Source organism: Manacus vitellinus, unplaced genomic scaffold (genome assembly GCF_001715985.3).
Source record: "Manacus vitellinus isolate BGI_N305 unplaced genomic scaffold, ASM171598v3 scaffold_5_pilon, whole genome shotgun sequence".
Taxonomy (NCBI): domain Eukaryota; kingdom Metazoa; phylum Chordata; class Aves; order Passeriformes; family Pipridae; genus Manacus; species Manacus vitellinus.
Window position 1 is genome coordinate 36,726,654 of NW_021940682.1, and position 72,089 is coordinate 36,798,742.

At 42.0% G+C, this 72,089-nt stretch overlaps 1 protein-coding gene across 1 annotated transcript; it reads left to right on the forward strand.

Annotated features, from left to right (window-relative positions):
• The first annotated feature begins 18,016 nt into the window (after positions 1-18,016).
• SLC38A1 (solute carrier family 38 member 1) lies at positions 18,017-51,279 on the forward strand. The gene is made up of 15 exons (XM_008926545.3): positions 18,017-18,225; positions 25,724-25,799; positions 26,363-26,478; positions 31,355-31,428; positions 33,051-33,143; positions 33,445-33,526; positions 34,704-34,786; positions 35,424-35,482; positions 36,196-36,318; positions 38,483-38,562; positions 39,697-39,797; positions 42,903-43,021; positions 43,576-43,717; positions 43,826-43,923; positions 44,975-51,279. Exons 1-15 carry the CDS (start codon positions 18,107-18,109, stop codon positions 45,074-45,076), a joined length of 1,467 nt encoding a protein of 488 aa, XP_008924793.1. The 5' UTR covers positions 18,017-18,106; the 3' UTR covers positions 45,077-51,279.
• Positions 51,280-72,089: the final 20,810 nt, after the last annotated feature.

A 72,089-nucleotide genomic window follows, 5' to 3' on the forward strand; every position in this document is an offset into this window, starting at 1 on the left:
TCAAGGAAAATTGAAGAGTTCCACTCCCCTGGGATGCAGGAATAAATGCAGTTTTATAACCCAGAGATCTGTACAGCTCCTGTATGACTGCGGTCACTGCTGCAGGGAGTTGGAATGAGCTACCATGCTCCCTCCAGCCTGGCATATAAGAGTATCCTCTCTGAGACTTACCAGAGGTTTGCATGACCAGCCCCCTCCTCTGTGTTATGAGGCAGCCCTCACCAGGTCTGACAATGCTGTGACCCTGCTCTGGTCCCAATCACCCCAATGCTGCCCCTGTCAGCTCACACTGGTGTGCCCTTACCGAGGCTTCCTGGGTCCCAGGAAGGGTCCTGCTCTAGAGAATTGAAACAGCAGTGCAGTGGGGACTCTTGAATACCCAGTCTGGGAAGGGAACATGAAGGTGTGGGAGAAAAAAAAATCCCTTGTCCAGGAGTGGGAACTCAGGTACCAGACAAGTTCTTGTAGAAAACTGCTGTAGATTAAAAATACTAGCTCAGGATTCAGAGAAGCAAAGCTGCTTGTGCACCACCTGCCTGTTTCTGCCTGACCGTGGCCATTCTGGGAACTGACCTGAGCTCAAGGTTTGGAATAGTGTTGTTCCTAACCTGGATGTGTGCCCCAGCCTGGCTTAAAGCAAATGAGATATCTGTGCAACTACAGCCTACTAGGGAGGCATGCTCCTCCCCAGAATCCTCCTTCCCTCTAGACCCTTGTAATTCCAAGCAATTATTTACATCATTACATCCTGGACTCACCATTACAGGCCAAATTTCAGAAAGTGCTTCAGCACAGAGTATGTTTTATGTATCTCTCTGCCTTCATTGACTTCAGGAAGCTTCCGGTCAGCCCTAATGCTGGCTGAGATTGCCAAAGAGGCAACTTCCCACAGCCCCCCTGCACGCACATGGAGAGGTGATGGACTCTGCAAAACCAGCACCACAACTCTTTCTGAAAACAGCAATATTAGATGACAATCTTTTAGAAAGGCATCCAGAATCTGAACCAGGTAGCATTTGCAATGAACATGAATATTTCAGAACACCTTTACAAAATGCAGTCACTCCTTACTTTTACGTCTGCATTAGGCCGTGAGTAATACTAAAAACACACTGGGCTACATACACTAGTCCATAATAATATTTCCTATGTGACTTCAGTACCTCAGTGCACAAAATTTGCAGGATCAGGCTATGGTTTGCTGCCAAGGCAAGGCTTTAGAAAGACAGCATTTTCAAATGGACATTGTGGACTAAGCACACACTTAACAAACTGCAATCAAGTTCTTGCATGAAATACAAGTTCTAAGCCTATTTGCAGGAATTTTTTAAAATTTATTTATTATTAGAGCTATAGTAGCATCAACTAATATATAATATACAATACATATCTGTAAATTTTAACTATAAAGTATTAATACAAATTTCTATATCCTATATATTGTAATATATCTTCTGCTTTCTAGTTATTCAGAGTTTTATACACCAGGTCTACTGGTAAAGCATGATCTTGTAAAAATTTTTTCTCCTATCACTTACCTCAGGATAAAGTCTTTTAAACCAACTTCTAGAATTTTACATGGGTCTTAGAAATTTTATTGCACTTTACCTCTGACACAGTCTTATTAAAATGTTACCTGTTTTCTTCATCTTCTGAGTAAGCAACGTGAAACATGGTAAAACAGGAGGGACCTCTAGATGAGTGAAAGCAGTGGGAATCAAAACTACTGAATCCCTTCTCTGGTGTGAAGAGCCTCTGCTAATGTTTGACTTGCATATGTTCCAGTGATAATCATTATCTTGTTTGCTGTAAGAAGGTACATAATTAGTTGTATGCATTGCTAAGTTAACAGCATCTTCTGCTAATTTGCTTGTCAGAAGAGGCTGTAGGACAAGGCAGGTAGTCTTCACTTAGATGTTCAACTCCTGGTCGCAGCAAGTGTCCCAGATAGGACAGTAAGGGATGTAAGCCCAGATAGGAGAGGAATATAAGTCCACAGTGCTGAAACACATTTTAGGTTGGCAAGTATATAGCTGCTGGAAGACAATAAAACAGATGTTGGTAAGAAGCAGGTTCAGTTTTCCACCTCCAAAGATGCCAGGAGCTGGCATGAAGGCAGACCTACCTCTACGGAAGTAAATACTGATACTTAAGGCAGACACCTGAAATATTTTCTATTGTAATATCGTGCTCCTACAATTAATATGACCATACAGAATTGTACAAACAGTAGGGATTTGTTCTGGGAAATAAAATTTGCAGGTGCTGTATCCAACTGGATGTATGAGTAGTCTCATTTTGTACCAAAAATCTATAGCACCAGGACCTGCATGGAAGACTCTTTCATCCAAAAGAAATGCAACAAAAGGTCTTTTGCTTATAGGATCCTTTCGAGGACATCAAAGGAAAGGGCATTTAATCTTGAACTAACTAGTCTTGCCCTAACATTTGATAGGAATCCTAAATAAATAATTATTCTCCTTTTTTCCCAAGTTTTCAATCTGCAGTGGGGCTAATAACACTTGCCACTTGTAAGCAAAATACTGGGAGATGCTGAAATGAAAAACACTGTGTAAGTTCAAAATACTTACTGTAATCAATAATTCTACAATATGATAGACTTCTCACTTCAGTAAGTGCCCTTAAAAAAAAAATTATGTACTCTAAAGATAATTTCCCAAACACTATCCTTGAAATCAGAGGATTCAGATATGGAGTACTTAACTAGATTGCAGGAATGCATGCCATTTCTAGTCCTGTAATTAGGCAACAGAGCAGATCTAATCACTTCATTAATGTAATGGCAGCTGCTATATGAAGCCCAAAACCAGACAGAGAAATGGTTTACCGCACAGGTACCTCAGAATGTGTTTAAGCATGACTGCTAACAGAACTGCATACCTTGACATTTTTGTCTGCCATTTGCCTTTTTCCCTTATTTGCAGCTTGAGCTCAATAGCCTGTCAGTGATGTGCAACTGGTGTTGAGCAGCTCCATGCCGCACGGGAGACTCAGGGGAAGCAGGAACACCAGCAGGGCTTGAGACTTCCCTGTCTCGAGCGGATCAGGAAGTTTTGCTATATTTTGAACATGAAGTTCCATGTTATAAATATAGTTTATCAGTTTAACGTTCTTTCTACAGAACTTAACTCCTCCATAAACACATGGTTAAAGGTAACACATTGTTAAAGGCATGCACATTTAATAACCACTGAACACACATGCACAGAGCAGTGCCTTGGCCTATAGCACTGTCACAATCTCTAGGGAAGGACTTGCAGGAATACACAACACCCAATGCCTTGTAAATTATGGATTAAATTTTGCTTTCACTTATTTAATCTAGTTTTAATGAAAATGGAATTTGTTTGCATTTTAAAGAATTGCAAAAGCTAATGTAAACGCTAGGGGAAGTATGGGATGGGTACTGGGCACCACATGAGGCACCTGTCTGGTTTTACCGCCGCATTAACAACATCAGATTTTAAATAAACTGACTATTTCTGCTGGACTTCAGCCATACTTTCTGACATGCCCTCGGGTGTGTCAACAGCATTATTTTGGTTTATTCTTTTAAAAAATATTAGCCATCAAAATGTTTTAAAGGACTTCATTTTAACCCAGTCCTCTACTCCCTGAGTATTAATTTCTCGTGTGTAAAGCTAAGATTTATTAATTGGTTGTTTACTGTGGTGATTTAAAGAGTTCATCATTTTTCCACCATCCTGAAAAGCTTGTCATCTTCTTAGATGGGAATTGTCAAAAAAAAGTCACTCCTTTTTTCCAAATTCACCCATTTAATGATTTTTCATGAGCCCATAACTTCTGCAGGACACATTATTGCTGGATTACACTAAGATCAGTACATACAACCTGGATACTAACAGGTCAGCATCTAATATCATATATAGTCAGGGAAATGAGCACTGATTTCTGAAGATACTGAGTTCTCTTAACTCCTATAGATTTAAGCCGCAGTGAGACATGCTCAGCCACTCTGAAAGCTTTAAATTAATGTTATGGATTTAGATATATAATATTTGGCACTCAAACTCTGAATCAAGCTTGTTTTCTTTTTTTTTATATATATATATATGTATATCTATCTTTACTGGGCTCTGCACTAGAAGGCTGGTCCCAGATTAAATAAATTAACTTTAGTATAATTTAATACAATACATAACTAAGTATTCTTAGAATAATTTAATTCACAACAATTATCAATTATTTTGTGTTTCTATCCCATCCTCCATAGATATGCCTTTTATGCTTGGACTAGGAGTTGCAATTTGCGTGGAAAATTTCTGGCAATATGCCATAACAGGTACTGTCCCTCAAAATGCTGGCAAGCCTTTGAAGTTACTCTATACAAATGGAATTGCAAAAAATATCCTTTTCTGGGGAAAAGGAGAGAGGATCTCATTTTTGTATGGAAACACAACTCATCATCTTGGTCACCACAAAGTCTAAGTTTACTCATTTCAGAAAGATCAAAGTTTTATGGTCTACTCAGACCATATGACTTGGTCTATAGCACTGTAAATTGACATTGTTACACCTACTTTTAAAGTGTGTTTGAATGACACTTTTACTATGGCTACAGGGACCTATCATATTGCAAATCTCTTTGGTTTAGTCACTGCTATTTCCTTAACCTCATGCAAGAAGTTTGAAACCTTTGTATCCCAATAAAACACTTGTTCTCACCAAAGAAAAGAGTTAGAGCAGAGGATCAGGAGGTAAGAAGAAAAAGCACAACTACCTGGTTTGTTGCATGAATTCCTGAATCTAAAGAGGAAGAGCAGAGGACAACTCCTATTAAACCAGGATTACTCATCATAGTTGTATACCATACTTTGGTCAGAAAACTAACAAATGATAACATATCATGGTCACAGAGTCACTGCCATGCATGCAAGATTTCGGAGCCCTGGAAAACTGACTGTCTCAACACGCAGAGTTGGAGGCAGCTGAACACATGTTTAAACACAGTTGATGCTATCAACGTTCACTAAATCTGTGACAAGTGTGGGCAGTTCTTTTCAGAGTATCGCGCAAGACCAGTCATGTACATATCGTACATTATGCATCGTAGTCAGTGATGTTCTCCCTTGCTCAGCTGCCAGGCAAAATATCCTCCTCTGCTAATGTCACAGATTCAACATCGGGACCCTGCTAGCAGCAGAAGGCTTTTAACATGGCCATAGATTTCCAAGAAACCTTTCTTTTTGTTTGCTAGCAAATCCTGGAATGGCAGACTACAGAAACCATAGATATTTTTTGAATTATTACTTTATTTCAAAGAAGAAATTTGCACTGTGCAGTGCAATAGCTTGCTGTACCACCCAGAAAGATTACATCCACCTCAGCACACCCCATGGCATGTTTGGGCTTGAGGCACTCCCAGCCCAGGTAGGTACCAGTACTTTGTTCATCCTTGCAGAACATCTGCAACACTTTTTGAGCCCACAGTCTCAGGGAAGCCTTGGTGGAAAAAGGCTCTCCCTGTCTAATTACTCCCATTAAGAGGACCGGTACTGCCACCTCCTGTGAGCACCCCATGGCTCAGATGCCGCCTTATCAAACCTGAGCTCACAGGCTCTGCAGCAAATGGACACAAATTCTTCTTTCCAAAAAACAAAACCAATAAAAAAAACCAGCCCCAAAATTCTATGTGCATTTTAGTTCAACTTGATTTAGATGTAGACTGAGGTGCAAAAATAGCTACTGCCTACACCCTGTGCTTCCTCATCACTCTTGACCATTCTTGAAAGGCAGTCAGAGACTTCAAAGATGTTCAAGGTCACTTTCTGGCAGCAAGCACCCTCACTGCAAAACACAGGATTTTTCTCCTTAAGGTGGCTTTTCACTTCTGGTCTGTTCTCTTTTATTCTCTCTTTCACACAAGCACTAGCATGTAAGTTCAAGCATGCCACTGACAGATGTACTAAGAGGTGAAAAGAACTCTGTAAGCACCTCCAGCTCCACCTGTCAGGCTTATCACATCAGCTGTGAATCCCCCACCCCAGGCACAGCCACCTCCAACCCCAGCAATTCCATTCCCCTGGGCTGTAGCCATGTATTTGCCAGAGGGTAAAATAGTTGAAATGGGTAATCATACAAAATTAATGACGCTCTGTCCTCAGCTTTGTGCCAGGTGCAAGAATTGTGCTTGGAATGTCTGGTAGGCTTTGCTGCAATTTGGAAGCAAAAGACAACAAAGAAGTCAGCCAAGTCCCACTTTCAATGAAATGCACCCCAAATCAAACAGCATTCTGAAACTGCATGGAGAAAATTGCTAAATGCTCACATGTGTGATAATATAGTAAACCAAAGAAGTCTTTGGTGTCTTTTGATTTTAGCTCATTTTTACTATGTAGTTATATTTTTTGTTACATACTAGCAGTTTCCATTAGGCAGTAAAAGTTAGTCAATAAGTATAAATTTTTGAAGGACAGTTCAGAAGGGAATTTTCCAGACTCTGTAAGAACATTGCACTTCAGAGGGTAGTTCTGAAAATGAATATGGCTGTTGATTCATTTTAGGCTGGCAAAATATAGTCTAAAGAATATTTGGAAGCTGTAGGTCTGAACAGAACAGAGAAAGGCTCAGGGCTATTTCAGAGGAAAGAAAAGAGGATCTATTTTGACTAGATAAAAGTGCATTAAAAGGCATTCGAGAAGAGAACTGCCAGTTCAAGATGGGCAAGAGAAAAAAAATTATGTGCCTCAAATATAAAGGTAAATTCCTGAATCTTTTTGGTATATCTGAAACCAGATATGGGAATGATTTAAGACTGAAAAGGATAAAGACCCAGAAGGAATGAATAAGGTCAATAAGAAGTGAATGGTACAAAAATCTGTTGAAAAAAACTTACAAGAAACCATAAGAACTAGAAGATGCTTGCCACAAGCATCAAGGTTTCACAGCATATCAAGGCAAACAGAACCAACAGTGATAAAAAAACAGAGAGATATTGAGAGGGAGAGTGGAGAAATTTGAAATACTAGAAGTGCAAAGTAAAATAGTTTCCATTTCTTAGAAGTGCTAAGAATTTTGTGGAGCTGTATTAAGGTATGTTAAAAAGATTTTTTTTTCAAATTCTATAAAAAATTAAGTACCTTGATTCTAAGAATGTGCATGACAAGGTAAGAATCAAGTAGCCTGTCTTTACAGCTATAAAATGAAAGCTGGTAGCAGAACACATCAAATCAATGATCATTCACCTGATAGCCTGATAATGTTCTGTTTTAAAGAAACAAAGTTTAGTTTCCTCTTATTCTCTACAGCAACACTGCCTGACCACGTCCACTATATAACACACGCTTTTATTCAGTAATCTGGGGGAGAGGTTGATTTTTCAGTTCAAGATATATAATCTAATTGAGTCTAAATTGCAAATACATTCTTATCTGCTTTCAGGCATGATGCCTTGCATGTAGGGCTGGATGGGCAGTCAAGCCTCTAATTTGGAATCCAATTCCACATCTTTTGTCAGTCTGAAATTTCTCTGGGATTGCATATGATTCTGGTGTGAGCCCCAAGAGGTTTATTCACATGAGGAAGTGTTGCAAGAGCAGCCCTTGGTTTAACGCCCTTGGGCAGCTAGCTTTTCCTTGGGCTTCACTCTCATTGCTGGGATGATATAGCTCTTGTCCTAGCAAGGTGCAATGGGATGGGTGTTAATTACTGTTTGCACAGTGCTTCACATTCAAAGAACTCTGGGGTCCTCAGCACAGGAAAGCCGCTGTTGGAGTGGGTCCAGAGGAGGGCCATCAGGTGGCTGGAGCATGTTTCTACGAGAAAAGGCTGCAAGAGTTGCTGTTGTTCAGCCTGGAGAAGAGAAGGGTCCAAGGAGACCTTTTAGGTCTTTCAGTACCTAAAGGGGGGCTATAAGAAAGATAGTGACAAACTTTTTTGCATGGCCTATTGCAATAGAACAAGGGGTGATGGTTCTAAACTGAGAGTCAATTTAGGTCAGATATAAGGAAAAATATTTTTTCCCTTATTCTTACATTACAAAGAGGGTGGTGAAAGAAACACTGGAATAGGTTGCCCAGAGAGGTGGTGGATGTTCCACCCCTGAAAACATTCAGGGTCAGGTTGGACAGGGTTCCGAGCAACCTGATCGAATTGAAGATGTCCCTGATGATTGCTCACTGTTCGTTGAACTTTAAAGGTCCTTCCAACACAAACTATTCTATGAACCGTCCTATTGAAAAAAAAGACGTGGCAGAAGCGCCAAAATGGGAATGCAATTTGTATATGCAAAGCCAGTGATTTGAAAACCACAGTTCTTAATGTGTGTCATCTGCCTTTTTGGCCTGACATTTAGAAGACCCCTTTACAACATTTAGTGGAAATTCCAGAGCAAACACCTCAAGAAACTTCTGGAAGAGTTACCACGAGAGCTTCCCAGCAGCCATTCTCCCCCACTGTGGGCAGCCAGGCAAACTGGCCCCAAAACCTACACCATCCAGCATCCTTTCACTCTTTGCCTTGTGACATCCCATGCGAGTCATGTGTTGTGTGGAATGAAACTGAGGACAGCTGCAATGCCGTCTTGCTTCAGGTTTGTTCTTAAAGAGTTTTTTCCAAGTCAAAAAGCTCACAGTGCTTTCTAGAGATTAGTATGGAAATAACAAGCTACAGCAAATCACCTGTGCATCAAATCCCCCCTTGTATTTGCAAAAGGTGTCTTGCCCCAGCTGGAAATGCTCTGACCTCTCGAACGCATGGCAGCATTTTCAACATACACATTTTGCATGACGAAACAGGAAATCGGGTTACAAGATAATGCCAGATCTCCCGTAGCCATTTCACGCTACAAAAATCCGACCTGCCTGCCAGGAGGGGTTCTCTTGTGGGCAACCGTGGCGTGGAGAAAAATTATTGTCTGTTATTGTAAAAAAGAGTAAAAAAAAAAATTTTTTTTTAAAAAGAAAGGTGCTGAACATCCATGGGGCCGGAGAGCTGCGGGTGTCGGAGAGCGCCGTGGGTCCCCTGCCCGGACCACGTGCGACCCTCTGCCCCGCGGGGACGGCACGGCCGGGGCTCCGCGTCCCACAGCACCTGGTTGACGCGGCCCCGGCCCAGCCCCGGCCCCTGGCCCGGCGCGGCGGCGCGCCCGGCGCGCTCCCGCCAGCCCGCCCACCTCCACATGCACACACCCGCGGCGGAGGAGGAGCGGCATCTTCCTCGCCGTCTTCGTTTCGCCAATTTAATTCCCCTTGCATCCTCGCCTCTTTTTCTTCCTCCCTTTTTTTTTTTATTTTAAATTTCTTGTTATCCCTGTAATTATTTTGTGCGGTGCTTCCAGCCGGCTCCCGGCGGATAGGGTGGATCGCTTTTCGTGGGATCCCGCAGCTTCCTGGGGAAGGTAGGAGCAGCAGCTGATGCAATCGCGGGGATGGGGCCGCGGCTCCCCGCGCACCCTTTGTCTCCGCGCCGCGCGGGCCGGAGCCCGGAGCCCTGAGCTCGCCGCGCTTTGTCCCCGCCGTCTGCGCATCCCTCTCCGCGCCCCCAAAACGTGCCTCCTCACCCCGGAGTGCTGCGCATTCCAAACCCTAAAAATGCGCGCAGCGAGCGGGGAGGGGCTGGGGGAGCCGGCGGGGCGGGAGGGGCCGGGGGCCGGGGCTGGGGCCGGCCATGCGGCATATCCCCGCGGCTGGGGCGCGTTTGCCGGGCCGGAGGCGGGGGGGCGGGGCTTTGCCCTAGCCGGCTGCTGAGGCGGGCATGGAAAAAAAAAACCAAAAGCCCAGCAGAAATAAAACAAAAACCTGGTAGTCGGCAACTACGAGCTTCCGCTTGCAGCGGGAAAAAAAAAAAAGTAATAGTAATAATAAATGAGTTTGCCCCAGGTGACGGCCGGGCCGCGGGTGCCGCAGCCCCCGCACGGTGCGCGGCCGCGGTGTAGCCCTGCCCGGCTGTGGAACGTTCTTGCCTTTCCCTTAAACCCAGCGCTGCTATGGGGTCAGTGCAAGTTTTACGGTATTCGGAAAATGCAGGCGCGTACGCGTGTGCGTGGTGGCCCGTAAATACATAGTAACAGCTGAAGTAGTCCGTTTTAATGAGCAAAGGCGACAACAAAAAGGGGCCGGTGTGAACGCCCGGGTGTGCATTGACTCAGAGGTGTGTACGTCCAGGTCGCTCTTGTGACAGGGAGCTTGTTCCATTGTTTTGCAGAGTTCGTAATGCAACCTGTAGCTAGGATGTGTCTATCTCCTCGTGAAAGAGGAGACGAGGAGGTGTGTAAACCCGTGCTTTGTTTATGTGACATTGGAAGGACTGAAATAAACCCCGGATCTGGCAACTGGTTTTATGGAAGTTGAAGCTATAGTATGCTTGTGCCACCAGCCGAACTCACTGCATGTTCTTAGGCTATTCAGCGTCCCAGACTGCTGTGGGACATTTCTACCAACCTCTAGTTCAAATTATAGATAGGAACCTGTGCTTTTGTGGTGCTTCATTCACCTTCGGGTTTGTTTGGCTTTTACACGTGCTTGAAAGGCAAAAGAACATAGAAGAGCCATTGTTCTAAAAGTAAAGTGTTAGAAAAAGATACTTTTTAGTTGATAAAATACATTCTGGGAATAAAAATCAAAACCAAGGAAGTGACTTTCTGAGTCCAACATTCTTAGATCAGAAGTAAAAACAGCTACAGGGAGAGAAAGAAACAGCATCCTTCCATCTAACATTTACTTCATTTGCTACCAAAATACCAATTTTGTTTTAAAAGTTTCTAAAAGGAAATTTCATCTGTTGCTGAAGGATATAGATATCAATAGCTGCCCTTTTCAGGTTAGGACCCCCTGCCGAAATGGCATTGAAATCTGCTTGCAAAACCTGCCTGAAATCTAGGAACTGCCATATTGCTGGTAAGCAGAGGCCTTCTGCTGAGGCTTGATGGAAATTCACTGACTAAAATGGGATCTGCTTCACAGTCGTACTGAATGACTCCTATTTGACTTTGCCTTTTCGGAAGTTTTTTTTTTTCTTTTTAAGAGGCACCATAGAGAGAACACTTCTCTGAAGCACACTGCAGCATCCTCTGGCTTGTCACTTGAGGCTGTTTATGCTGTAGTTGGACCAACTGGGCTTTCTAGCCCAGGTGAGGACAGGAGACAGTTGCTGGCGGTGAGCGCCACACTCCACATACACCTGTGCAGAGGATTATCCTCTGAGTTGTTTGAAGCTTTTTGAAGACTGCTGTAAAACACAAAGGATCAACTGTCCTTCATGACCAAATCTCACTTTTTACAAAGGTTTTAGAGGATGGAAGGTGAGGCAGGGCTCTCTCAGCCTTCCTGCTTGCAGGCTGCTTGTCCTGGGTCTCTGTCCTACATTTTGTCTGTGTTTTCCTGGTTTGGGAGTTTGTTTTTTTTTAGCAGGAGAAGAGTGGTGACTGAGCAGAAATGGGACTTTCCTTCCCTCTGTGCTCTCCTCTGTCTTTTTATCAGCCTGCTCATTTCTGTACGAATCCATGTAGCATGTAGCATGACAATGACCACAGCTTTAAAAGTTTGTATTGTGAGGACAAATGAAATGTTGTGGGAATATTTAAATATTTTAAGCCTGAATTCAGTTTCCTTTCTGGTAGGTATTTACTGCTGTGACCTTAATCCAATCCAAGAAGTTTGAGCGGCTGCTCTTGGGAAAAATGGCAGCTTTTTCATGTTTTGCAGTCAACTCTCATAATATTTGTCTAAGCTTATCAGATAAATATCACTCTGAGTCTCTTAGAGTCAAAACTGAGGTAGAGAAATTACTTGTAAACTGGGGCGGAAGGCAAGTGAGTTACATATGAACTTATACAAAGGGTTCTTCCTTCTGTAGTACAAAATTTATTGAAATAGGAATTTCAGAGCTGCTGTTTAACCCTTACAAATACATCTGGGTAGTCTGTTTTGTTGCAGTGCCCCATAAAGCCCCACTCATACAGCATTTCCACTTTCTATGGAAGACAAGAGTTTATTTGTGGCAGTGCGTTCTGGGATCTCTTTTCAAAACCGAGACTGTTGAGAGGATTTCACAGAGAAATATAATTAGGAAAAAATGTGACTATATTCCTCTGCCAAATGCCTTTCCTAAATTGACTGGGAAGGGCTCAAAACAAAAATGTACTTAAACCCATTTTCCTTTATGGTTCATCTTTAAGTGTTTTGCTTAAAGTAATGAATCACTGGGTGAATCAGACTGAGATTTTATGGTTTCTTATTTGCCTGCTTTTGATCAGCTGAGTAGCCTGTCGAGACTTAATTTGGGACTGTGTTCTCTTTCTTTATGGCAGCATGGAAGGGCAGTGTGGAGAGTGATGGGGCAAAGCAGGAACATTTTCCTGTTGCAGCGCAAGGTCATGCACTACCAAGAGAAAGGTCAACAATCCACATTTGTGCTCATCGCTTCTGAGTGATATATAGCATCCTTTTCTGAGCTTCCTTCCGCTTCCTTCCTAAGTCTTCTGTCACTCGTTTCCCCCCTCCCCATCTTATCTTTTAACTGTTTCCATCCTGCGTGCTGTGGAAGCTGTGTGAGAGAGAAGAAGCCTGAAAATGAAAGGTGGTGGTTTACAGCCACCAAAGAAGCAGCTGCAGCAGCTCGAAGTCCTTCCGGCCGCTGCATGGCTTTCATCCTGGCACTGTGTCCGATGGGCAGGACGGCTGTGTGCTGGTACCTTGTCGGTTCTCTGTGGCTCCCTGAGCCCAGCTGGGGCTGGGCTGCCCGTGGGACCGAAGTGAACCCGCTTCCTTCCACTGCTCCTGTGGCTGCAGCCTGCTGCAGAGGGGCAGAGCTGAGGAGCTGGAGGCAATGACATTTCAAGCACTGCAGCTGTTTGCTCAGTGGATGTGAGTCAGTCTTTAATTTCCAAGCTCTTTTTATCTCAGTGGCTCTTCTCTAATCTCTCCATTTTGTCCTTCCTGTAGATGAGGAGTAAATCTGGAGCTTTATGTTCCTCATGTCAGGTGTCACTAATGTGGAACGAAAAGGAGATAGTTGCTTCCCCGCCTCCCAACGTGATACTGTTTCGTATAAAGCTTATTTTTGCTTTTTGTCATTTAAGTGAATAGTCCATGCACAGAGTTTCAGGCTCAGTGTTTCATTGTTTATATCCATGATATCTTACTGTCATATTGGTCTACTTTGAAAGAAGTTTCAAAAGTATGAGCAAAGACGTATCACATCTTGGGCTTTGCAGGACTAAAACCAGCTGGTGTGAAAATCAAGTGCTGGATTCTGATGACTTGTAACCAACCAAGAGGAGTTCTTGGCAAAACTCCCTTTGTGAAGGAAATTGAGTCGTGTTTCATCTTTTGAGTGAATTAGCTTGAATTTTGTAGTTAAAAGTGCTTAGTGTGTCTTGGATATTTACAAATCCCAAGACTGACTGTGAGAAGCACACAGTGAATGAAGCTCCCCCCTGGGTGTGCAAGGGCACATTGCAAAAACCATATCCGGAGATGGGCTAGATGGTGTCCAACTCGACCAATTACCCAAATGCCTCTTGCATACTGGCTCAGCTTTTGGGCAGTCATGTGCTTTAAGGTGACACTTTTTGAATGATGTCATTTACGGGACATGAAATAAAAAAAAGTCATGTGAATTAAGCCATCACCATTACCACCTAGAGTGTTGATGTTACTGTTAAAAACACAGCTTCCAGCAAAGTGTTTTCTGAGAATACACCTCTTCCAGGTATGGCCCAGAAACGATTCATGCTTGAACCAGCAGAAGAAATAAGGATATACCATCTGTATAACATTTTTTTTCAAATACAAGGATTTCGATCCCATTACTGCTCTTGTGGAATTTAACAGTCCAGAAAACTGGAGTTGCAGGGATATTTTTTTTTTTATGTTTCAGAAGGCAACAGAGAAAATCACTACAGTTCTTGAAATGTGCTTTAAAGGCTTGTGAAGGTCTCAGTGTCCTTGAAACAAAAAACACTTTCATTTTATCTTCTTGTGTCATCACATAGTCCTCCTGAATTCTGTGACCAGTTGTCATCTTTCCCATGTTCTGCAAGGAGCACACAACAAATAAATTATCCATAAAGGGTTTTACAAGACATATCATGGAACATTTAAAGAGAAAGCCAAGCTCCTAGGTCAGAGCACTGCTTTTTCTACTAAAGGGGGGGCTGGGTCAGCTACCAAACAAAGGCCCTTGAGGTTCCTTTTGAAGGGTCATTAACTCTTTCCTGGTTTTCTCTTAGGGTGATTCCTGCTTCAAGGAGCAGTGATTGCCCATCTGAGTATAAGAGTTTGAAATAAGAGCAAAATTCTAATTTCTTCTTCATGATTTACTTTGTGTGTGTCTGGAGAGAGAGGTTCTCTTTTTGGAAGGTTTAAGGATGGACAGAGTGTTAGGCACAGTGACTGAAGTGATTGGGATTTCTGCAGTCACTCTTCACATGATTATTTACTGCCTTTCAACGTGAATTAGGAATAAAGCTCAGTTAAGGAACTCTTGCCAACATAGCATTTTTATTTGCATTTCTTTTATGACATTTCTTGAATGAAAAGGCTGTAAAAGTACAAATATTACCATGCTGCTTCCAGTATAGCTCAGTATCAACATATAGTGAATTTTTATTAGTTGAAGCAATTTGGGTTTTTCTTCCCACGGCATTAGTGGCACCTACACCTGAGGTGGCAACTTGCTTAGCTCAGCTATCCCAGCATTGAATCTCCCTTGGGGAGCAAAGCTATTGCAATTGTAGGGAACAGCTCAGTGAGACTTCAGACCACTCCTGTGGGTCAGGGTAAGTTGTCCTTCAGCAGTGCCAGGCTCCGCTGTAGAGGCCAAGTGACAAGCCTGGAGCGGACACTCGACTTGTAGGGAATGAAGCTGGTTGATGTGAACGCTATCATTTGGAACTGTAGATTTTATTAAGGCTCTGTGGTTTGTCACATGGGTGAATTTGAAGTTTAAAATGGGGAGGAAAGTTATATGACCACCTGTACTCCATTGACTGTGGAGGGTGCCCAGAGTGATTAGCAATGACAACAGGTTTTCTCTGTATATCTCCAAGATAACTGTATCTTTGCAAAAATTTTGTGACTTGCATAGTGCTTTATTCCAGGTATCACATTTATCACCCTTTCTCTCTGAATCTTCAAGAGCTTCACAAACTGAGTGTTATTGTCGCTATTATCATCTTAATTTTACAGATGGAGATGTTAAGGACATGTTAGTTTTTCTTTGCCAAAGATCTGCGATGAGTTCATGCCATGACAATGAAAATTTCGGTCCCCAGCCCCACCACTCTCTTCTCACCCTCCTCGTGTTTTGGCACTGAGATGAGGTTTTCTCATACTTGGAAGTGCAATGCATTATTTCACTCAATTTTTTTTTCTTTCATGGTTTTATTTTGGTGTTTTTTTAGTAAATCACCCTAGCAAGAACCTGAGGCAGATTCAAAGATGACTGTCATGCTGCTTCAGGAACAACTTGTCTGCCTAAAGCTGGAATCGACTGAAATGATTACTGATGCTTCAGCTTGTACTAAGATTTCACTCCATCTTATAGAATCGTAGAATGGTTTGGAAGGGACCTTGAAGATGATCTTATTGCAACCCCCCTGCCATGGGCAAGGACACCTTCCACTACACCAGGTTGCTCAAAGCCCCATCCAACCTGGCCTTGAACAATTCCAGGGATGGGGCACCATGTCTTCTCTGGGCTACTTGTGCCAGTGCCTCTCCATCCTCACAGTAAAGCATTTCTTCATAATATCTAACCTAAACCCACTGTCTTTCAGTTTAAAGCCATTCCCCCTTGTCCTATCATTACGTGCCTTTGCGGAAGTCTTCATTCAATTAATTTTCTGTAGAAGCAGAGTTTTGGTTAAAACAGACAAAGCTTGTCACTCCTTACGAATAAAGCAGTGAGCTGTGCTCCTGCCACTCTGGCCCTGCAGTGTTTCAGTGACAGAGAGCCAGAGCAGCAGCTCCTGAAGCCGGAGCCGCACGTCAGTGAGCTGTACAACCAGCTCTCCAGTGTGCTGTTTACCTCACATGAGTGCTAATTTCAGCACCTGCTTTTGAAACACTTCATGGAGAATTTATTAAGCACAGGCAATGTCAAGGCAGTTCTGAAAATCCTCCTGGGGCACCATGATGCAAAACGGTGCCCAGAGGAGAAGCTTCTCTGCTTGAATCTCAGATGAACATTGCACAGGTTTGTAAATGCCAGGGGATACAGATCCTGGTATAGAGGTTGTAAAGTCTCTTAAAGAATATTTTATTTTAGGAATTCATGGTCACAAGAAGCTTGAGGATTCAGTGGGCTTGATCCTTGCCATCTCAGCAGTTGCCATCTCCTGTGGCTTTATCCTTTTATAAAAAGATCGTGCTTCTCTTCCAAAATAGGTAGACTATTTTATCCCTGCAGTCTCCTGAAGACTGTTCCAGAATGTCACTGCTAAAACTACCCTCTGCTTGCCAGTCTGCATTTGTTTATCAGCAGCCTAAATCAATGGTTTTAAAAATATTTTAAAATATTTTATTGTGCTAACATTTTAATACCCGAGCAGTTTTCTCCTGGTATCTGTGGTGGAAATCTCTTCTGTAGAGGAGTTAAAAAGGACTCAACTAACATGCCCCAACCTCTGTCCTCACAACAGGCTGTACCAGGCCCTGTCAGCCACCATAACTATGTGCTTAGTTACTCTTTCAGTGGAAAAGAACAGATCTTGCTCTACTGTTAGCTTTGAGACTGGCCTTTAAACTTTGCACCTGAAGTTTAGACAGGGTGGACCCTTGAGGAATTGTTAGGAGCGCATGTACATTTTAAAACTGCATTTATGAGAAAGTATTTACAGGGAAGAAACTGCTCATTTGCAAACTTCTCTTCTGCGTGGTGGAGATGTGGTATAAAACAGAAGTATTGGCTTCTGTAAACTTAATTTGAAACAGGCAGCTGTCATAACGGAACAAGTGAACTACATCCTCCTGTCTCACCCTGCAAGAGCTGGGTATGCTCGTGTCTCTTTGGTTGCATGCAAGCAGTTCGATGGCTTTGAGGTAGCCCTGAGAAATTTAAAAATATTCCCAGATAAATCTGGCGTCTGAGTGTTCACCACATACCCCAAGGTGAATAGTTGTTTGGCAGTACTGCAGGAAATTCATTCACAAAATGGGAATTGAGAGAGTTGTGGTGTAGGAACTTGTTTGTGAATAGCATACTGTTGCCTCACTACCACGCTGGAGTTGTAGCTCAGCTTAGAGTGGTTGGACTCCAGAAAATATTGGTCTTTCAGTTGATTTGCGTTGCTGATAAGGAAATATGTAATTGTAGCAGACTTCTCTGATCTGCCTTTGGTGTTATTCTCAGTGCTTTTATGTAACACATCTATCAAAGGAGAGTTCACCTGATCATCTAGACAGTAACTGCTTGACACAAGGTATACATTACTCTTTCTCCCATGACGCATGAGTTCAGGGATTTGGTTTTGTCTGCTTCTGTCCTTGTTCATTATAAGTTTAACCATACACAAAGCATCATCTACACATCCATTTTACCAAAAGTGTGTCGCAATATATGTATTAGTAGAATGGGGTACTGGGACAACTTGCTCCCTCTTTCCACTTAGCATCAGCAAGGACACAATGTGTTTATATTTTTAATTAAGAATGGAGAACATACAGAAGACAAACACCAAATATCAAAATGTGACTTGGATAAGCAAATAATTTTTATTCCTTATTTTATAGGCAGTTCATCTCTTTTTCCTGAAACAAACAGGCTTGGTTTACTCACAAGTTTGTAAATAAAGTACTGTCTTCAGCAGTTGGTTGGAGGACAGGGTAAATTTGTAAGGTTTATCTCATTAAGGCATATAAGATTATTACTGTTCTGCAATGCACTGAGGTTATAACCTGAGGTCCATCTAACAATACAAAATTGCATGGTAAGGATGGTCCCTCCTTGCAGGTTTCACTGGTTTCTTCTGGTGATATTTCCTGCTGTTGGTGGTATACATCTTAGGTTTTTTTCTTGTGTTTTATTTAGGTTGCTGACACTGTGGTTGCAGTTTATTCACAAGATACCAACCAAACACTAGTATTTGAAGAACCACTTGGATAGGCACAGTTCCTCACCCAGCATGCCTTTCAAAGCTGGATTAGAACTGACTGAATTGCAGAATATGACTGTCCCTGAAGATGATAACATCAGCAATGATTCAAATGATTTCACAGAGGTGGAAAATGGCCAGATAAATAGGTGAGTATTTTTCCACTGACGTTTCCTCTACTAAGAAACACACTGTTTAAAAACAGCATTCTAATTTTCAGTATATGTCTTGAATTATTCATTACCAAGTCATGCTTCATTTGAAGATGTAATTTGAATTTCATACGTAACATCTGTTGGGCATAGGCTGCAATAGGAGATAAAGCAAGCAGAGTGGCAATTTATTCATCGTTTTGAATCTTTCAAATTAGTCTAATAAAATTCACAAACATATAATGTAGCAAAAAGCCAACATTTTGAAATATCTGCTTGCACACAGCAAGGAAGTAATAACAATTAATACAGTGGCAGAATTCGGGGCAAATCTTCTTGTTGGCCTTTGATCCCTGATATGACAATTTTAACCTGTCTGGCCACATCCATGCATCCAAGCTCCTGGAGATTTACAGCTGGTGTGGTTGGCAGCAAGTGTAGTCCCAGTCCACGTTTGCAATTTGGCAAGATAAACTGGGCAGCAGTTTGCTCCCTTCAGGCAGGGGTGGCAAGGAGATGGTAAAACAGAGTCTTACGCCTAAGTCATATCAAGTTTCAAACAATGCATGAATACTGGCGAAAATTGCTAGTTACAATTATGAGGCTGTTGGCTTTTTCTATAAGCAGTAGTCATTTCCAAAGAGCTGCCTTTTCCACCAGAGAGTAGTTCTCCAGCCCTTCCTGTCAGACTCGAACAGGTGCTGAGCCAACCAGTTTGTAGCAAAGACCTGCTGACAGACTCTGTTTGCGTTTTGTGAGCTGTAAAACAGGAAGCTCTTTTTTGATCAAACTTCCTTTTCAAATATTGCAAACCAAGGTGGAGCACATTGGCCAGCTAGTAACTGCATGGGGATCCAGCCCTTTAAAATCTTCTCTTGCCCTTTCTTCCTTTTGGCAGCATCTTCTCTGGTTATCTGGGAAACTCACTTTCTACTGTTGAAACAAAACTTAGAGCTGTTTTTTCCCAAGTGAGGGTAGAGTCATGTGACTCTCACAATTGTGTGGGGGGACAGGGAGCTTGGTGACAGGTATGGGAATAAGCAGTCAGCGCTGGCCATACCATTCACGTAGCAAAACCAGACAGCCATACTGTGGGATGGAGCAGGGGGCCCTGGCTGGTGGTGTGGGTGAGCCCCCAGCAGGAGGGTGGCAGCCTCCCCCCATCGCCCGCCCTGGGGAAGTCCTGGGGACGTAGCCAGCAGGGCGTGTGGTGGTGTGACCACAACAGCTGCGCTGATGAAGATTAGAGCTGGTCAGGAATTTTCTGATGCAACTGCTTTGATGGAAAGTGCCAAAACGAAATGCAAACCACTTCTGTTAAAAAAAAAAAAAGAAAAAAAAAAAAAAAAAAAGAAAAAAAAAAAAGAAAGGGAAGAGCACGACACGAAACCACTCCAACTTTGCCAAAACAACACAGTTCCAGTATGAACCTGCTTGCTTTCCTGCTGGTTCACGTTGTAAGGAGAGGAGCTCATGGGCTGACAGTAGTAAATTTGCTCCGTTTAGCCTGCTGAGAATTTATATCCTTGAGAGAAGGAGTGGCTGTACCAGGCTGGCTGCACCTCCCCAGCGCTTTGGCTGGTGTCACCAGTAACTGTTATGGGGGAAAACCCTGTTGGCACTTCATCTTTCAGTGAATGTTTATGGAGGGTGGGGAAGGAGTGTGCCATATGTGCCTGATTCTCTGCAGTCACAATGTGCTTTGTGGAGTTAAGATGTAGTAAGCATGACAAGAACTGAGTTGAATTCAGACTGCCTGCAAAAGGAAGAAGAAAAGTGGGGTGAAGGAAAGAGGATCAGAAACTCAGAAGCAGAATTTCTGATTAATGCTCTGGCTCTTAGGGCATATGAACATATTCCACAATTTTCTATTCCTTTCTGGATAACTTTTTTCTTCTGCAGACAATCATTTGGTTGTAGGATATAGCCCATTATAGTTCTCTATTATCCCACTGCCAGGGCTCTCACAGGACAGCTACTTACATCCCACACGTGAGAATTTTGGTCTATATATCCTGGTTTGTTCATATTCCACTCCATGTCTAAAACAAGTTTCAAGGCAGCTTGTGCTGACCACAGCTTCCAGTGCAGCAGCATGTTGGCACCAGTGCAGCCCTGTGGGCATCCCCATGTATGATGAGCAGGGGGACATATCCTGCTCCACACCCCATGCTGAATGCATCCTGAAAGGATGTAGTTATTCCCTTTCTATAACTATCTTGGGAAACACTGTTTTTCCATGGAATAAGAGGTTAACAGGCATAGGGAATAACACATTTTGTGCTGCCTGGCACATGGTGTGAGGCCTTGTGAAACTCCAAAATGCATCAAAATCAGTGGGACTTTTTTTGTTGATTTCACTTGAGCTTTAGATTAGATCTGTAATTTTCAACTAGCTTGCTTTTTTTGTTGTTTCAACCTGTTTGATTTTGCATACTGTATTTCATTTTGAACATTTTTTCTCCCACTGCATAATTGTTCAAGCTAAATATAGAACAGAGTTTTAAGGGTCTTTTGGAGAAGGTATACCAGGCAGAAGCTGATTCCAAGTCTGATTGTAAACTCCAAATAGTTCTTGATCTTGGAAAAGAATTCTCTAGTTTCTTTTGGATTTCCAGCCTTTTCCAGGCCTAAATATACTGTTGTATGTAGGGAGGGGATATTGTTTTGAAGAGGCTTTACCGAGAGGGTGGTTTTTTTGTATGCAGATGTTGAATGGAAATGCCAGTCTAGAGATTTGCATCAAATTCAGACATGGATTTGGTGATTTTTAACCATGTCTCCTGGCTATAAAACTTTGCCATCTCTTCACATAACTGTAAATCGGTATTTAGATGACTTATTTCTTATCTATAACTATGACAATACAATACTTTCAGGAAGCGGATATCTGAATGCCTGTCTTGGTTTACAGCTACTAGTAAGTCATCAGCACCCCTTGTTTTGTTAACAAGGTTGTTAGTAGGTATACCAAGATCTGGTCCAAGTTTCATAGTGTAAGTCAGACCAAGCTTTCTTCTGCATTTCTTGTTCCGGCCTGCCCTGGAGATCTTTGCCACTGCTCAAGTTAGCATGCAGTTTAAGAAGCTGCCTAAGGATAAAGTTCTATCATCTTAGCAGAACTAGCTTTTCCTAACAAATGTTTAAGGTATCATCAAATATCATTTTAATTTAATTATGTTTAAACATATCCAAGATAGCTAAATGGTTTCTGGCTAACTCTGCTTAGCCAAAATGATTAGGTTGGAGATATCACCTTAACCAAACATTTTTCATTGAAGTCCTTTAATAAATTAAATTTGGAAACCATAGTTTAAGATCATCCTTTTAAAATCACTTTATCAATAATATTAAGTTTCTGCTTTGCACTAAATCAATCCAGGAAAATAATTAGATTAAGATATTCTTTCCAAACCAACTGTGAGGCTTCATGCATTGCAAGGATGAACTCATTATATCTTGGCCAGGATATTTCATTTATGTACCTGAAAAGTTTTGTATAATCTGTTCATACTCAGCTGTGATACAGGAAACACAACAGGAAAGCAGAAACATTTAAGAACAGGTTATGTCTTTTAATGATGAGTAAAGCATTTGAAATGAAGACAACAAACAGCACAAATGGATTTCATGCTTGTCAGGTTTTGATGGCACAGGCGGTCCTGCAGCTCATTGCCACAGCACCTCTCACAGTGGCCTTTGGTCCTTGGGAGGGCTGGGAGAGGCTGGCATAAACAGGCGTTTCACTTAATTTGTGTCATATTTTTAAAGGTCAAATATACAACATTCTGTGACAATGAATGGCTTGTTGTCTAAGCACATCTATTAAGCAGAGCAGATGCATGGCACAGTTTAACTAGAAATTCCAGTATTTCAACATATGTTTCCTTTCATATGCTATAGGGGAAAAAAACCACCCTGAAATGAAAAAAAAATGTTTACAGAAAGCAGTATCTTGGGAAAATTTGTTTCTGTTGAATTCATTAAAATACCTTCCCCCTTACACTTTTTTTTTAAAATTTTATTTTTATTTAATTTAAGATCAGTAATACTTTCCTTTTATGGAAGATTTGTCTGTTATATGGTATGGCTGTACCACCTCCCAAGCATTGTGCCAAACATTGTGCCAAAGCAATCTTCTTGTCTGGACTTGCAGGTTAAATTGCCTGCAACAGCAAATGCAGCACAGGCAGACCCCACATCCCCACACACTACATCACTGATGAACTTTCTGGGAAAGCAATCCTGGGGCTGGAAGATGGCCTAGGAAGCACCCCATAAAGAAGCTGGGCTCAGTGCTGTGTAGTTCATGGTTTGGGAGCACAGTAGCCACATTCCCACGTCTGACTTTGCCCTCCTGTACACATCACACAGCATAAGTGGAGCAAAATGTGCAGTGTGATTTGGTAAACATGGGGTGGATGAGGAGCCCAGCTTGTAATAGGAGATGAGAGGCTGGACAACAAGCCCGCTCCATTTCTAATGTAGAGCTAACTCAAAAGAAAGTACTTTGGATCAATTTATCAAATCAGGCTAGTTTTCTCAAAGTCCCATCCGGAAGGAAATAACATGTTTGTTGGCCACAGAAGACGGTTTTGCAGAAGCTGTTTACTTTGTCAGAAATATTCTAATGGAAAGTCCCACGGTAGTTTTTATATTCAAGCAATATTTCTCAAGTGTTGTCTTTATCGTGTATTAGTTTTTTAACAATAATTTTCATGGAACTCTAATACCAGACAGCAATAATAACAGTATCTACAAATTTGTTATTTTTGTAATTATTAAGGGGGGATTGGCTGCAGGGGGATGAGCAGAAGTGGGGAGATCAGACTAATGACTTCTGTCATAACTCTTGACAAAATCTAAAATGACACATGATCTCCATAAATGACAGAAGAAGGCAAAGTCCACAGATGTTCCCAGCAGCAGTTACAAATCCAAAAGAGATAAAGCTCTTCTCTGTGCTCCTGCCTGTACAAATTGCCTGCAGGGTGTTTCAAGAGAGAGCTGGAATGTCTTTTTCAAACCGTTCACACTCTGCTGCCTGCGTTCAAGAGATGAGCTTTAAACAGACATGAAAAAGAAAAGCACATGCTCTGAATCAAGTTGAGATTTTATTCCATGAGGATGAAATACCTACAAGGTGAGCTTTGGAAAGTTAATTTTGATCAGTTTATTTTAGAAGAGGTTGCTTTTCACTTCTTAAAACAGTGGGGGGGGTTCAACCATCTATTCCAACTGTGTTAGCACTGGTAAATCTGACATGATGTCTATATTTTGCAGCAAATTAGTTGCTGAAGTTAGTATTCAAAAAATACAGGAGAAGCCTATAGTTGTTTTTTATTGACATAAAGGAAATCAAAGCAGACCAGTGAGTAGGAGTCAAAATTGCAACAAATCCAGGAAAAAATACTACATACATTTTGCCAGCTATGCCCGGATTTAAGGGATAAACACAAAATGTTAAAGACACTAAGTCCAAGTGTGTCAGGTGTGGAAACCAAGTCAGCAGCATTATAACTGCATGATTTTGCCATAGCTGTGCTAGCATATATCAGTAGTAATTAGGCCACAGCTGAGGTAGTAGGGAAGTTTGATAGAGCTCTGTCTTTACGAGTTCACCTGAATACCACTGGATGTACTCAGATGATGTGCAGTCTCAAGTCACAGTTTGAATTATACATCCCCAGCCAGTAGATGTTCCCAGCTGTGGGAAAGGACCAGCAGTGCTGCTGTTTGTGTCCGGTGTTGTTTGTCTGTTTTAATCTAAGAAGAGTCAGCTTAATGTTCCTTCAGCTAAAACAGCCTCTGACACTTGGTGACAGCCCCTAGTTAGGTATGTGACATGTACAATGGCTGATGCATTAGCCAGTGCAGACTAAGAACCATCTGTGGATTAACAAAGATGCCAGGGACTTAATGGTGCATAAACCTTCAAAAGATGAAAAGCTGAAAGAATGCTTTATACAAACTAAAAAGTTTGCTGAAGAGAAGATCTGCGAGAAAATAACAGCTCATCTAAATCAAAAGTGTTGTAAATCCCAAGGATGCCACCACAACCACAGGAGGACAGTAAGTTCCTAAATGTGGATACATCAAGGACACAAAACAAGTAAAGGGTAAAGAGAAAGAAAAGCCGTTTGTTCCATGTTTCCCTGCACAGAAGTGTTGAATTTTGCAGTATGATGAATTCAGTAATGAGTTTTGAAAGACACTCAGTTGAAAATCTAGTAGCCCAGAACAGTGCAGGTTGCCTGGTTCAGGATGGTCTAGGCAGTGCTGACTATGTGTGGCACATCCTCCTGTTCTTAACTTCAGACGTACCAACACTATGTGGCAATTTAGGGTTTCAGTGGCAATGTAGGGTTTTACAGTGTCACCGGACAGTGAGGGGACAGGAGGAGTCTTTGAGGGGTCCTTGGCAGAATGATGATAGCAGTAAATTATAGTTACAATTAAAACTTTTTTTTTTTTAGCGGGGTATTATGATTAGTGTAGCACAGAATTTAATATTTGAATGGCACAGGACTTCAACAAACTGAATCAATGTAGTGCAATTTATAAGTATTATAATACAGAATTTATAGTATAACTTAAGATTTATAATCACCTGGACCCTCAGCAGATGGGGCAAATCTTAATACATGATTTGTTTTATCAATGTACAATCATAATTTAGGCATAAAAATCATATAGAAGAATATAAGTCACTCCCTTATTCCTTGGAGGATGCAGAGGACAGAGGGGTGTTCCTGGCCAGCGGCAGCTGCAGTCTCAAGTTCCCCACTTAGGCCCTGTAACTGCTTGATTTTAGAGTCAGCTAGGGGTGATGTGCTTCCCCTCTTCTGTGAAGGGGTCATCACCACTTCCTGGTGGGCTCGGTGCCTGGGACCTGCCAGGCTGGCAAGGAAGGAAGTAATCGAGTTGGCGCCCAGGCGTCTTGAGGTCGATAGGGAGGGGAAGAAGAAATCTGATTGGTTTGTCTGCTTGCTTCACAGGACCTTCAGGGTGTGATAATGGGAGAAAGGAATGAATACATGACATGTTTGGTCACAGAGAATGGCTGCTTGCCTTACAGAGTAGCGTTAGTTATGCTAACCCCATGAACAGGGCTGGGAGCAGTGGGTGCTCCTCATAAGCATCTCTGCAGGATACCTGGAGAAGCATTTCCTCTTAGCATCTGTGCAAACAAATTGCTTTCCCATCCACAAAATTGTTGCTGCTACTTTACAAAATTGCCTAAAAGACCCTTCTGTATATATATATATATATATATACAGAATATATATATACATTTATTCTGATCTTGTGCTGGTGTTACCTTTACTGATGTCCAATGTACACTGTATTAGTGGGGCATAATCTGTTATGAGTTTGACCTCTTTTCACACAGTTTTTATACATTGCTTATTTTGTAATCACATGCTGCTCATGGAATTAATGTGTTCACATTTTCTAAGCACTTGCTGGAAATAAATCCTCTGACTTCTTTCAGCAAGTTTATTTCAGATCGAGAAAGCAGAAGAAGTCTCACAAACAGCCACCTGGAGAAGAAGAAATGTGATGAATATGTAAGTCTCTCTCACTGTTCTGTTCCCTGTCAAAAGGAACTGCGTGTTGTGTATATGAAGGGCCTTTAGATATCATCTTCAAAAGTGCTGGGCACACACAATTGTAACTGTATTCAAGTTTCAGTGCCTGGGAGCAGCACTTAAATAAAACCCCAAAACAAACCCCCAAGCATTTTGGTTGGGTTGAGGCAAGGGAATCCCTCTGGCCTGTGTTGGACAGGAAGTTGTGGTGGTTCCTTATGGCTTTACCGTATATAAATTATGTGCCTAAAATGTTTCACAGGCATAGTGAAAGATGGAGTTTAAAACTGAAATTGTGTATGAGTTGTGTATTGCCTATAGCATTTACGTCAGTTTACAAAATCTATTGGGCAGCAATGAGAATGTAGCTCTGACAGGGTTCAGCAATGCTTTTTCCTCTTTCAAACCAATTTTTATTAAGTAGTTTCCATAGGAGTTGTTACTTACATCTGATACATCACAAAACATGGAGTTTGAAGCAGAGGTGCATTTCCCTGCTCTGTTCCAAGCTGTTGCTGACACATCTGTCTTTACTTCTCCAGATCCCAGGAACTACTTCACTGGGGATGTCTGTCTTCAACCTTAGCAATGCAATTATGGGCAGTGGGATTTTGGGTCTTGCTTTTGCCTTGGCCAATACGGGAATTGTCCTTTTTCTGTAAGTATTCACGTGATGAATAGCTGATCTCTGTGGAGTTTCACTGTGTTTAAAGAATGTGTGCACTGTCAGCAAGCGGAGGGATTTATAGTCCATCTGTAATGAAGTACAGCATTCAAACCTGAAAATATTAGCTACAAGTTTCAGACATTTTTTTTTCAGTCAAATATTTTTGAGGAAAAAGCCATTACTTGTAATGCTAGGGAAAATTAACTCCATATTATTTACTACAGACCTAGATGGGGATTTTTCCTGTGCTCCGCAAGCTATGCATACATCAGAAATATTCAGTAGTAATAGCTGCAGTGGGTTAGTACCTTGTTCTTACTTATGTCACACGATCTCCAGAGCTTTCTTCAGAGTGCGGTGCAATAAACACTCTTTTAAAAAACAAGAATATTTATATTCCTTTATAAGTTACATACAGTATTTTCATCTCACTCACACAGTTTCTTCATTTTTTTTAGGTGAGTACTTGAGAGCCAACATAAATATAGCCAAGATTTTGGTATAGAAAAGAGTTGAGGCAGAGTACTTAACTGGCAAAAAAAAAAGGCTTTTTATAAAGGAGAATTAAATAGTTTAAAAATGAAACAGTGCCTTGAATGGCTAAGACACTTATTTTGGATCTCAGTATGAGACGTTTCATTGTGAAAAGTGATTGTTAAGAAATCAGTTGGGAATTGTGTGCAGATTTCAATGATAAATGTTCATTGAGGGAAGAAATACAATAATTTACAATATTTGAGAACTATTCAACAGGGTTACTGAGTTTACAGATTGCTCTAAAGAGGTGTCATTTCTTGAATGTCGAATCTAAAAATATAGAACTTTTGTCATTTCTTAGTATATAATGTGAGCCCTGTAGAAAGTAGTGTAGATAGCCAAAGTGGTATGTATTGCCATCTGCTCTGGGATTTTGTGCCAGAATAGCTTAGATCCATGATGCTAGCTTACAATTTGCTGTGGTTGGGTAAAATCTAGAAATAATCCAAGGAGTTAATCCATTTACATTAAGAATGTATGAAGTCTCATAATTGTGTTGTCACTAAGCTAGGCTGTAAAATATCTGGATTGTAATTTACATCTTTCTTTAGCAGAGTGACTCAGTTTATTTTATTTTTGCTGCATTTTTTACCCAGTACTCCAATCCATATGTGATAGTCCACCCATGCTCTGATAAGCACATCTCTGTGGGTACAAACTGGTGGTTGCAAAAACTGCTGTAAGGAGAGAAAAGAAAAGTTATGTCTTTTCAGCCTTGTTACCTCTTCTGTGATAATAGTGTCTCAGCCAAGGAGCAGTCTCAATTTCTCCTTACTGCTTTAGTTTTCTATAAGCTCATCTTCTTCTCATTCTTTCAGCAGTTTTTCATGAGAGTAAAGTGAAATGTGTTGTTCTAAAGGATGTAAAAAGGCAGTTTCTTTTAAGTGAAGTAGATCAGACCAGTGATGTGAACACCAGAGAAACTTCTAACAATGTGTGATGGTGACTGAGCTCGACCCGAGTAGTGAGTATGTAGATCTGTACCAACACACTGTGCAAAAAACTGCCAAACTGAATGTAGAGATTTCATAGAGTAAATAACAGCATTACTCTCTGTGGAATTAACTGTGTGTGTTCAAAAGTGGATAATTGTTTTTGTTAGCTTTATAATGCCTTTAGATCTGTTGGCTTTGAGATATAGCAGCCAACTGAGATCACAGGTAAGGAAGCTAGCAGGACCCAACTGAGCAGGCTAGCAGAGCTTTCCCCTTTGAAGCCTGAAGATGCAGGATCCTAACATGGTGTCTGTAGTTATGCTTGAAAGTTGAACTGCTTTAAATGTTCTTTTATCTTACAATAATCTTAGAGTTAAACCTAGTCTATTAGTGTTAGATTTTTTCTTACACTCTCATCCCATACATTTTTCCTATAAGTGTATAGTTCTGCTGTTGCTGTCACAGGTAGATCATTTCTGCTTTCACTGCTTTTTGCACATGAGAAAGCACTTAAATTCACTGCGTTTGAGTAGCACAGTTCTGGAAAGTCTATCCCATATTGGCATGCACCATCCCTGAAAAGTAGAAAGCAGAGGCAGAAAAATTAAGGGAGAATTTTCAGCACTGACAAAGCAGACCCACCCTGATTTCCATTCTCACAGCTTTTGGGCTCTCGCAGTATGAAGTGCACACTGCCATGAACACCTGGATCACTTCATATCTTATATCCTTAGCATAAGACATGCAAAATAAACATGGCAATGTTTATGTCCTATTTGCAGAACTTAGTGCCATAACAAAGCATCATAGTGTCTAGGCAAAACTACTGAGGTAGGAACTCAGAGGAGCTTAATCCCAGCATTGGTGATTACTACAGCCTAGACCAAAAGAGAACATAATTTCCTGTATGCCAAAGAAGAGAAAACTTTGCTGCCAAAAGATGGCACAAAAAGTTTCAGAAATTAGAGATGAGCCAGGCCACCTAGGAATTGCAAGAGCAGTTGTTGCTGCTTGTGGTTTCATCCTGGAGAGCCAGGTCCAAGAGTGATGGATCATGTTGCTGAGACATGTAGGCCAGCCATGCACAAGGTGCCTTCAGCCTGCATTTAGTCCAGCACTGCATATGATCGGAAAAACCCTGCTGAGGCAGAGGAGCTTGTTAGAAGAGGTATAGATTGAGACTACAGCTGAAGTTTCACACTGCTTCCTGCAGCCGATTCTGTTAGTTTTGGCTGAAAGGACTCATGAAGCTGCAGCCTAACTCCTCCAGAAGTTTAGGGCAGCTGGCAGACCAGCCCTCTAGGAGGCTGTAGGGTAGCAAACCCCATGCTCTTTTTTCCTCTGCACCCAGTACCTTATGAGGGTTCAGAACTGCTCTGTGAAATAATTCAGGTGACTTCATGAGCCTCACAGCTTTTCTAGCCCCAAAACCTGGGACTTCACAGCAGGCTGGAGGCAGCGTAGAATTCAGTTGACCTGGTAAATGTGGTATCTGGGAGAAAACAGCAGTGGCATCACAGGAACGGTTTGTTCTTCCCAACACTGTATCAATCCTCTGGCCTAAACTGTTTATTCTTTTGCAGGGAAGTGATTTTTGCATCTGCCGTTTGCTTGCACAGCTACCAGCACTTCTTTAAAAGCAGGCAAAACAAAGAGTAGGGGAGTGCTTTTGGGACTGTAGTGCAAGTTCCCTGTTTCTGTTTTGAATTTGTGCAGAGTGAGTGGCATGGACATTTTCATTCCTTTCCAAGGGGTGGTTCTGGCACAAATATTCCTGTCCATACCACAGTCCTAACACAAACAAGTTTTTCATACAGTGCTAATGAAAATGCCAAGTGTCTGTAAGAACCCTATGGGGAGCTAAGGACAACAGATCAGATAAATACCTGGCTGCTTGGGAGTGTTATTTTTTCCGCTGCAAAGGCTCTGTGAACTCAGTGCTTGAAAAACAGGAGCTTTTAATATTAAGACAGACTGGATGCTGGCATGCAGAGCTGGAGCCATTTGAGGCTGGGATTGAGTCAGCCCCAGCAGCTGAGCACAGGGGCTGAGCGCAGTGTCTGCAGGCAGACAGGGGCGGAACAGCTCAGCAGGGAACCCAGGCAGGAGGAGGGCTTAGCAAATCTGTAAAAAATGGAGCAGAGTGATCTCAGCCAGTACAATCTCCCTTCCCTTCTCCACCTTCTCAAGGAGAAACAGCCTTGGGGCTGTACAAAGAATGCGTTGTTATTGTCAACCATCATTCTTTCTTGGCAAAAGAGCAGTTCCTTCTATCACCTCTTTATGTTTCTCCCTGCTCCTCTGGCCCCAAGGAACTTGTGGGTCATTATTTGGCACTAAAGTATTTCCAGTCTAAACTAATAAAAAAGTGACGGGAGGAGGCTTCTCATCCTGTTCTTTCTATATATTCATATGAAAAAGATGTGTTGCTGCCTATCTATGGCAGCAGCTTGTTTTCTGTTAAATTTTAGTCTTGTTTTCCTCAGTGTCCGGAGGGTAGTTGTCATAATAAAGAGAGGAATTGCCAGCAGATTGTCAGAATGCTTTTCACACACATCATGAAAACATCATCAGGTCTTTGTGTGTCAGTGTTGGAGGGGAAGGCACACATGGTGTTTGACTTAAAGACATTGAGCAATGAGAAAATGTGCTTTTATGCACTTAGCCCCCAGCACTGACTAATTATCATTTGTGGCAGCAAGTTCCCTACACAAACAGTTTGGTCACTACTTCCTGCAATTCTTCTATGTGAAGTTAAATTATGGATCATGTCAGACCAGGACTGACATCAGTGAGGGAACAATAGCCCCCACCTGGACAAAGTAAAGCCTTTGGTTGCTGCCTTTATTCCCAAGGGAGGGCAGTCAAGCCTTAACTTCCCTCTCCTTGGGCACTGTGAGGCACATAAAAAGCAATTTGTGCATGTTACCCTTTGGAGGTAACATATGAAATGTGTCCTGGGAAAAGATGTTTCCATTTGTTATGGGAGTCCTTAAATATGGGTCTTTCCTCAATTTTTACTCTGCTTCCAAAATAAAAAAGTTTAGAGTGCATGTTGAACGACATACCTGACTCACTTGTGCTCTGATTAAAATCTTCATTTCTGTCTGATAAGAGATCTTTACTCTTGCTTTTTTCAGTATGGGGAGGTGTAACTCAGCTGCACTCTGTGGCTCCGCTAAGTTTTATTTGGTTGAATCCCTCTACATGTGGGGTCTTCTACCTCCATGGTGGAACTGCAAACAGCATGTGAATCACATGTATTTTAGGGCTTTTTGCATGGTCAGAAGAATAAAAAAATTGTCTTGGAGTCAATAGGAATATGACCTGACATGAAATATTGAAATGTTAGACTTCATCTCTTATGGTAAGCTTTATTTTCCATTCTTTCGTAGGCTGCTTTTGATTTCAGTCACGCTGCTGTCTATTTATTCAATACATCTCCTGTTGGTGTGTTCAAAGGAAACAGGTAATCTAAGATGTTTTACCATTTCAGTAGAATTGTAAAAACCAAGAGGTGAAAAGTGTTCAAATGAAGCCAGGTGCTTTCTGTAAGGTGGAGTTTTTGTCACTTTGCTGACATGATAGGAAGGCCTGACAAATTTGGGTCAAACGCCCAGAATTAACAAGAATTTGTGTCATGACAATGGAGAAGAGCATCACTATAAAGAAAAAAACTTATGACAAAGAGTGAATTCTGCTGCCTGGAAATGTTGTCTTCAGTGAGCTAGAAGGAACAGCTCGTATAGTTTCTTTGCATTACAAAGTGAATTACAAATGAAACATAGTGAACCTTCAAACTGCCACAGCCAGTGATGAAGAATGCATGAAAATACAGTTTGTCCTTAATGGTTAGTGTGAAATTCCTGATAGCCTTTGTGGCGTAGTAGTAGTTTTCCTAGAATAAAATAGAAGGGAACAGTTCCTTCGCAGAGAGAAGTGTATTTGTAACACAGATACACTATCTAAACACAGAAATTAGAAGTTACCTACAATGTTAAATGTCGCTGTGCTCTGAAAGCCGAGTCTCTTTCCTTGTAAACAATCTCTGAAGCCGTATTTTTAAAATTATCTGTGCACGAGAACACTATAATATATAAATACGCAATTTGATCACACAAGTTACTGTTCTAGCATGTATAATGTCACCAATTGCCTATTTAAACTCAATGTGGACGCATTTGTGCCGTGTTAGTTCCCAAAATCTGAGCCCTGTTTTCTATGTTGCTGGTACATTTATGCTCAAACTTATTTTTTATACAAGCTTCAAAGCAGAAATGCCAGCTGTAAGGAAATATAGAGAAAACCAAACAATGGAATGCATTTTAAAAATCATCTGCCCAGTGTAACATCTGCAGTATTTCTCTTTTGGTTCTAACGTATCTCATGATCTTCACAATGCCCAGTCTTTTTCTCAGCCTAATTCGCAGACAAGGAAAAAAACCATTTAACAGAAACACAAACCAATTAATAGGGGAGTTTCTTAAACTTGATGGTTACTTAAAAAGAAATCTTAGTTATAATTTACACCTTTCTCTGGTTTTACCAAAACTATACCACACTGAGAACTCACAAGTTAGGGCTTTGTCATTAGAAGTTGTAAATGATCCTGTTAAACAATGGCTGTCCTCATTTGGATCGTTCAGGGAAAGCAAGTGGAATTGCATAATGGCAGTTCTGTGTCTGTGATGGCCAGGCTGCCAGTGCTGACTTGTGGGTCCTGCTGTACCGGGTTTTGTCTGGAGAGGAGGCTTTCTATGTCATTCTCATTGCAGGCACAAATCTATGCCAGGATGGGGATAGCAGAAGGAAATGTCACTAGGGGTATAGACAGACTCATTAAAGGAGTGCAATAGTCTCATTAAGAGCTTCTGTTTCAAAAGTGACTGGTAACCAATGATAACATTTATAGAAGTCAAGAAAACATATAAGTTTCAGCCCTAGAAATTACAAGAGAGCTCCCTTTTTACTTGCAATGGGCAGTTTGGGCTACACAGATGGCTGGTTAGCTGAAAAGAAATCATAAGTGTTTCAACTCAGCAGCTTTCAATGGTGTATTTGTTACCTTTCTCCTCTTTTCTTTTCATGCAGGGTGCATGGTGTATGAAAAGCTTGGTGAGCAGATCTTTGGTACCCCAGGCAAAATGATTGTCTTTGGCTCTACATCTCTTCAGAACGTTGGAGGTAAAGGAAATGAGGAATATTAGAAAACAAAGCCCAGGAATATCTCAATAATGTTACAGCTACCAACCAGTCAGGTTCCTTCTTCTCCCCACGACATCTTGGGATCTTCATGCTCCTCAAGATAGCTTTGCATGCAGCCTTTGCATGCAGCCTTTTGAAAATGCTGTAGTTTTACAGTCAGTCATAGTTCAGGGTCTTCTATCATCAGACAGCACTGTGGGAGAAGGTTCACGATGCTTCTCAGTACTTGTTCCACAAAATACTTTATCCATTTTGTAAACCAATCTTCTTCTTCCTCCAGCAATGTTGAGCTATCTCTTCATAGTCAAAAATGAGCTGCCTTCTGCCATAAAGTTTCTAATGGGAAAAGAAGAAACTTTTTCGTAAGTTGAATTAATTTTGATCCTTAGACTGTAGAATTTAACGTTGTGTAGTTAAGTTTAAGCATATGTTTACAAAAGCTCTTAAGTATTGGATATCCTTTAGGTTTGTCAAAGTAGATTTTCACAGGAGTCTCTCAGGGGGTTCATAAAAACCAAGACAATTTTGGGAAGGAAAAGATGGATAGGAAATGCAAGTTAGTTAGCTGCTGTTTTTACACACTAGATTTTTATGAAGAATGGTGATTTATACAAAGCTCTTATCATAGAATCCAATATTTTATAGTGTTAGGCAACACTTGAAAATATTGGGAGCAATGCAAGTTAAAGATATTACGTGTTTCCCCGCGTTCTCAGCATCTTGCAGAATTTTGTCCCTGGAACATTGTCCGTAGTGTGAAATTCTTCAATACTAGCATATGACAACTGCAGAATATTAGATTTCTGCCACTTATCATTCCTGGAATTCACCAGTTTCTTTAATAGAGGGATGGCATCGTTTTATAGTGGTAAATATCCCACACGCTAGGTTATATGGTGTGCTGTAGTGCACAAGAAAGTGGTAGAGACTCCATTCCTCCTCAAGCTGTCATACTAAACTGGACCAAGCAATGGAAATAGGTCATCAGAACATCGCTAACACTGTCCCTTCTCCTCTTTCTTGCTTTCCAGCAGTATTTAAAGCACTTTGCTAGAGGAGATACAGTCTTGGACTGGCCAGTTGCATGCCAGCCCTCAGGAGCCTGGTTTGCCACTCCAGTCAAATGCCTGGGTGGTTTCCCAAATGAATTGTGGTGCCCCTCCCTGCTCCACTGTGCCGTATGTGTGAACCTTTGCACAATCTTTCGTCATCCTGACACGGTGGCTTATATCAGGTCACACAGGTGGTTGTTCTGCCTCTCAGTCCCACTCACTGATCCCAGCATTAGGGTGATATTTTGACTAGTGACTATGAAAATCTGCCATACCTGAGTCAGACCAGTGCTCTGTTTCAAGGGCTGGATACTTTAAGAGTCTGCAAAATTGAGATGTGACCCCTTCTCTCCTTTCATAGGAACTTGTAGGGTAAGAAGACCAAAGATAGTTCTGTAAGTACAGCAGTCAAAGAGGGTGACTGAAGGGAAAACCAGAGAGTGTTTAAGGTATGCTCATGATATGGTTTTTTAAATGTTTTATGCAGGGCATGGTACGTGGATGGACGGATTCTTGTTGTCGTAGTGACATTTGGCATAATCCTCCCTTTATGTCTCCTTAAGAACTTAGGTAAGATGAAAATGCCATTTTGGGCATCATGCCACTGACAGCCACATTGACAAAAAATAAGTTACTTTTCTATAAGCATCAAAATTTTTAGTGGTGAGGTATTGGACTTTGAAGTAAGATATATGCAGAGAATTGCATTTTCAAATGTGTTTGAATCCACAGAGATGCCAGTAGGTACACAATGTATTTTTTTAAAATCATGTAACAACATTTGGCATCAAAGTCCAGCTGGGATCTTCCTTTTGAGAAAATAACCCAAACTCAGCTGATGTGACTTGTATCAGGGAATCTGTGTCACATTCTGATTGCAACTGCACACTTTCATGTATTTTTCAATTATCACAACCTCTTTCAAAAGTAAAATTAGTTAAACTGATGTACAGGTGACCCTGAGGAAGTCAGATGGGTCAGAGCAAGGCTCAGACCTGACCAAAAGCTAGGAGACTTGTTATGTGGGAGATTCCCAACATGGGAGACTTCCACACCAATAGGACGTGTTTTTGTCCTGCCCAGAAGCTCACAATGCATATTAAATGTATAACACATTTGAACTTTTCATGAAGAAGCAAAAGGAAGTAAAAGCCAAGATAGACTAATAAAATTATTTTGTGTAAGATTTCCTTTTAATTTCTTTCAGGGTATCTTGGCTATACCAGTGGATTTTCATTAAGCTGCATGGTATTTTTCCTGGTAGTGGTAAGTTCAGCTTGCATTCTTTGTTGGATGAGTCTTAGAACCATAGAATCATTAAGGTTGGAAAAGACCTTTAAAACCATCAAGTCCAACTGTCAACCTAGCACAACAAGTTCACCACTAAACCATGTCCTCAAGTGAAGTAGGCACACATTTTTTGAACACTTCCAGGGATGGTGACTCCACCACTTCCCTGGACACTCTTTTCCAATACTTTACAACCCTTTCCATGAAAAAAATTTTCTAATATTCAATCTATAACTCCCCTGGTGCAACTTGGGGCCATTTCTTCTTGTCCTGTCAATTGTTACCTGGGAGAAGAGACTGACACCGACCTCCTACAACCTCCTTTCAGGTAGTTGCAGAGTGATAAGGTCTCCTCTGAGCCTCCTTTTCTCTGGGCTAAATAACTGCAGTTACCTCAGCAGCTTCTCGTATGACTTACTCCCCAGACCTTTCACCGCTGTTCTTGTCCTTCTCTGGACTCACTTCAGTACCTCAGTGTCTTTTTTGTAGTGAGGAGCCAAGAACTGGACACAGTACTCGAGATGTGGCCTGATCAGTGCCAAGTACAAGGGGAATGATCACTTCCCTAGTCCTGCTGGCCACACTATTTATGATACAGGCCAGGATACTCACAATTTCACTGATATTTTAATTTTAATTTACTTTTTTTTATTATTTTAGCAATTAGCTATCTTCCATTCTTATTCTAGGTTATTTACAAGAAGTTTCAAATTTCCTGTGGTGTACCAGAACTAAATGCAACATCTATCCTATCAAATAGCTCAGCACATGAACATATGTGTAAGCCAAAGTATGTTATCTTTAATTCCAAGGTATGTTTCTTTTTATAATACTTATTTTTAATTCACATAATATGTGCACCTACACCCCATGTTCTTAATCCGAACATAGGGCCTGATTCTCCATGCTTCCATTTGTGATCCAATGGTGAATGCACAATGGGTCTCCTTGCCCGGTCTTGCGGAGATGCCATGATGAATGTACCTTGCAGTCTTGTCCTGCCCTGGTAGTAGATATGCTAAGGCTATGAACCTGAGCTACCACTGGACAATTAATGCTTTCTTCAGGAGATTTTTCCTTTCCACTGCTTCTTACTATCCGTACTACAACTGTGCCTTCAGACTCTTGTTCAGCAGAAGCTGAGTAAGCCACACATGCATCCAAAGCCCAAAAGTAATCTCTGTCCTTTTGCAGAAAAACCACTTCTTTGTGACAGGGTACATGTTTCTGTAGCCATGTGGTCAACTGGACTGCAAAAAGGATACAGTTGGAAGTTAGTCCAGCAAAAATTTGGTTGCCTTTCAGTCAGATGCTTCCCTCTGTCACCACACAGCTGCAAAAGAAGTTGGTCTAAGAGAATGTGAGAGCTCTGGGAGCAGAAGGATGGCTCCTGTCAGCTGTGCTGGGATGCAGTGCTCCCAGTGGAACAGCCCCCTATCCAGCAGGGCATGGTCCTCAGGGCCTTACAGTTGCATTCATAGACAATGCACATGTGTAGCAGAGGCATGCAAAAATTAATTTTTTTAAAATTCAGTCTACCAGCTTCAGTTGAAGAAGCCAATCCAAGCACTGTTCTTTGGTTGGGGGAAACCGTCACCCCAGATACAGTGTGATGGAACAAGAATTAGTTAATTTGGTGTGCGATAGCAGCTTAAGTGTAGGTATTCCAGATAGTATGGAAGGGCACCTTCTTCTACAGTCAGTCTCAGCATTTGCCTCAGAGCCAGTGGAGTCACATCAGAAGGATCAGTCCATTTGAAGTAGGCACCTGGAGCTGATATTCTGAGGTTTGCCCTCAGGGCCAACAGTTTGCCAATCATTTTAGCAACTTCGGTGTGTGAGAGGAGAGACAGGACAGTTTCACAGAATCAGAGGATAACCGAGGTTGGCAGAGACCACTGGAGGTCACCTGGTCCAAACCCCATGCTGAAGCAGGGCCACCCAGGACTGTGTCCAGGCAACTTCTGAATATCTCTACAGATGGAGACACCACAGCAGCAATGTGCTATGAGTGAGCGAGAGGAGGTCACAAAGGCCTGGGCAAGGAAGGACCACTGAAGAGCAGCCAGTGCATTTACTGAATCTGCCAGGCCTGGGCTGTATCACAGAACAGCTTCTGTGGGAAGGGGATGCCTGTGACCAGCACAAGATCTCAGAGGGTGGGACAGAGCTGCATGTAGGGATGGACTCATTTTGTCCTTGCAGATTCACGTTACCTCTGCTCATACCCGTTCCCTAATGGAGAATGGAAGTGCTTGGGCACTGATCATTTGTGAAATTTGACTGAGGACTGAAATCCCTTAGTGGAGAAAGCTCTTAGTGGAGAAAGGGGTGAGGTACCCCTCAGAGGCCTCCTGCACTTCCTGGTGACATAATGGTCTTTCTCTTTCCCCAAAGAAAAGCATGCTCCCTCCAAAGCCCTCCTAGTCCTTTTGTTGGCCTGGGAAATTAAGGGATTCAGTCTGGTACATTGAAATATCCATTTATTTGTAAGTTCTGCATTCCTGTTCTCTTTTCTTACAGTCTGGATACGGGCTTCCTCTTCAGGACCTCAGCCTTAGCACCACGGGTGCGCACCCCTCTCCATGCCAAGGCAGGGTAGCGTAGCGGTGACCCGCCATATGTCCCTTTTACGCGTGACACTGTGCTAGTAACCGTGGCAGTAGCTGGGCAGGGAGACCCATCCCAGGGAGCAAAACCAGCAGCAGTGTGGCATCCAGAGCTGCGCTCTACAAGCACAGTCAGGGCTGCACTTGCGCCACCAATGCGAAGACTTTGTCCTCAGGTTGAAAGCGCGCTGCTTTCCGTATTTCATTAAATACGTGCTAATTGACAGGTCTTCTGCCTTCTCAGAAGGGCTCTCAATGTTCAGTTGAAGAATTCAAAAAGCTGGGAGCTGAGGTAGTTGAACATTTCTTCACACCACTGGAGGAAATACTACTTCTTAACTTCTTTTCTGAAATTCTCTCTGAACAGACCGTGTACGCTTTGCCCACCATTGCTTTTGCATTTGTGTGCCACCCGTCAGTCCTCCCGATTTACAGCGAACTTAAAGAGTAAGCCTTTCTCTTTCTTTTTTTTTCTTTTTTCTTTTTTTTTCCAGTTAATTGTTTTTAACCATTTTACATGGAAAATGTTAGCACAGAGGTGCTCTGAGTCATTCGTGCCACTCAGAGATGTGCTTTAACAACACCCAACAAGCCCGCGAGCATGGCTGTCAGCTAGGAAATCTGGCCATGCCGTGCTGCTGGGGTGGGGGCAAGGGAAGTAGAGAATAATGCAATACTTGTGAGTTTTCTCTGGAAGTACACAGCAGCCTGGGGAGAGCCAAGTTGTGCTGGTCATTATTTGGCAGAGGCGTGTGTTCCACTAATGGTGTTTGTTCCAGTGCAACTAAAAATCTGTTGCAGTACCAGGAAAATAAAAGTACTTTGCTTTGCTGGTACTGCTGTCTCACTGACACTTCTGGCTGGGACCAGTCCTGCTGTGACATCATTGGCAGCCCTGGGCAGCTACAGTGGGGTCCTGGGCCGCTGGGGAGCCCAGGAGGGAGATCAGAGTCAGGCAGACCCATGAGTGCCCTCGGGCCCCTGCCACTTGCTGGGTGCTTTAAATTTCAAGTGACTTTAGCAGGTTCACAGGTGCCTATTTAGGGCATCCTTGTGTGGATTTAAAAGTCTAAGTTTAGGCACCGGAGTGTAAATATTTTAGAACAAATATCTAAAGATGAAATGTTTACACTTTTACCTATTTTATAGGTCTGCATACATCCAGTATTTTCTACCCATGGCAACACAAATGTTTCTCTACAGTCATTCAGAATGTTTCTGGGTTCTTTTCCTCTCTGTATAATTTTATGCTTCTCTCATTTTGACCTTTTAATTTAATTATTGGAGTGTTTCAGGGCCGTCCTCTCTCCACAGGGCTTCACTCTGTTTAAGCAGGTTTGGCCATGAAGCAGAGCCATAGGTTGGACCCACCATTTTTTGACTTAAGCCCCAAGTAGGGTCCTTTTCCCCAGTCCTTTTCTTCCTTGTGCAGCTGTCAATGAATTCATGTTTTATATGGAAATACATTAGTGAGTCTCCCCAGAAATACTGTGTTTATGCAAAGACTTAAAACATTTGAAACAGCTATTGAAAAATCCAGCCTAACCATTTCTATGTGTTCTTTTTCTGTTCTTTCTCCAGCCGTTCACAGAAAAAAATGCAGTTGGTTTCAAATATCTCATTTTTTGCCATGTTTCTGATGTACTTTATGACTGCCATATTTGGCTATTTGACTTTCTACGGTAAGTATGCAGTTCTTTATTGATCAGAGTTGAAAGGGGATACGTGTAAAATCAATAGTGTATCCCAGCTGGCAAGGACAGTCCCATCCACTTATATTAAAATACTATTCCAAATAATTTTCCTTAAAGTTTTCATATGGAAGATATAAGTCCTTTCTTCCTTTTCCCCTATGGATGAAAAGCACAACTGAAAGTACTATTTGCAAAAGGCATATTCAAAATATGAGGGAGAGATTTGTTTAACGGAATTGGGGATTAGCTGGGGCCCACTAAGATTGTGTTCCAAGGACCTCACCTGAATGACGTGTGCATTGGTAACGACTGAAGCATGCATACTTGCAAAAAATTAGTCAGATTTGAAAGCAGGTCCTAGGAAATGAGTAACAAATAGGCCATCACAGGTTTTTCACTTTTTTATTGACGTGTTTAGAGACAACAGACCAAATGTTTTCCCTGTGTCCCTAGAGCTGACCTCTTTAGGTCTTGGTTAAACAAACTGGCAGTGGGGAAGCTTTGAGTATTGTCCCAGCTCAGCTACCAAAGGATGGTTATTTCAGTGTTTGAGACTCACACCGTCTCTTTTCATGCATATCAATTCACTTAACAAATTATGTTGTGTCACTAAAGGATACAATATGTATGCCCTAAAGGCACAATTGTTAAGTAGAGTAGGATAAAACATGAATGTTGCCCAGGAAGTTATTCCCATGTTCCAGTATAATGAGAATGTTAGAAAGCAGTCTCTTCTTCCATGGACCATTAAGGGGTTACAAGACAGGTGACAAAGCTGATGTTTGCCCTTTACTTCAGTCACCATCAGTCTTCTCCACCCTATTCCAAGTGACCTTTTTGTTACAATCTCTTCATTTATGTTACTGTCCCTTGTAAGCCACCTATTGCAAGAGAAAGAAAATAACTAAATATGAAATGTGGCATTTTTTTTCTTTCAAAGGTTTACCTATCTCATATTTGTTTTCTCAGACTCTCATTCTAAGGCCTTGAGTATACATGCGCTGAAGTAATTTGAGGTCATCTGTTCTAATTTTCCCAATAAAACCACAAATAGGCTGCAAGTGACAACAGCATCAGCTGTTCTCATCCAACTGCTCCCATCTAATACATTTTCATAGAGATGTGTCAAATTAGCAGCCCCAGGGAGCAAGTGGGTGTAAATCAGCATGGACCCCTTCACTTTGGCAGGGAGGAGATTCTGATGTGATTGCCCCAGGGATCTGAGGAGGCAGATCCGTGGCGCTCCTCTCTGGGAATCTCCCACATCCCTCAAGGACGAGGGTCTGGAGTCCATGGAGGAGGTAGGGGCTGCGTCCTTCTGGCCCTCCTGAGGGGGAATGGTGGAGGAATCCCTGGGGTGTCTTGTGTGCGTCTTCCCACATCAGGCTCCCCAGCAATGAGAGCCCACAGACAGAAGCTGTGCAGCTCTGCTGGTGCTTCTGCAAGTGTCAGTGCCGTGACAGGCAGCAAAAAAGACACTGAGGGAATATAAAATTCCTCCACTTGGATCATTCTTCCCCTTGAGACTGACAAGACCTTACGTTTCATATGTTCACTTACAGTGTTCTTAACCCTCTTCTCTACCCTTACCTGGGTAAGAACAGTATTTTTATTGTGACCATTTCTTCTTTGCACCAATAGTACTTGTCTGTTTGCTGTGTTCTCAAAAGTGTTGCAGTGATGACTATATTTACATTGCAGAATTACAGAAAAGAGGTGTTTTTCTTCCCCTAAAAGGTCACAGTGTGGTTGGGCTCTGTGGTGTATCTAGCTGAAAGGAAAACAGACCTTCAACTGTAAGCCTTGCCCTTCACTTCCTACCTGGCTGCAGCCCGTGAGTGGTACAGAAGTTGCAGTCTGTGCTTGCAGGAGCAGAGTAAGCTCTGTGTCGCAGAAGCTGTGCATGTGCCCGGCTTGAAAACCCCACTCCTGATCTGCAGGGAGGTGGGAGAGCATTTTCTTTCTCCTGGTGGGGATTCAAGCACTGCATAGGTGGTGTTAACCTGTGGTCTCTACCCAGAAAGGTGCCCTGGGGGGAATGTAGGCATTTTGCCACAGGATAGATCCCTCTGCCTCCAGGAATACATGAGGTTTTACCAAGTGCCAAAGATGGTAAATCAGACGTGGCCGTTGAGTTCCCTTTAAGAGCTGTTATATTTTACCACCAGCTTTCTAAGATTAGCAGGCAGAAACAAAACATAAGCCTAAAAAGGGGCAGCAAGTATGTTTTGTGTCACGCTTAACAGCCCCCGCCTTAGGTTATTGCTCCTGGATATTTAAAACTTACAAAGCAAACATGTAGATCCCTCAGCAACTTGGTTTTCCTCTTGGTTAGTACACGCAGACCTGCTCTGCACTATTTATCACAGCTTCAAGGAAACATTTTGGCAGGAGGTTGTATTAAAATATTGCCAGCGCCTCCCCGTTAGGCACCCCCTGTGATTTGTCTTGGCTGCTGGGGCCGCCGGCTGGCGTGGAGCTGAGCTGCAGGCACTGCTGGCAGCCCTCAGAGGAGCTGCTGAGGGATTTCAGTGCAAATGTCAGTGTCCCACTGAGAGCTGACCCAAGATAGGCTTTGTTCTCGGTTGAGAACAGGGGCACTGCTTTTCACTGGTAGTTTATTTGCTGTTTAGACTAATTTAGTTCAAAACCTTGCAGTTTATATTAAGTTCAACCATTGCAGTGCATGTGTTTATTTTTATATCCTTTGAAACAAAAAAACAAAAAGTCCATGGAACTAATTAAAAATAGCTTATTTCACTTTACCTATTTTTGTATCTATGTATATATGTAAGCAAGCTTTTGTGTATGTCTCACTGTTGTCTTTCCTACAGTGAAAATTACCTTAGACTTAGGCACGTGCTGTCTTGAATTAAGATGCATTCCTAAATCAGGCCTCCAAAGGATTAATCTGGAATAATGGGATCATTAGGATTTTGTTCAAAGCGCTGTTTTAACTCAAGAATGTTTCATTCCGTACTCTTTTGTTTACAGATAAATCACTTGTTGTTCAAGAAGGCTGTTGTTAAACAATGATTTTTGTGAACTAATTGCCTGTTTGCCAGAACACTTACCTTACTGTCTTTTCCATAGAGAGTGTGCAGTCAGATCTGCTTCACAAATACCAGAGCAAAGATGACATCCTGATCCTGACCGTGCGCTTGGCTGTGATTGTGGCGGTGATACTCACTGTGCCGGTGCTGTTTTTCACTGTAAGTAAAACTTCTTGCACGGTTTGGAAGTTGGTAATAGCTGTACACAGCACGTTTCTTCAAACCACAGTCCAGCAGTTGCTGAGACCATAATGTTGCAGCTACTAAAAGAGCTTGAGCTTGGATCAGTTTTCTGCACACCAGACTCCCCCTTAAACTTTTCTGCATGGAGAAGTTCTTCATCCAGGAAATAAATAAATTGCTTTTGGTCTTAAACATATTTTAAATTGAATCCACAAGGGTTCTCTCTTCCTTCACATCACTTTATTGGAGGAGGCTCAGAGATGAAGTTAATTTTTAAGTGCAGAAGGATTCCAAAAGATACGTTAGAAAGAGAGGAATATCCTACTGCACATGCATGTTTAACTACAGTTCTGAAATAACAAATTGATTTTAAGGATTATTTCAGAGGACATTACATGAGACAATCTAAAATTTATGACAGATCTATGCAGCACTTGTCAGATGAAGAACCAGTTCAAATAAACATGGGAAGCTTTGCATTGGCTCATAGACTATTCCTGACAGAGAAATTTCTCTCTCTCTCCCTACAGGTGCGTTCATCATTATTTGAGATGGCCAGAAAAACAAAATTTGACTTAGGCCGTCATGTTTTGGTTACTTTTGTTCTTTTGGTTATCATCAACCTGTTAGTCATTTTTATCCCATCCATGAAGGATATTTTTGGAGTTGTAGGTACAGTATCCTGGTTTTGTACTACTAATAAAAGACGGTTGCTAATCAGCAACACAATAATTAGCTGTTGCTGGCAGTTAACAAAACTCATTTATTTGAATTTTACAGGGGTCACTTCTGCCAATATGCTGATTTTCATTCTTCCTTCATCGTTGTATTTAAAAATTACACAGCAGGATGGATCAAAGTTGACTCAGAGGATTTGGGTATGCATTCCATTCCCACCAATGCAACACTTCCGTTTTGTCATTCTGTATAATGTGCTACGTGCAAAGCACATCTAATCTGAACATAGATGTGAGCTTCTTTACATTACTTTCCCCCTGTGCTTCAGTTAGCTGGCAGCTGTGCTCGCCTTTCTCCTTGGCTTACCCTAGGGGTCTCCTAGTGGAGGGGCCATACCATGCACAGCATCTCATATTTTGGGAAGCCCTTCTCTGCGGGGTGAGGGACTCCCCTGGCTGGCAAGCAGCAGCCCTGCAAGCAGCAGTAGCTGTCAGTGGGGTGCAGAAACCCCTCCAGCCACCTCAGCAAACCTTTCAGCCCAGAAAGCTCTCTCTGTTTCTGTGAGTTGATCCAGAAAGTGTGCAAAGTGCTCCATTTGTGGTATTCCTCACAGTTTTCATGGACCAGAGTCAGACGTAGGGTGGTTCCACCAGAAGCAGCCAGCTGAAATGTTATGTTAGCCCTTTAGCATGCATGAGCAGATGGAAATGGGCCTTGGAAAGATTTCCTATGAGCCCCAGAAAGAGCTGAAAAGATGCAATACTGTGTATTCCCAACCTAATGGGGCATGCACTGGAAGCATTGTAAGGTCAGACCTTCCTTTTCTGAGCAGACAGGCAGGAAACATGTGTTTCACTTGTGGCTACATCCACAGATCCCATGACGAAAGGGCTGAACTTTGATGAACACATATCCACTGGGAAGAATATACTGATTTCCGTGAGGCTTTGGAAAGAGCAGAGCTGATCAGTCCTAAAAACAGACTCACTTAATCCTCTTTAGGGATGATCGGTGTTTAAGAAGTGAATTGAGAGAAGAAAAAAGATTGGTTTGGTGCTCAGCAAGTAATTATTAATGACACTAATCTGTTTAATTATCTATGGGTCTTGTCTTTACCAGAAGTGCTATTTCATTTTAGTTGATAACTTTGATACATCACCTTGTAAATCTCCTTAAGAGGAGAAGTTAACATACTTGAATTAATTGTCTTTTCTTTTTATGCATTAATTTTCTCTCTGTTTTTTGTTTCAGGCTTCTCTTTTCTTGGTGCTGGGGATAATGTTTTCCCTAGTGAGCATTCCCTTGGTCATCTATGACTGGGTACAATCGGGAGGCAGTGCCGAAGGCCACTGAAGTTCACCTCCTTCTGAAAAGAAGACACCCCCTGTTCACTATACACCAAAATCGCAACCATCTGTTCTGTTATCTATTCCATCTTTTGTGAGTTTACTCAAATCAAATCCAAATAATTATTATCCAGTACTGAAAATACTGTTATGGGTGTATTTTCTTGGAGAAAACAGACCCATTTTTCCAACAGACATATCGAGTTATCAGATCAGTGATAAGTCTGTGTTAATTGTCCATGAAGCTATATAGAGCATTGCTCATAGGAATTCATCACAATTAGTTTCCCCTCTTCCACTCATGAACTGCATTGTTTCATTATTGTCATTAGCCCTTCATCCACAAGTTCTGCTCCTTTAGAGCAGCAGCGCCCGTTGCTATCAATTCCAACTGGAGTGATGTCCATTCACACCCTTCCCTCCCTCTTTTAGCCAAAACTCTGCTCTTTAATTGTACACATCTGGTTTGTTGGTTTGTTTGTTTCTTCTGTTGCAGTTTCAGGCACCATTTGCCTCACTGGGTCAAGTGTAGGATTGTGGATACAGGCATGAAAAGCACCACGAGAGCATAACTGAGCGTTATATAAGCATAGGTCCCAAATCCGGTGCTTCTCTCTGGTATTCTGGTGGGGGAGCCAGCCCCAGGGCTTGGCTTGTTCGTGGCTTTTGGGAACAGACTGTGTGTGTCTTTGTGATGGGGTGCAGGGAGCAAGAGAAGGATGGCCACCACCACCAGCCACCGTTCCCCTGGCACACTTCTGTTGGAGACTGACCAGAACTAGACTTGACCCCAAACCATGAGTACTTGAGCCTGAAGAGAAGCAGACATTCAGAGATTTCCATGGGAAGTCTGCATTTTCTTCAGCATTAAACTGTTCAGTGATGTCCCGCTGCTGTCAGAAAAAAATACTAAACTCCAATTTTATTAAAACCTACACATTTAATCATACCTCATGCCTTTTCCATTCTAGGATTCATTTGTACATACCTTACCCTCCTCCCACTGAAGTCAGCAGGATCTTTGACAGCAGTGGGACCCTGATTGGACTCACTTTCTAGTGGAAATTGAAATCTGTAACATTTCTTTAAATGAACAGAAATACTTTTTAGTTTTAAAAGTTTCATTTACATTTTTCATCAATTCTTCATAACAATTAAATGACTTTCAACTACTATTAGCAGAAACACTGTAACTTGCATCTGTTGTCCACAGAATAAGCATTTGCCTAATGCCTTATAGCTGGTGTAGAGAACTACTTGTAGAGACTCAAATGCTAAGCAGGTGATTGTTCACCACCCTGAGCAGACATCTATTACTGCACTGCCAGCAGCATAAATGTGTGCACTTTGTGTCATTCACCGTGTGAGCCAAAAAGTGTCTCAGAATATGAATGTGGCTCCCACTGAAAGCACTGATGGCTAAAGGGAGCCCCTGTCAAGCCCCAGGGCTAAGTGATGCTCTCAGTATGCTCGAGCCATATCTCTCATTATGTAGTAACCCTTTTGTTCCCAGTAGTGGTTCACTGACAACTCCCGTTGTAACTGTGGAAGCATACTGTCATCAGCTGTGAGGAACCTGTCATTGCAGCTTGCTCTTTTTAAGGTTAGGGATGGAGTATTTGGGGTCTTCAGATTTCTGGGAGCTACTGAATTGCCTCAGTTGCCATGGCTTGAAGTCACTGAAAGTTGGGACCACAGAGTGCATCTCAGGACCTTGAAAGTTGGTTTCTAAGGGTAACATCCAGAGAGGTTAGTTTGAGGCCTTCCTTAGAATTTGGGCATTGATCTGCAGTGTTCATGCTGCAGAAACTAAGCCTACTAAGCCTAGACTTCCAGGTCTGTACCTCAGCCCAGGAAGTAAGGTATCTGCCTCTGATGATACTCCACTGTGATCCAGAAATAAGGCAGAGTGGACTCCACAGGCTGCCCAAGTCCTTGGAGTAGCCCAGCAGCAAGAACAAAACTGGAAGCCTTCTCCCTTCAGGCAAAGTGACCTGCTAGACTGCAGTGCAGGGTTCCTTTATTCTTCCTTCCTCCTGACCCCTGAGACCTTCACTCACAGGCTCCCAGCAAGATCTCCAGTGCAGCACCCTTTCTCCCAAGGACCCCCTAGCCCAGCCTTTAACACGTGAACTGCTGAGATACCTGGGACCACTGGGCTAATGTCCGTTGTGCTTTCCTGTGGCTGGTCTCAGACACTGCGATGGTGCAGGTCACCAGCTCTCTCTGTGCCATCTCTTTATGGGACTGATCCCTGCCCTTATTCACAAAGAAGTCCATACCATAGCATACAAGACCAGGTGTTAGGCAAGCTCTGGGGAGAAGAACCTATGCTTTGTTCCTATCTCTTTGCGCCTCACCCACCAGCTTGGCTGTAAGTTTGTGGCTCCTCTTTTGCAGGCACCCAACCCTCAGTGGTCCCTGCAGCAGGAGCCCAGCATCTCACTCCATTCTCTGACTCAACTTTCTGAGGTCACATTTCAGGTTTTGAGGTGCCTTATAATCTCTCTGGATCTTATCCTGAAAAACCTAACTCAGACCTGAGGATGCTGTACAGTGTTATCCTTAAGATGCTCCAGGGCTCTCCTGCTTTCTTCCCTGCTTTATCCTTCTGCTACTGATTAATGAGCAGCATTGCTCTGTGCATCAGGGGTTGTGAGAGAGGAGATCCTGGGAACAACTTTTAAGTACCCAGCTACGAGCTGGAGGTCTGATCTGGTGCACAGGGTTCCAGCAAGGTCTCATCTGTGACATCTCCCTCCTCTCCGTCCCCCCGAATAATCTGTAGTCTTCTGTTTGAAATACCAACCACTGAGTTTTGGCACCCAACTTCCTTTGACTGAAAGGGCTGTTGGGTCACTGATTGCTCCTTTTATATTCCTAAATCTCTTCCATCACTGTTGCTTTCTCTCCTCTTTGCTGTTCTGCCTTCTCCTTTTTCCCAGTTTATTTGTATACTGGAGTTTTACTGAATAAATAGGGAGAATGAGCTGAGTGTGCATAGACTGAAATTACCCAAGGTACTGGACCACCAAAGCATATCTTAGATACTGAAAAATAGATACCCAAAATATTAAGTCTTTAAACAGACTTTGCTTCTGGGTCTCTTAACTAAGAAAAAACCAAACCAAAACAAAAAAACAAACAAACAAAAAAAAATAAAAAAAAAGATAATTTTGCTTAAACTGATTTACTGGCATCATATTTATAGATATTTATGGAAAGGTATCGTGTGTTTATTGATGTCTGTGGTAATGAACGTGAAATAACGTGCTTTTTGTTTTTTCATCAGGTTTATACATTCTTAACAGAATGCAATAGACCCTGCTGTAACTGTCAACATCAGTGATGGATGACAATATTTGTTTGAGGTTATCTGTAAAATGTACTGCTGTTTTTCAGTTCATTTGGAATAGTGAACCTGTAGCCAATGATTGTATGAGTCCCACATTTTAGCTAGGATTTTTAAAAGCACAGTGAAATGCTATATGAGTTTCTCTGTTAAATTAATAGGATCCAGAGTACCATATCTACTTAGTAGGGAGTAGCATGCTTTCTTTTCATAGAGAGTTTATCGCTATTGTGAGCACTGCAAATGTCATAGACTGGATGCAGAATTGCTCCTAATAACTGCAACAAAAAAACTTTAAAATTCTCATTTGCATAATCACAACAATCGAGTGGTGAGGGACAAGAAAGGACTAATTAGAAGCAGGGGCTACTAATGAGATTGTAAGAGTTAATCCTACACTTAAAAGATGGCCTTGCTGCCTCTCCTAGATCACAGCACATTGCAAAGAAAATAGTCATGGGCTTAAAACAACCGTAATACTGCTGCCCTTCTCTGTCCCATGGCACACATACCTAGTAAGTAAAACACAATAAATTGTTATTCAGGAACAGTATCTCAGGAGCGGTGACCTCTCTGGGTGATGCTTGCTTCTGGTCGAAGGGCCAATGCCAAATCCATGCACCAGCACAGACCTTTTGTAGAGCTGACATGGACCAAGTGGTGCCTGGCCCATGTGCAGGCCTAGGGCAGAACAGCTGGTCTCATCCTGTGAGGTCATGGATGGGGATGCTCATCCGCTCCCGAGGGCTGCTCTTCTGAGGCACATTTGAACGCACAGCCTGTGCTCCACTTGCAGTAGGTCACATGTGCAAGTGTGAGTTGGATGATCCATGGGTTGTGTCTGTACATCTGCCTTACAGTGCATAAGCGCAACACAGTTCTGATATAGAGTATTAACAGTAACAATGGTATCTCTAGCTTATCTTTAAATGAAAAGGTTTCTTTGCTTGAACCTTACATTAAGGCTAAAGAGCATCTTGGTCAAAACAAAACTCTTTCCATGTGGTGGTGTCCCACGTCGAGTCCTACTGTCCCACCCCAGTGCCTGTAGGAGAAAGGCACCACAGAATGTACTCAGCTCCATCAGCAGCTCCAAGAGATGGCTTTATCAACTGGCGCCAGGGTTCTTTCGTAATCAAGTCCCCAGAGCCCTTGGTGCTGGAAAATCCTTATTTCCTATAACGTACACAAAGAATGTTTTATTTGTATCTAATGTAAGGATTTGTGTAACAAACTGTGAAAAAAAAAAAAAAAGAATGAATTAATAAAAAGTACAGGGCTGGAAAGGTCTAGAATTCACAAATTGTATACATGCCTATGTTTCTCAAAACAAATCTATGCAGTTGTGTTGTATTGTAGGAAATTTCGTTTTTATGTACATATATATTGTAAATAAATAGGATGCTGTATATTTTTGCAGTTGTTTTTCCCCCATGATATAGAAGTGTTGAGATAGGCTCTGCATATTAAGAGTAATTTAAATAGAAATACAAATACTTTAGCTTCTTAGCAAAATGCATATCCTTTTCTTTCTCCCAAGAGTACACAAGTTAAATCCTAAACTTGAAATTACAATTACATCACTAATGTGACAAGAAACAGAAAAATAAAAGGTCCAATGAAATTGTTAGGATTAATTGCAGTGCATGACTCCCTGTTTTCTCAAGAGCAAGTTTGTCAGTCTTCCTGGTAGGTAAAATATCTCCCTTGTAAAGGGCCCCTTTGGTATGCAGGTACCTCTTACCTCCTAAGCTGAGGTCAGGTGGTAGTAAAGTGTTGAAAAGGCTTTATGCAGAAACCATGGCAAACTGCAGCCAGCAGTTTGACCCAGCATTATGCCATGTTGCATCCAGGCATATATTTACCCAGCTAGGCCAAACAGGTCAGGGCAAAACTTCTGCATTTCCATTTTCAGCTATCAGAAATGCGTGTACTTCAGAAAAAAAAGTACTACAAGCAAGGGGTGGGCAGCAACCAGAGCAGTTGGAATTGGTGCCATTTCTAGCCCCCACCCTTCCTGCAGAGTCCTGTGGCTGCTTCTCCGCCACAGACCCCACTGCTCTCATGCAGCCAAAACACTAATGCCTGAGGATGCCAAGAGCATCCCCGGCCAGGGACTGCTTGCACATCCCACCCTGTGAACAGGCAGAGGCCAGTATTTTGGTCATGGGATAGCTGTGTGTCCAGGGGTGAGGGTGATGGAGGGGAAGAGCTGTGTGCATCCTGAGAGTGCCTCCATCAAAGGCCTTGTATAGACTTTCTCACTGGTAAAGCATGGAAACATGTCTTTTTCAGGATTGCTGAAAAATGGAGGTTAAGGAAGTGCATCTAAAAATAATTGTAGTTTTTTTCCATGTTTACTTTATGAGCTTGGATGAAAACGAAACTTGAAATAACATTTGCTTTCACCATGAGCACAAATTGAGGAAAAAAACCTATATACAGTCAGTTCTACAAAGCTTTTCAAGTTAATACAAGTGTACATTTTATTTTCAGTGTTATAGCCAACAAAATATAAACTGTAAAGGTATTTTTCCACAAGACTTGAACTTTAACTTGTTTATAGAAACCTATTTTTAGTGTCCCAATATATGTTATGGCTCACCCAGATCCAGTATGAACAATGCTGTTTGAATGATGTATGCTTGATACAAGCTTGCCTGTAATAGATTGTTGAAGTGAGTCATTGGTAATATTTTGCTCCTGTTAATATCACCTGTTAACTTTGTGCTGCTCATATCCAAATAAACAACGCAGTTTTTCAGTTTCTGTGTGTAAATAAAAAAAAATGTATTGAGTTCTATAATCTCTCTGTTAACTCTATAGTTTTTAAACATTAAAATTGTAATCTAAACTAATGTTGGGACCATATTCTTTCAAAGGAATGTGTATGTATCATTTTAATATTTTGAATAGCATATGCTCCCTGCTGTTTATGCAAGTATTTTCACTGAGTGTAGGGCATGCAGTTTTTACAAAGCCAGCTATATTAGATTTGGTGCAGTATATGCAGCAAAATATCAATAGACATCTGTGGAGCATTAAAGTGAAGTTTCTGATACAGTTTTAGAGGGACCTGAAGCTGGGGCATATGGTCACCGCGGTCTGGGGTTGCTGAAGATGACAGCATTCCTAAAAGACAGTACTTGTTTCTGCCTGCTCTTTGAAGACTGTCCAAGTGCTTGCCAGTCTGTTTCAGGGTCAAGTGAGGCAGTTTAATTTCAAGGGCTGCTGTTAGAGTTAGGTTTGAGTACAAATGTCAAACTGGTACCTGGAGTGACTAAGCCTTTGCCAGACTTTCTTTGTCTGCTAGCAGATGTATGAGGAGATTCCCAAAGACTCAATGTCTTAAGCATTCCCAGATATAACTGCCAAAATGTCTCCGTCAGAGTCTTAAAGGTTGTGGAAATTGCTAACTTTTTTGCCTTTGGCCATGAATTTTACTAGTGCTCAGGTTGTAGTGACCACCTACAAAAACAGCTCTTGGCTCAAGTCCTATAAACAACCGAAGAGCTTACTTGACGGCATGGGATGAGTACAGCTCCCTGGGCCCCTCTGCAGGAGAAGTGATGGGAGGATTTATGTATCAGAGGATCTCTGGCAAGCCGTTGCCTCGTCCCCAAGCCCAGGGACATGTCTTAAAGCCATAAGTCAGGGAGCACAGAGGTAGAAGCTTCTGCACTGACCTGGTCTAATAGCCCCTTCTGTTTGGCTTACATTTGCACCCACTTCTCTACCCAGCCAAGCTTAATCATCTCATAGCCGTACCTTAAGACATAGGAACATGGTTTATGGAGCAGAGGGAAAAGCAGAAACTACTTTTTTCCTTTCTTGCAGAGACTACAACAAACATCTGTTCCTTCTGCAGTGCAGTCTGACAGCTTCACCTGAAGTTCACCTAAAACCACGCAACCAAACACCAGTCTCTTTTCCAGCCACATACTTCTACCGTTGGCTTGGCACGATCTTCTTGTATGTCCAAGGTCAGCCAGATCTCTTGAGTTCATCTGACCTGTCCCTATTTGGGAGTGAAAAAAAAAGGGAAAATTACTGTTTCCTAGGGCAAGCAATGCAGCTCTGTCAAGGCAGAGATTCCCCCATGTGGTTCAAGTGGGGTCTTAGTTCAACTGAAATTCATGTAAAATTGCATTTAATCTTCAGGCTGAAGCCCAAATTCATGCAACTGTTAAGATGTCTCATTCCTCAGTTTGCCAAGAGCTAAAAGTAAGCACTCATACCAAGTTTAAGAAGTGTGGAGAAAGTGGGGATGGTAGGAACAGGGACAAGTGATAAGTCCATTTCCAAAACTTTCTGGTCACAAACACATAATAAACTTAGCACAGGCTTTGCTTCCTGCACCCTGTTGTCCTCAGACTCACGCAAGAGAGCAGCACCATTTGCCTTGCAGTCAGTTGTGTTAAGTATCTCTGGTTCAAACACCAACTTCCTAACATAGATCCCAGTGTGGTTAGACAGAAGTTTTCAAGCAGCCCAGCATCTGTATTTTGCAAATATTAAGTGCTATGCATTTCTCTTTCAGCTTACAGTTATGGAAAATGGAGACTTCTAAAGATGGTGCACTGCTAAATGCCATGGCACTGGCAAGGGACAGTGCTGCTGGCTTAGTGTGCCTCAACCTTGCCATGACTCCCTGCTTGAAAAACATGTGGTTACTGGTTTTCTTGGAAAATGGTGTTGATCGGCCAAGGCTTAGGCAATACAGCTAAGCAAATGAATTGTGATGGGCTGGGGTGGCACCAGCCAGCCCTGTCTGAGATTCAATCTGCAGAGCAAAGCCACCTTGTGAGTTCCCTGAGCTATGGGCTAGTGGAAGCTGCTGTCTTAGACAAATGGAGGAAAGTGTATCATCAACACGAGTCAGAATGTATCCCAGAGACGAATCACATTCCCTCCTTAGAAAATGCCTGGCTTGAAGTCTCAGGTCCTTTTCCCAGAGGTAACCAGATCCCCCTCCTCCTGCCTGCCATGTACCCTTGGAAGAGCATTTGCCCAGTGGGCAGCAAACCTTAAGAACTGTCCTCTTGCCAGTTATGAAAAGCTGGTGAAATTTACCTAGTTTTTTGTGGAGATTATTACTTCAGACTAAGCCTTTCAAATGTACCAGGTACTGACCATGCCCTTGACATGCTCCCATATGCTCTTCCTTCCTGGACACCTCTTGGGATCCACTGTAACACCCTAGCCTCGCCCTACGAGCTCATCAAAGGGGTTTTACATTAAAAATATACAAGGCTCCAAAAATCCACCTGCCAGATTTATTAAAAGGGCCTTCAGTTCTTTTTATACCTTGAGAGAGAGCACAAGAGAAGACACTACACACACTTCTCAAGAGGTCAAATAACACACTTTTACTGGCAAACTTTAGAAAATAAGGGAACTTGGCAAAAACTTAAGGGCGGCATTCAAACAAACTAAAGCATTTCACAAAACATTGACTTAGCACATGCTAACCCATACAACTTAGCAAAATCCCACCCATCCAGCCTTAAGTTACCCAAATATCAAGAAAGGAGATTAGAAGAAGAAGTAAAGAAAGAGAGAGAAAAAAAGAAAATTATAACTACTGCCTTGGGTCACTGGAATTTCAGCTTCCATATGTCCTGACGGTAGGGTCATGACCATGTGGAGGCTTCATGGTGTTGGTTTTATTTGCGCTGGCCCTCTGTGGCCACCCCCTTCATGTGGGACCTCTGGCCCACTGGCCACTCTGGGGCTGGACTGGGGCTCCAGGGCAGGGTGTGGGGCAATACTTCCAGTGTGCCAGTGACTGACAGCTGTGCCAAAGGCTCTCAAGGAGACAGAGTTATGGGGGGGGCACAGCACCACTCCACCTTGGCAGAACCCGATCTGCCTCCTCTCCCCACACACAGAGTTGTTCTGAGCCAGTTAATTTCTTTCAGTCCCTCACACCCATGCTCAGGTAAGTTTCCAAAAATTATTCTTTCCTAACCCTAACCTATTGTTTTCCCAGCAGTTCTCACTTTACATAAGCTTTGCAACAGCTGGACTGTCCCCATTACTGCCTGGTACAGACCTGCCCCACAGCCCAGGCAAACTTGCTGGTTCCCCTTACCTTGCTTAGGAGGGGTTTGCTCAACCATTCCCCTTGCACAGCAAGGGTGGCAACAACCCTTGTGCAGAGGTGTTTGACAGTGATTAGAGAAGTGAAAACCAAGTACCAGATGCAGGAGCAGCTGACATTTCTCCTCTTCAGGCTCATGCCAAGAGGTTATCCTGGTGAGCAGCTGATGAGGATGAGAGAGGATGGTCTGTTGGCCAGATGTCTCCCCAGCCGCCCGGACCGGCCTTTCAGAGCTCCTGGATGTGCAGTCTGTCACAGAGATGGGGTGAGTGTGGTGCTCAGCAGCACCACCACAGGAGCCAAGTACATCGAGGATAAAAAAGCACTTATTCTATCCCAAGTAATTATAAGGGAATATAGCAGAGTTAGGCACCAAGATATTGGTAAGAGTTATGATAAGAAAGAAACTCATGAAGAGAGTGGAGAAATTTTTACGATGTGGGATCAGATTAATGACCCGTACAATGACTGTAGTAAAAACAGCACCATACAGATGCTACAACATTTGTAGAACACATTTCTTCAGATCATAACCAAAGCCTGTAATTTATTCAGATGTTAAAAAAAAAAAAAAATTAAAAGAAAAAAAAGAAAATTATATGTTCACTGACAAAGCCAGTTCTTGCAGACTGAAGTCTCCTTGGGCTTGGTGCAGGCAGCAGTTCCCAGTAGTATTTCTTATGCAATAGCTTGATCTCCTATTAATTTTCAGATACCATTTGTAGATAATCAGAAGTACCAGATGCTGGAGAAACAACTTCCCTGACATAACAAGGAATTATATATCTCTTGCAATTAGATCATCATAAAATGAAAGGAAAACAGGCATCAGTCTGCCATTTCCACATCCAGTAGCATTTAAACAATGAGCGCAGTCTCTGTTACTTCTGCTGGCAGCCCTCCAGCAGCACTTTGAAAAGGCAGTGTGGCCTCCCTGTAAATTGATAAACAATCTTGTAGAGCAACAGGCAAGTCTTTGTTAAGTTTTTACTTAACTAGAGAATTAATTGGCATCTTTCTGTGCAGAACAAGCAGGGTCAACTGCTCCTTTTTCCAGAGGAAGATTATTTTAACCAGAATATGCAGTCCCTGCAGTTAATGGAATAAACCCTAGGATGTGGGTACAGAAATTGTTTGTTTTCTTAAAGAGTTCTGGGAGCAGAACGATCAAACTCAGTTGGCCAAAAAGACTAAATAACTGAGTCCTAGCTGTGTTGATGGCTTCAACACACAATCACTATCACCACAAAAGCAGATGTGTCATCCTCACACAGGATGCTGATTTCCTAGAGTAACATGTCGTCACTGGCTGTACCATTCACGACCAATCCCATCCAGTGAGGCGATGATATTCTCACCTCTACTCTGGGCCAAGGAATAGAGAATGGCCTGAAATCTTTTGTACAAGGCTGCCAGTGCCCAGTAAGATGCAGATTGTTCTCTAGGGAGTGGGTAATGTGTTTAGATACATGCATGTCACGTAATTATCTTCCTTCATCTAGTGCTCCAGCATGTCTTTGCCTGCTATAGATTACACCAGGGCAAATTCAGCTCTTACTGGCACTCATGCTCTGGTCAGCTGTGAGGACAAAGCTTGTCTCTGTGGCTGACCAGAGTATGAGTAGAAATAGCATAGATGTACTAAAGCAGAAGATGTACCCCATGTAGTCTGCAGACCGCATATAGGCAGCTAAAGCACTGAGCAAGTGCGGTGGCACTTCAACACATGAGCAAACACGTCACCAACACCTTGACTTCTCTTGGGACAATCTCACTATCCTAAAAGAGAGTACAATGATAAATCAGTTCATTCAAGTAAGAACATTTCTATATTTACATTGCAACCCTCTATCAAGCACAAGATTGACCACTAGTTCCTGTTTACTGCAGAAATAACCTGTACTTGCTCTCAGGGCAAATGAGTACCACTCTGAGGGCTCAAAATAGTTGCCTAAAATTGGAAAGCATTTTTTTTTGGTATTTTTTATTTTACTGGCATCTGGACAAACAGTCCAGATACCAATAAACAAAATAGGTCAAAACTAATAGCTAGAAAACAAGTCTTGCAACAAACTCTTTACTTAGCTACCTACCTCTGCGGAAACAATATGGTTAGCACAGTTGAGACATGAAAACAACATCCACAAAGAGCAGGACTCATCAAAGCCAGCTCTGACAGGTACTTTTCACAAGGGGACAGGCAAGAAGAGGGCATTTACACAGAAGAAGAACGTGCAGTATTTCCAACCCCACTGCTGCATCAGTGGACCTCCCTAAGTGCTCCACCACATGCAGCAATGCCCTGATACACAGCTGGAAACACTTCTGCTACTTTGCTGGGAAAGTACCAACTTTGGGATGTCCTATGGCTCAAAGCAGACAAAGAGATTCCACGTGTCCTTGTCATGGATATCCCCAGCAAATTTTCCCTCCCAGGGACCTTACAGGAAATCTGGATGAGCCAAAGACAGAAAACCCACAGTCTAGTTACAATGGATCAGATTAGCTATATAGAACCCATATCTGAATTTTTTAAGAATTAAGAGTTAATTAATGACTCACAAGAATTTAGGGTGCCAAGTTTTATGAGCGAAGAGTTCTAGAGACAAAGATCTTGGGTTGGTACAGAGCTTATTTTCAAAGGTCACTAGCAGCCACTACTAAGTGGTAGTCACATCAGACTAATTTACTAATGAGATACACAGAGCTATTCCCAGGCATTACTTCCACAGACTTTCTAAGATTCACAGCCTGCAATGAAATGGTTGAGGTCCACTGTGATCAAAGGAATTAGCCTTAGATTTATATAACCTGCTGAAATGTCTTAGACTTCCACAATCTGAAGAACTGCCTTAATGGATTTCTACTAAGTTATACATGAACTGCTTTGGGGGGATGGGGGAGACAAAAGAAATGCTAGATGGGCTTCAAGCCTTTATATATTTTACTGCTGATAAAGGATTTATATTTTATTTGTACCAATCTTGGTAAGAAATGAAAATCATCTAAACCAATTCTATAAAAGATGTAGAGAGTCAACAAAACCCCAGGAAAATAAACAGCTCTACCAAGGAAAACATCGGCAGGAATGAAAACTACCGCACTGGAGTTGTAGGAGCTCCAGGTCTTTTAGGACAACACTACTGCAAATCTCAACTGAGAATAAAAAAATTAAAGGGAAGTGCAAGTATGGTTGTAGAGCTCAGTGAGACCCTACCTAATGCACAAGGCCCAAGCTGTGAGGAAGTAGCCAACGTGGCTGGGGATGGCTACTGAGAATTGCACAACTACACACCAAAGTCTTCTCTGTTCTTGCGGCAACATTACTTTGCACACACACTCATATTTATAAGTGTGTCTTTAGCTATTGCTGCTTTTTTAACTCATCTTCACAGTCAGCAGAGAAAAAACATCATTACGTATATGATTTGTCCTTGTGGGCTACACATGCAGACCCCAATCTCTGACACAAATTTGTCATTCTCATCCAAGTCAGGAGGTAAATCAGCACAGACACTAGCAGTTTAGCACTTCACCAGTAGGCTTTGCAGCAATACTGCATGCTATAGAAAATATATCTGCTCTCAGCTCTGACAAAACTAGGTCGCCAAAAGTATTTGCTCCTGCACCATTTTTTTTTTATCTAAACACACAGAAACTGAAGTGTTACTCCGGTGTGCAAGCTCCTGATGACCCATGGAACAAATCCACCTCACCCAGCAAGTAAATGAAGCACAAAGACAAGCCTCACTGGGAATCATTTTTCAAATGGTTAGGCCTGGGATGAGACAGGTACATGTTTTTCTTCAACAGCTGAAGAAAAGATAGACATACCACAGCACTAATGTGTGCATGTCATTTAGCAGCCCATCTGATGTTGGTTGTGATGCCCATAACTTCTCTGCAAGACACTGTGTGCCTACTGCTTTTCTGTTTCAAGTCAGAAAATAGTGCTTTTAGAAGGACCATCTTCTCTGTTAGTTGCTTTACAGTCAAAAAAGTTTGGTATACTCCATAAAGGGATGCTCCAGAAAGATGCACCTCACCTGGGAAGCCCAGAAGGGGAGTAAGAGAAAAGGGTTACACACACATAACCTTGATGCTGATTGAAGTAAGGAAAGACTGACAGAGGGTCAGAAAGCTTTGTGTGGAAATACAGGTCTCTTGATGAGCCATGCTTTCTTTTTTAGTAATGTTTTGCTCTCTCATTTCAGCATTTTATGCTGCTGGTTCTCACAAGAGAGTCTCTAAGTGCCCCCAGTGCAGAGTCAGTTGAGATGGTGAAGTCTGTTCAATGTATTCTCTAGAGAGGCACAAAACACACTGCAAAGAAAGAAAGTGTCCATGAGAGACTCAACATCTCCTCAGAGCTGGCCAGGCAGGAGATGTTGGCTAGAAGGCCTGTTTGACTGTCCTGCATTTGAGGGCCTCAAGCAGGACTGGACAAGAGAATAAGGCAGCTCAGTTTATTTATAATTTCCCTTTTATTGCTTCTGTGCTTTTCTGTCTGACTCAGTCTCTGCCTGAGACTGAGTTGGAATTCTCTGGTTGGAATTTCCATGTCAAAACAGAAGACATTTGAATAAATTTTAATAATACTGGTCATTATATTATTCATAATATTGTTACATTGTTATAACTGTGATAATTCAGAAAATGAAAATTGCTTGTATTCTTTAAATATTGATTCCCTTTGCCTTTTTATTGAAATTTATATTTTTCTTGACTTTTTATAAAGCATTTTCAGGTGCCTCCCCTCTCCACTTTGCCCAGGAGGTGTAGCCACAGCTGGATTTTCAGGAGGGCAGCTCAGACTCCTTCTCTACACATAGAGGCAATCCTCGCTCTCTGCTTGCCTGCTCTTAGAGGCTGGGCAGGAAGGGCAGAGACAAGTTCTTGACCTCCAGCCGAGTTCACAAACCATGCAAGAGCAAAAGTAACTCATCACAGGCTCACTGAACCAGGCAGGCTCACTGAGCCAGGCAGGCTCACTGAACTGTTCCCAAACTCATGGGGCTGGTGCTAGAACTGGTTATCCCGTCTGTCATTCTTTTCTTGTCATAACAAATCCATAGTTTTTCAGTCACTGCCTTTGTGCTTTCAAGGGACTGCCAGCAGCCTAGCTCCCGTAATGCTAAATGGAGCAAAGCATAGGACAACATGCTCACACCCATAACCACCTCCACTGCCCTTTTGCTGGTACCGAGCCACCTTCTCCCTGCAGAGCCAGCGACCCATTAAGGGTTCACGTTGCTGCACTGTAACCCAAGTGCCATCAGTGATGCTCCTGTCTGGCACCTGTACTTATCCTGACATTATAATAGCAATAATACAAACCAGATCTCTGCAACTTTCACGGCTACTTTGTAATAACCCAGAACTAACACAAACATTACTCTAACAACATTCAAGCAAATCCATAGTAAGTTTCAGACCAGTATGGAAAATATTTTAATAAATGAGAAGGTCTACATCAGTTTTCTTGCTGTTTTGCAGAATAAACCTAGTTCAAAACATTTTAATTTTAGCACAGTTGATTGGTGATACTCAATGTGTTTCCTAGACCTAGCAAAAGTTAAAGTAATTTAAATCTCCAGTCTCTCACAAAGCCACAGAGGGTTGTCAGTCCCAGGCGTGTAGAAGGTAGCCAATATGGTTTTTCTGGTATATTGCAGCAAATGACAACACAAAATTGGCAAAAGGCAGAAGACCAGCAGAAGATCTGCAAACACCATGAAGGAGTTGACTCTCTACAATTGTCTTAGCTGTGCCTCCTGCAGTTTGTTATAACATCACTCACACATGAAAGCAGATGGTTTGCTACATATCAATGTATTACACCTCTCTTTCACTGATTTTTTTTCAGCTCCACCTGTGCATTTTTATTCAAAAGGGGACCACATGGTCCCTGTGAGATACTTTATAAATAATTGTATATTTACAGTAGCAATTGAAACCAGGGTCACACACTTACCTTCAAGAAAGCAGCTGAAAGTAGCTGGGTACTATAGGATTTGGAATTATTTCCTCAGTACAGCATAGAGATATGCAATTAATAATTAAACAAAAATTGATTTCACATGGCCTTCCTGATTGCATTTGTTCTGCTACTGCTGCAAAACACAAGGTTCCTAATCAGAGCTGGTCGAAGAGATGGGGTCACATGTGCCCTGACGGCATTGCCTCCATCCATCATTTGCATGCTGGAGCAATGATCCCATGTCCCTGCTCTGTCAAGGGCTGGGTTCAGCTCTCAGTGAAGGATGGCCTAGGAAAGATGGTGCTGTCTCACTTGGAGACCCTCCTTTAATTTATCTTTGAAGTCTGCAGGGGCTGGTTTGAACACCTAGTTCAGCCCCTCCCCCAGAAGTTTTCCAGGTGCAGATTGTGGAGGACAGCCAATATCTAGATAGCACCACTTCCCAAACACTGAGAATTAAAGGCTCTTGTGAGTGATTGTTTTACTAATGCTTCTTCTGCTTGCCCTTCCCCTTCCTCCCTGTGTGCCTGTTGGCCATACCCTATTTCAATCTCATCAAAGAGCAAATTTACTTTAAGAAAAAAACCAACCGTCTGAAGAAACAAGACCAAAGTCGCTCATATAACTCTGTGACCAAAGTGACTGAATTAGAGGCCAGCCCTGCTTCCCCCTTTTTCTTCCCCTCCCTGTAATATTTTTAGCACTGCCCTTGTTTTAGCACGAAAAGAATGAAAGACAAACCTGTACCTCCCCAGTACCAAGGGAGGGTATGCAAGATCAGATGTCCCAGATACTTGGTCTCCCCACTGAGAATAAATTGCCAGAAGAGTTCAGCTCCTGCTTAGGTCAATAAATAAGAGAATATTTTTAAGTGCCTCACATTGATATTACTGGCCAGGATATGTCAGTGAGAGTACTATTCTGGAAAGTTCAATATCTCTTTGTAAATTCTGCCTACTCATTTGAGGGCATAACTGAGGACAATAGAATAAACATGGCCCCTGACTCACTAATCCCACACCTTCAGCCTGAGATCTGGGCTCCTCCAGTCATGGACAATCCTGTACTCCACTTCCTACCTCATTTACCACCCCCCTGGCACAGTGGGTTTGGGTTTGTGTGTCTGAGAATTAATACAGGATAAAAATGAAGATAAAACTGATTCCATCTAGGTGGCAACATTATAATTCTCTTTACTTTCGATTTTCTCTCTCTTGCACTGCTGATGGGTAATGAGATTTGCTTTTCATCATTATCCTCTGGTTAAGAAGAGGGCTGCAAGCTGTGATTTACTAAGCTAGGAGGCAGGATTAGGTGGGTTATATAAGCAAGACAGCAAAATCAATCATGAACAAAACCTAGACTCATTCTAGTGTTGTTGTCCTGCCCTCTTCCCTTCAGCTTGAGGAGAAAAATTGCAGAGATCTGTACAATGATTTGAGAAGTGGCTTTCAGGTACTGTCCCTTCTACTCCTTTCCATCTTGTCTGTTCATACCGCCAGATGCTGCCAGCAACTTTTGCTTCTGTTATCCCGCATGTCCATCAGTACCTCAATGTGTGCTCATGTGTTTCTCTCACACAAGGATGAAAGAAAAGTAGTATAACACACATTTGCAGCCCCAGGTGATTAAGTCTGCTCCTTGTTCAGTGGTCAGTAAATATGGATGGGGTAAGGTGATGGTTTGCCCACAAAGCACAGGGACAAGCACTGCCCACCCTAAGCTCCCCCAAGGATAGCCATTGGGATGGCACGTGGTGGGAAGTGGAGCTGGTTGGGTTTGCAGAGACATCTCCTTCAGAGACATCCGGCCTCTGTGGTGCTTCAGCTGTTTGCCTTCAGAAAGCTAGAAGATGCATTGCCTGGAATTGCTGCCCTTTTTCCACTTCCTGAGGTGGTTACAGCATGGTCCTCTCACTGAGAGGGAGAGCTGCCCGCCTGCATCCCCCACCACAGCTTACAGCTGTCCTGTCCAACCCTGTGCCCCGGGTAGTCACCCCGCACAAGCATCTGCAGGAGTGTGAGCTTCTGTGTGGAAAGCCACTCACCTGCTGTTATCTTCCCTACCTCTGGATGGAATCTTTCTGCCCTCTTTCTTTATTCTGAGAGTGAGAAAGAAGTTTTTCTTTCTAAGCTTGACAACCAGAGTGTTCACAGTAACAAAGTTAGGTATGGATTAATGGGCTTCCATTACCAGGACTAATGTCTGACTCCACGAAGTTATTTAGGTTTCTAATAATAAACACAAGCACCAGGCTTGCCCTTCATTTCCAAACAGAAATGCTTCTGAAGATCTAAATCTAAGTGGTCATATCAGCAAACCCATGAAACTAATTATGGACAGATGGCTATCAAATGCATAGACTAATCAGCTAAAAAATAGGGATTGCTTTTTGCTAATGGTTTTCATTAATAATTATTTTGCTGTTATTGGTGATAATAGTTCAGACTTTTTCACCCAATAGGATCCCTTTAAAAGTCCCAGTGTAATACTTCATACAGATACAGTGCATCAGTACTGTGCTTCTGCTCCAGATGGTAAAACCAACATAAACCCAAGAAATATAGTTTTTTGTCTAAACTAGTTCACTATGATAAAATGAGAGAGCAAAATACCTAAAAATACTGAAATTTTAAAAGTGTTATTGTTTCATATAGTCTACACTGCTACCGGTTTAGCAATCCTACCTTTAAAGATATAGAACCATTTTTAAGTATACCGAATCAGATAGTACACTGATGCAAATAATAATTTCACTGATTTTGCCAAACCTCCTTTAACTTTTGTTAAGCGACAACCAGATCCAATACCATCTGAATTCTATTTATAGCTTTACTTCAGAACTTCACATTGTCCCTGACATAGTAAAATAACACCTTCCACGAAGGCAAGAAATTAATTGACTTAATATTCTAAACAAGCCATTGTCAAAATAAACGGAAGTCTCTTAACAATAGTGAGTCAAATGGATCTGACCTCTGTGGGTTGGACTTTAATTATGCCCACTATGTTTAAGAAAGTACAGTATCGTAATAATATTATTCATTGCATTCCAAGAGTTCCATCAAAGGTTTGACAATCCCAGGAAATGATGCACATCCTCACTTACAGTACTGCTAAATTGCTAAATATGGCTGGTCATAAAAAGCCTGATCCTGTGAAAATTTGACATCACCACTCAATAGGAACTAACAATATCTTTGTCTGTCCATTTCTCTAAGGGACAGTCATTGTGCTCAATCACAGGTTGCCGCCTTCAGCTCTCTCTAAAAAGGGATAACTGAAATAAACCTCCGGCAAAACCCAGTAGCATCAGTGCTGTACAATGAAGTGTTTGTGAGGGGTGGAAGGAAGGGGATGAATAAGTGGCTATGCAGTGGGGAAAGCCAGGGATGGGAAATGTATATCCCATGAAAGCCAGGAGGGCTGATGGAGAGAGGGAGGTTGCAATGTGACATAAAAGCAGCGTCTCTCTGGTTTCTAATCACCGGCTCGGTTATGAGTCAGAGCTCCCCAGCACCACATTGTCCTGTCACAGGGTGACAGGGTGCCACCTACTGCTCCTCCTGACCAGCTGGCAGGAAGTCCCATCGGGAGAGAGAAATTCTGCATCTCCTTCAAATGGTGTGGTTGATATGTAACATGACAATTAATTTTGAAATTACTTCATCGCAGTGAACAGAAAAGTTGTCTAAAAGGAGTTGCTGCAGTAACTTCTTTTTTCCTTCTGGAGATGCAGGATGCCACCGCTCAGTTATACCTCTCATTCACAGAAACGATTGCAGCCTTATTCTGAATCATAGGCTCTGTTTTAGAACCTGATGAAATACTTTTTTTTGGTGGAAATCAGCTAAATGATGTTCAAAATTGAACTTTTCCCCTAATCCTATGTTTCCATTTTAGCAGTTAGTTGTGTAGCCAGGGTCCTGTGCCTGCTGGCACTCAATTCTGCTGTTTAGTTTTGCTGAACAGCTTGCTAAATCTCTTCCCTGTTGACAAATGTTTTTTCTCTGTGTGTTTCCTCTCTATTTGACGGCCTACGGATCACTTATGTCTGGAAGACAACAAGTAGGAAACCAGCCAGCAGTTTGGGAGGCGGCATCTCTCTTCTCAAAGCCAGAAGCATCTCCTGGGATGCTTACACCGCCCTCTCCTCAAACCTAGCTCCACCATGCGGCTACTTGCGTTATTTGGCATCTTTCGCAGCTCCAGGCATAAAATAGCTGCTTGGTGCCTGCTTTGCAGGAGCTGCTCCAGGAAAGTTGTCTGGTGGGGTTTCCAGCTACTCATCCTGATGCTCATTTGGGGAAGAGGCCCTATTCAAAGAGGATCTTGCATCGTTTCCCACAATTATCTAAGTAACTAAAGCTTGAGAAAATATGGACAACTGTAGTTAGCATATAGAGCTTTTGTTTCCAATTAAATTTTTTGAGAATTATTAGCCAGTTCAGAGTCAAATAAAAATCCACATTTTTCCTCTAAAAATTAGAAATTTGCTTTATTAAAATTAGTGTAGAAATCCCCACAAACTACTGCCCCAGGAAATGTTCCCAGGGGCCAAGGGGTGGGGGGACAGGTATAAGCTGGCTGACAGGAGTTGTCTCCTTGCCACATGCAAGCCCAGGGATCCAGCTTGCTCCAGAGCATCCCCAGGAACAGCCCCTCCAGGGAGCAAGATGCATGGGTTTAAGGAGTGGAACAAGACAGCTGTCCATCTCTCCCACCACAAAAAAATCCCAGCATTCAGAAGCCAGCAACTGCCATCTGATAAATTCACCTCACCCTTAAAATGGTTCCCTATCCATTCCTGAAGTCCTTTTGGAAGGGTGGTCAGCAAGTAGGGAGAGCAGAATAATTGCTCTCATGGGCAGCAGTGCCCTCCAGACCACCACAGCACCAGTCTCCCACATAAGCTAGTACATGGATGCTGTGATAGGAAAGATGGCATCAAGGAAATACAAGGAAATCACAGGGCTAGAGAGCATTCAACACATCCAACTTATTCTGGAGGGTTGGCTAAACATGGAGTACCTCTGCTGGAGAGGTGCAGTCTCAGTGCTGGATGTCATTTTTGTTAAGGTACAAAATTTTATTTGAAGTCTCTTTACCACTTGTATTATAGACTTTAAAGCCGCTGGAAAGAATTTGGTAGGCAAAAATAAATACTCTTACACTATGTGCTTAGAATGTTAGTGGGCAGTGTACCCTAATATTTGAAACACTAGGATTGCCACAGATTAGGTATAAGATTCAGTCACAATTTTAATGTCAAAATGAATAGGTCACTACTGACTCCCCTTAACAGCTCAGTGTTATTATTAGCTACAAAAATATATAATGTGCTCCCTCAGAAGAAATGTGGCTGTTTTATTAAAACTTTATAACATTTCCTTTTCTCTAACCTTGGAAGATAGCATTAATAGGATCTACTTAGTTCTTTCATAAATTTGGAAATTCACAGAACAGCTCATCTAATGTTATACCATTTTCTTTTGCTTTTTTTCCCCATACTTGCTCAAAAGCAGCTTGGCAGAAAAGGCCCTGGAGGTCCTAGTGAGGACACAGTTGAACATGAACCAGCAAGGTGCCCTTGCTGAAAAGAAGGCAAATGGTATACCCTGGGCTGCATTAGGCAAAGTATTGCCAGCAGGCTGAAGGAGGTGATCCTTCACCTCAGCTTAGCCCTGGAGTGCTGTATCCAGATCTGAGCTCCCCACTACAAGAGCAATACAGAGCTACTTGAGAGACTCTAGCAAAGGACTGCACAGATGATGAAGGGATTGGAGTACCTCACATATGAGGCAAGGCCAAGAGACTGGGACTGTCCAGCCTCTGGGAGAAGAGGAGGGTCAGTGTGTACAAATTCCTAAAGGGAGGGTGTAGAGAAGACGGAGTTAGGCTCTTTTCAGTGGTGCCCAGAGACAGGATCCACAACAATGTACAAAACCTGAAACACAGGTGGTTCCCTCTGAATATCAGGAAACACTTTTTCACTGTGAGAGGTGACTAAGCACCAGCACAGGTTGCCCAGGGAGGCTGTGGTCTCCATCCTTGGAAATATTCAAAAGCCATCTAGACATGGTCCTGGGCAACCCACTTTAAATGGCCCTGCCTGAGTAAGGTGATATTGGACAAGATGACCTTCAGAGGTCCCTCCCAACCACAACTGTTCTGTGATTCTGTGAGTTCTGTGTGATAAACAAATGGATACATGACCATCCTGTACAGGTATATCACAAGGATATATCCAGTGTAAAAAGCACACACAGATCATGAAGGACAACTAAGGAGTTGTTATAGAGGAGGGCAGTTACCTGCAGGTACTCCACCTAAACAGGTCTATGGTAACATCAAGGTGTTGGGGGAAGAAGGTAATTAAGATGCTGCTGCTTTCTTCAACAGCTGGCTAACTGATTTCTGACATTGCATGATAGTTTCAACCCAGTCTGTCTTTTTAGCTCTGGGTCCATTGAAGACATGATGGATTTTCCTTTCAGACACTACTCCAGAATTTGTCTTTCACCTCTCTGTCCTGTGAGCCTTGCTTGGGTGACGTGTTCACACCATGGCACTCTCACTGGTCTGCCAGGTAGAGCTGAGAGCATCAGTGACAGAGACCTTACAGCACGCAGGATGCCCCACAGCTTGGGAGCCCTGAGACTGCAGCAGAGGGCATATCAGAAGGTGCTCAACTCACTGAATTATCATTGGGAAGGTTAATTCCCTAATTTTTGGTATATTTACAGGTATGAAGGTGCTTACAGTTTTGATTAGATTTTTCTTTCAGTATTTTAAATTCAAAGGACTAACGAACTTCAGGTGGAAAAAGTCTCACTGAAAAAAATCCTAGTTTAAGTGCTAAAATTAATTTTTGAATGTAACCATGGAAGAAAAAATAAACCAAAACACCCTAGAAAAAACCCAAGGCATGTGATGATGGACCTAGGAAATAATTACATTTCTGCTTAATTTTATGACCTGTGGGTAATCTCAGCAATTCAACAAAACTCTTTTCAGTGCATAAAGCCAACACCTCTTCTAGTGCAGCCTCGATGGTGGCTGCATGGGCATGAGCACCGTAACATTAACAACTTCTCCACCTAGCTGCCTTCTTCCATAACGTCAACCTGAGCAGCTGTAGACAAGTAGAAGTGCTACTTTGGGGGAAATGTCAGAAATAAATTATTTCAACACACTTTTGAAAATACTGTTCTCAGGGTGTATTAAGTGGGGTGTAGTACTTTTAGTAGAGTGGATGCTTAGTTCTTGTTTTCGGTATAAAGATTGTTTAGTATGCACTAAAAATACTCCAGCAGTATTATATATGATTAAGGGATTTCTTTTTAGTGGTGCCCTTATTAGCGAGTTCACTATGAACAATGTGTTTATTAGATAGCGAACAGCACTTCAGTTTGTACAGGACCATTTGCTAGCAACTCACGGGTGACTCTACTGGGTGATCAACTGGGGATTACTGCCTAGGGATTGTAATAACATAGCCCAGTTTGGGTGCAGTAAATCACTAATGTCCAAATTATGCTATCAACATAAAGTATTTGATAATAATACAAAGCTAAATGGCTGTTTGGAAAAGCTGATGGTGGTGGTGTTGGCAGCAGATGTAATTCATGTGAGCTATACAGCAAATAATCTGAAGCCTGAAATGATTTCTTTAAAAGTTATGGCCAAGTTTTGTTCTTATTTTAGTCATTTGGATTACTGCCTGTTGTGCTTAGGACTTGACATTTGCTGAATGCATTTAAAGAATGCATTTAAAGAAACATGCACAACTTTAAAAGCAGTTAATAGAAGAAATGGTCTGAAAGTGCCCCTGAGAGCTGCTGCCTCAGAGCAACTCCTCTTTCCACCTGTGTGACACTGAACTGCATTTCTGGGTTTTGCCTTCTCTGAGGAAGAGCTATGCAACCAACACAGGGGACCAACAAACTGATATGGTAGACTCAGACTTACTGAAAACATGACATGAACTAAACAAAATCTAAACAATCCAGTAGAATCATCTTTTCTCATCACCACCTCACCAAAACATTACCAAAAGTGAACATGGATTGTCTCCTGCCCTCTCTGGGTATTCCCAGACAAGTTTGATTGACTCATGTGGAGCAATCAGAGGGTATTACCATCTCTAGTTATCTGCTTTTCCATTTTGGTCATGATTACCACCTCACAACAGAGAGCAGAAACAATACTTCAAACTGCATGGCAAATTATTGTAAAGAACCATCACTTTGGGATTTATTTGTATTTTGTGTGGTTGGGTTTTTTCTCCTGAAATGGAAACCTCTGGGAGAGGAACAGCTTAGACAGGAGGGGAAGGTAATATCTCTTGGTATGAACAGACAGACATTTTCTGGAGACACTGTTTTGAATCCTGTTCTTTAACTTCTCTTGGATAACAACTTGATGGCATGGTAAGTTGCATTTCAGAGACTCCTGTTCCTCCTAAATAAGAAAAAAGATAGGGAAGGAAAAGGGTGCTGGTATGCAATAAAAACAGTACCTCCATCTATAGAGTCCAGCTGTATGGTACAAATTAGGAGGTAACACACAAATAACAAAATACTAATCAATGCTCCTATGGACAGGCCTCAGAAAGGTTTGTCTTCCCAAGTAACCATTACGTGTGATGGGGCCCCGCTCTCCTGGAGATGGCTGCACACCTGCCTGCCCACGGGAAGCAGCGAAATCATTCCTTGCTTGTGAGCGCGGCTTCTGCTTTCCCCATTAGATTGTCTGTAACTTAACCCATGAGTTTTCTGGCTATTACCTTTCCAGTTCTCTCCCCAGTCCTGCTGGTGGGACAGTGAGCAAGTGGCTGCGTGGGGCTTGGTTCCCAGCTGGGGCTAAACCATGACACCATTTAACTCCGTTCCCTCTTATCCTCCTCTTGCTCTGTCACACACACAGTCCCACAGCAAAACCTTTCCATCCAATGAGATCAAACCCATGTGTGCCTTTAACTTGAGCTTAACTGTGCTTGTACTTAGCCATCTCCTATAGTTCTTCTAAGATGAAGGGCAGTGGTTGCACCCAACACTTTTAACAGTATTTATCACAACCTGTCACAGCAAGTTTGAGTGAAACCAGTAAGCCTGTTCAGGGTGATGAAAAGAACCATTACATAATATGGTTCAGCTTAAGTTCAATGGGCTAAATTGGTTAGACAAGTCACCATCCCACAAATTAGAAGACAATTTGGAATAAGAACGTTGGCTATTTTTGCTTAGAAGTGTACTGTTGGGGTTTTGTGAGAAACTGCAAGGTATGCACATACTATATGCTGGTGTTAAAAGCTCCAAGGATTTTTTTGTCTTAAGCCTGTGAATAAATGTGGTTGGTCACAACATAGTGCTAGGATATTTGCAAAATGCTCACAGGAACTCTTGGAATAATTAAAGAATGGTGTCTCCATGACAAGGTAACACCCATCCCATTTCTTGCCAAGGAAACAATATGGTTATATATTATGAATTATGGCTAATTATCTCACATCCTGCTTTTTCTTCTTCAAGATATTCCATATTGCTGTTAATAACATCTTTCATTTCTACAGTGGGGAGTATTCCAGAGGATTCCACTCAATCTCCATGGAGCACAGTCAAAATGTGACCACGACCTGGCATAGCAAGAGAAAAATTCCAGCCAAGACCATTACAAGATTCCCCTAATCCTATACCAAAGGGTTGCTACTACCCACAAAGAAGTGAGAGAGTCTGATTTCCTAGGGTTTTGTCCAAGATCTTCAGCTTCAGAGCCAGAACACAATTTAGTTGAACAGGAAGCTCTCAGACACTGATGCATTGTTCCTGGACAGTGAAATACTGTGACTCTGAAATGTGTACTGTCAAATTTTTTCTGATCTGATCCCACCCACCTTTTGAAACTCAGTTTTGCCAAAGTTTAAGCCAAGAGGGGGGGGTTGTATTTACTTTACTAAATGGTAGACATAGTCAGTTCAAACATGAATAGTAGAACGAGTAGCAACTGAGTAATTTCTTCGAAGGAGTTAGAAATCAAAAAAACCCAGTTAAACAACCAAAGATCCAAAGCAGAGGTTTAATAACTTTGTTTCCAACATGGCTTCTAGAATTTGTGATTCTTGAGGCTGTGCTGTGCAGGGCCAGGAGTTGGGCTTTGATGATCCTTGTGGTGCCTTCCAATTCAGAATATTCTGTGGATCCTGTGATGTATTAAAACAAATATAAGAAAAAAGAAAGAAGAAGAAAAAAAGAAAACAGAACAGTTATCTATAGTCTGACTGACTATACTCTCAAAAAAGATTTTTTTTTTTTATGTATTAAACCAACCTTTTGCATTTACTTTGGCTAAAAAGCAGAAGTCTTGAATTCTTCACTAGTGTGTGTTAACTCATCCCACTTACTTTTATTTATAGAATATTATATTGTATTTCCAAACAATGAAACTTGCAAGCAAAGACATACTGCATGTAAATAAAAAACCAGGCTTTCAATCAAACAATTTTTAAAACAAGGAAAAAAAGAGAACCTCTAACATTGAAATGATGTTCTCAGTGCAGCCAAGTATCCAAGGAATCTTGAAATAGAAAACACAGAACCTATTTGGATAGACATATACACAGCAGAATTTCAAAATTTTAAAATTCCCTAAAAAGCAATGAGAATGCCAGTACCAAATACAGAGATTTCAGATCACTACATTATTGAAACAATGAGCTAACCCTCCTAGTTTATTTTCAGTTAATTTAATTTTTTTTGCATAATATATAAACACATGACAAAACTGAATTGCAAATCAAAGCAATAATAAAAATTCATTAGTGGAAAAAGGGAGAGAGAGATCTCCAAAAAAATCTCTGTGAAAAACTAATCAAGCTAACAATTTCTAATTGCTTCAAAGCTAAGAAGAAGATAATGTCCAACACTAATTTTTCAAGAAATGATGCCCAAGCAGTCTCATTTCCTTTTATAGCAAAGTAATAGGTGTCTTGGATAGGATGGACAAAGCACTTACCATATATTTGATTTTAGTAATGTTGTTTAACCTCAGATAAAGATTGAGAAGGAACTGAAAAAGCTAAAACAAATAAAAGTCTGTTGCAAAGAGACAGGGGACAGTCTGATCCCAGAGCTTACAGTGGACAGGGATAAATATATGGGCTTCTGATGCAGCAGGAAGGATCACAGTTATGGATCAGAACAGCTTTCCAAAAGTATAAATTTTAAACTAGAGAAATAGACTGCTTGAGGAAGAAGGCTTTGGAAGAGAGAGTTCACCATCAGAGATCTCGAAGAACGGATTGAGTGAAGGAGCAACATATGCATGACTGACTCTGCATGGGGCAGAGAGGGCGAATGAGCTCTGAATAACCCTCGGAGTTTCCACTTCAGAAGTTTTTTATGTCATTTGAATATATTTACATTCTTCAAAAGCTCCATAGACGAATTGTTCATTATTTAAATAAGCATCTGAAATCAGAGAGCAAAAGTTTTATATCATCAACAGTTCTTTTGTTCCCTGGGCATAGCATATTTTGGTGGCTTTAACTGATCACTCTCAACAGTGTTACAATAGGAAGAACAACC

Excerpts from the sequence above, each read along its gene's own strand:
- SLC38A1 (XM_008926545.3), top strand. The coding sequence starts at position 18,107 with ATGCCTTTCAAAGCTGGATTAGAACTGACTGAATTGCAGAATATGACT. Across the intron at positions 38,563-39,696 it reads ATTTACAGCGAACTTAAAGA|CCGTTCACAGAAAAAAATGC; the intron begins GTAAGCCTTTCT and ends TTCTTTCTCCAG. Across the intron at positions 43,022-43,575 it reads TGCCGGTGCTGTTTTTCACT|GTGCGTTCATCATTATTTGA; the intron begins GTAAGTAAAACT and ends CTCTCCCTACAG.